This window comes from Taudactylus pleione, unplaced genomic scaffold (assembly GCF_031769625.1).
Source record: "Taudactylus pleione unplaced genomic scaffold, aTauple2 ptg000241l, whole genome shotgun sequence".
NCBI classification, from domain to species: Eukaryota; Metazoa; Chordata; class Amphibia; order Anura; family Myobatrachidae; genus Taudactylus; species Taudactylus pleione.
In genome coordinates, this window is record NW_028284643.1 from 27,401 (window position 1) to 99,489 (window position 72,089).

General features: G+C 45.3%; 1 protein-coding gene and 4 non-coding genes across 5 annotated transcripts; all 5 read right to left on the reverse strand.

Annotated features, from left to right (window-relative positions):
* Nucleotides 1–25,736: 25,736 nt before the first annotated feature.
* Nucleotides 25,737–25,882, reverse strand: LOC148516774 (small nucleolar RNA SNORD15). Its single transcript, XR_015879373.1, has one exon. It is a non-coding gene; the product is annotated as a small nucleolar RNA SNORD15 (small nucleolar RNA).
* A 365-nt stretch (nucleotides 25,883–26,247) lies between these two features.
* Nucleotides 26,248–26,394, reverse strand: LOC148516775 (small nucleolar RNA SNORD15). The gene has a single exon (XR_015879375.1). It is a non-coding gene; the product is annotated as a small nucleolar RNA SNORD15 (small nucleolar RNA).
* A 3,868-nt stretch (nucleotides 26,395–30,262) lies between these two features.
* Nucleotides 30,263–39,664, reverse strand: RPS3 (ribosomal protein S3). The gene is made up of 7 exons (XM_088479548.1): nucleotides 39,558–39,664; nucleotides 34,804–34,934; nucleotides 34,396–34,489; nucleotides 33,995–34,089; nucleotides 33,245–33,432; nucleotides 31,900–32,108; nucleotides 30,263–30,340 (listed from the first exon to the last, which is right to left on the reverse strand). The coding sequence occupies exons 1-6, from the start codon at nucleotides 39,585–39,587 to the stop codon at nucleotides 31,903–31,905; spliced, it is 744 nt and encodes a 247-aa protein (XP_088335674.1). The 5' UTR covers nucleotides 39,588–39,664; the 3' UTR covers nucleotides 30,263–30,340; nucleotides 31,900–31,902.
* LOC148516777 (small nucleolar RNA SNORD15) lies at nucleotides 31,707–31,852 on the reverse strand. Its single transcript, XR_015879372.1, has one exon. It is a non-coding gene; the product is annotated as a small nucleolar RNA SNORD15 (small nucleolar RNA).
* On the reverse strand, nucleotides 32,217–32,363 carry LOC148516778 (small nucleolar RNA SNORD15). Its single transcript, XR_015879374.1, has one exon. It is a non-coding gene; the product is annotated as a small nucleolar RNA SNORD15 (small nucleolar RNA).
* Nucleotides 39,665–72,089: the final 32,425 nt, after the last annotated feature.

Here is a 72,089-nt window from a genome sequence, read left to right on the forward strand (position 1 = left end):
TACACACACATCACATTACTACACACACACACACATCACATTACTACACATACATCACATTACTACACACACATCCATCACATTACTACACACACATCCATCACATTACTACACACACATTCATCACATTACTACACACACATACATCACATTACTACACATTCATCACATTACTACACACACACACATACATCACATTACTACACCCACACATACATCACATTACTACACATACATCACATTACTACACACACACATCACATTACTACACATACATCACATTACTACACATCACATTACATTACTACACATACATCACATTACTACACACATACATCACATTACTACACACACATCACATTACATTACTACACACATACATCACATTACTACACACATACATCACATTACTACACACACATCACATTACTATACACATATACATCACATTACTACACACATACATCACATTACTACACCCACACATACATCACATTACTACACCCACACATACTGTACATCACATTACTACACACATACATCACATTACTACACACACATACATCACATTACTACACACACATACATCACATTACTACACACACACATACATCACATTACTACACATACATCACATTACTACACACACATACATCACATTACTACACCCATACATACATCACATTACTACACACACACACATCACATTACTACACACACACACATCACATTACTACACACACACACACACATCACATTACTACACATACATAACATTACTACACACACATACATCACATTACTACACACACACACACATTCATCACATTACTACACACACACATACATCACATTACTACACACACACATCACATTACTACACATACATCACATTACTACACATACATCACTACACATACATCACATTACTACATATACATCACATTACTACACACACATACATCACATTACTACACCCACACATACTGTACATCACATTACTACACATACATCACATTACTACACACATACATCACATTACTACACACACACATCACATTACTACACCCACGCATACTGTACATCACATTACTACACATACATCACATTACTACACACATACATCACATTACTACACACACATACATCACATTACTACACACACATACATCACATTACTACACACACATACATCACATTACTACACATACATCACATTACTACACACACATACATCACATTACTACACACACACATCACTACACACACATACATCACATTACTACACACACATACATCACATTACTACACCCATACATACATCACATTACTACACACACACATACATCACATTACTACACACACGCACATCACATTACTACACACACATACATCACTACACACACATACATCACATTACTACACACACACACACACATCACATTACTACACATACATCACATTACTACACACACATACATCACATTACTACACATTCATCACATTACTACACACACATACATCACATTACTACACATTCATCACATTACTACACACACATACATCACATTACTACACCCACACATACATCACATTACTACACATACATCACTACACATACATCACATTACTACACATACATCACATTACTACACACACATACATCACATTACTACACCCACACATACTGTACATCACATTACTACACATACATCACATTACTACACCCACACATACATCACATTACTACACACACATCACATTACTACACACACACATACATCACATTACTACACACACATCACATTACTACACACACATCACATTACTACACACATACATCACATTACTACACACATACATCACATTACTACACACATACATCACATTACTACACACACATCACATTACTATACACACATACATCACATTACTACACACATACATCACATTACTACACCCACACATACTGTATACACCCACACATACTTACATCACATTACTACACCCACACATACATCACATTACTACACATACATCACATTACTACACACACATACATCACATTACTACACATTCATCACATTACTACACACACACACATACATCACATTACTACACACACATACATCACATTACTACACATACATAACATTACTACACATACATAACATTACTACACACACATACATCACATTACTACACACATCATCACATTACTACACACACATTCATCACATTACTACACACACATACATCACATTACTACACCCATTCATCACATTACTACACACACACAACACATACATCACATTACTACACCCACACATACATCACATTACTACACATTCATCACATTACTACACACACACATCACATTACTACACACACACATCACATTACTACACACACACATCACTACACACACATACACACATACTACACACACTACACTCACATACTACACACACACACATCACATTACTACACACACATACATCACATTACTACACCCACACATACTGTACATCACATTACTACACATACATCACATTACTACACCCACACATACATCACATTACTACACACACATACATCACATTACTACACCCACACATACTGTACATCACATTACTACACACATACATCACATTACTACACACACATACATCACATTACTACACACACATACATCACATTACTACACACACACATCACATTACTACACATACATCACATTACTAACACATACATCACATTACTACACACACATACATCACATTACTACACACACACATCACTACACACACATACATCACTACACACACATACATCACATTACTACACACACACATACATCACATTACTACACACACACATCACATTACTACACACACATCACATTACTATACACACATACATCACATTACTATACACACATACATCACATTACTACACACATACATCACATTACTACACCCACACAACGTACATCACATTACTACACCACACATACATCACATTACTACACATTCATCACATTACTACACACACATACATCACATTACTACACACACACATCACTACACACACATACATCACTACACACATACATCACATTACTACACACACAACATCACATTACTACACCACACACATCACATTACTACACACACATCACATTACTACACACACACACATCACATTACTACACATTCATCACATTACTACACACACACCATCACATTACTACACATCCATCACATTACTACACACACATCCATCACATTACTACACACACATCCATCACATTACTACACACACATTCATCACATACTACACACACATACATCACATACTACACATCACACATACTACCACACCACACACACACACATATCACATACACACCACACACACATCACATTACTACACATACATCACATTACTACACACACACATCACTACACATACATCACATACTACACCACATACATCACATACTACACACATCACATCCACATACAACACACATACAACACATACTACACACACACACCTAACACACACATACATCACATACTACACACATACATCACATTACCTACCACACACATCACATTACTAACACATATACATCACATACTACACCCACACATACATCACATACTACACCCACACATACATCACATACTACACCCACACATACTAAATCACATTACTACACACACACATCACATTACTACACACACATACATCAACATTACTACACACCATACATCACATTACTACACACACACATACATCACATTACTACACACACCACATACAACACACACATACATCACATTACTACACCCAAACATACATCACATACCTACACACACACACATCACCATACCACACAACATACCACCAACAACACACCACACATACATCACAATACTACACCATCACATACTACACACACATACATCACATACTACACACACACACACATCATCACATTACTACACACACACAACATCACATACTACACACACATACATCACTACTACACCCACACAACTACATCACATTACTACACCCACATACATCACATACCACACCCAACACATCCACATACTACACACACATACATCACATACTACACCCACACATACACCACATTACTACACACACATACATCACATACCACTACAACACCACATACCACCACATTACTACACCCCCATACATACATCACATACTACACACACACATACACCAACATACTACACACACACAAACATCACATTACTACACACACACACATACATCACATTACTACACACACACATCACATACTACACACCACACACAACATACTACACCCCACACATACATCACATACTACACCCACACCAAACTTACATCACCTACTACACATACATAACATTACTACACATTCATCACATTACTACACACACATACATCACATTACTACACATTCATCACATTACTACACACACACACACATACATCACATTACTACACACATACATCACATTACTACACACACATCACATTACTATACACACATATATCACATTACTATACACACATATATCACATTACTACACACATACATCACATTACTACACCCACACATACTGTACATCACATTACTACACATACATCACATTACTACACCCACACATACATCACATTACTACACATTCATCACATTACTACACACACACACATACATCACATTACTACACACACATACATCACATTACTACACATTCATCACATTACTACACACACACATCACTACACATACATAACATTACTACACACACATACATCACATTACTACACACACATACATCACATTACTACACATCACATTACTACACATACATCACATTACTACACACACACACATCACATTACTACACACACACATCACATTACTACACACACATCACATTACTACACACATACATCACATTACTATACACACATACATCACATTACTACACACATACATCACATTACTACACACATACATCACATTACTACACACACATCACATTACTACACACATATCACATTACTATACACACATACATCACATTACTACACACATACATCACATTACTACACCCACACATACTGTACATCACATTACTACACATACATCACATTACTACACCCACACATACATCACATTACTACACACACACACACATCACATTACTACACACACACACATCACATTACTACACACACATCACATTACTACACACACCCATACATCACATTACTACACCCACATACATCACATTACTACACATACATCACATTACTACACATCCATCACATTACTACACACACACACATCACATTACATCACATTACATTACTACACACATACATCACATTACTACACACACATCACATTACTACACACACATCACATTACTACACACACATCACATTACTATACACACATACATCACATTACTACACACATACATCACATTACTACACACATACATCACATTACTACACCCACACATACTGTACATCACATTACTACACATACATCACATTACTACACCCACACATACATCACATTACTACACACACACACACATCACTACACACACATCACATTACTACACCCACATACATCACATTACTACACATACATCACATTACTACACATCCATCACATTACTACACACACACACATCACATTACTACACACACACACACATCACATTACTACACACACATACATCACATTACTACACATTCATCACATTACTACACACACATCCATCACATTACTACACATCCATCACATTACTACACACACACACATCACATTACTACACACACACACATCACATTACTACACATTCATCACATTACTACACACACACATCACTACACATACATAACATTACTACACACACATACATCACATTACTACACATCACATTACTACACATACATCACATTACTACACACACACACACACATCACATTACTACACACACACATCACATTACTACACACACATCACATTACTACACATCACATTACTACACATACATCACATTACTACACACACATACATCACATTACTACACATCACATTACATTACTACACATACATCACATTACTACACCCACATACATCACATTACTACACATACATCACATTACTACACATCCATCACATTACTACACACACACACACATCACATTACTACACACACACACACATCACATTACTACACACACATACATCACATTACTACACATTCATCACATTACTACACACACATCCATCACATTACTACACATCCATCACATTACTACACACACACACATCACATTACTACACACACACACATCACATTACTACACACACACACACACATCACTACACACACACACACACACACATCACATTACTACACACACACACACACACACACATCACATTACTACACACACATACATCACATTACTACACACACATACATCACATTACTACACACACATCACTACACACACATCCATCACATTACTACACACACATCACATTACTACACACATACATCACATTACTACACATACACACACATACATCACATTACTACACACACATACATCACATTACTACACACACATCACATTACTACACACACACACATCACATTACTACACATACATCACATTACTACACACACATCCATCACATTACTACACACACATCCATCACATTACTACACATCCATCACATTACTACACATTCATCACATTACTACACACACATCCATCACATTACTACACATCCATCACATTACTACACACACACATCACATTACTACACCCACACATACTGTACATCACATTACTACACATAAATCACATTACTACACCCACACATACATCACATTACTACACACACACACACATCACTACACACACATCACATTACTACACCCACATACATCACATTACTACACACACATCCATCACATTACTACACACACATCACATTACTACACACACACACACACATCACATTACTACACACACATACATCACATTACTACACACACATACATCACATTACTACACATTCATCACATTACTACACACACATCCATCACATTACTACACACACATCACATTACTACACACACATCACATTACTACACACACACACACATCACATTACAACACACATACATCACATTACTACACACACATACATCACATTACTACACACACATCACATTACTACACACACACACATCACAATACTACACACACACACACATCACATTACTACACACACATCCATCACATTACTACACACACATCCATCACATTACTACACATCCATCACATTACTACACACACACACACATCACATTACTACACACACACATAACATTACTACACACACACATCACATTACTACACACACACACACATCACATTACTACACACACATACATCACATTACTACACACACATACATCACATTACTACACACACATCACTACACACACATCCATCACATTACTACACACACATCACATTACTACACACATACATCACATTACTACACATACACACACATACATCACATTACTACACACACATACATCACATTATTACACACACATCACATTACTACACACACACACACATCACATTACTACACATACATCACATTACTACACACACATCCATCACATTACTACACACACATCCATCACATTACTACACACACATTCATCACATTACTACACACACATACATCACATTACTACACACACATACATCACATTACTACACATTCATCACATTACTACACACACACACACATACATCACATTACTACACCCACACATACATCACATTACTACACATACATCACATTACTACACATCACATTACTACACATACATCACATTACTACACACATACATCACATTACTACACACACATCACATTACTATACACACATACATCACATTACTACACACATACATCACATTACTACACACATACATCACATTACTATACACATATACATCACATTACTACACACATACATCACATTACTACACCCACACATACATCACATTACTACACCCACACATACTGTACATCACATTACTACACACATACATCACATTACTACACACACATACATCACATTACTACACACACATACATCACATTACTACACACACACATACATCACATTACTACACATACATCACATTACTACACACACATACATCACATTACTACACCCATACATACATCACATTACTACACACACACACATCACATTACTACACACACACACATCACATTACTACACACACACATCACATTACTACACATACATAACATTACTACACACACATACATCACATTACTACACATTCATCACATTACTACACACATACATCACATTACTACACACACACACACACATTCATCACATTACTACACACACACATACATCACATTACTACACCCACACATACTGTACATCACATTACTACACATACATAACATTACTACACATACATCACATTACTACACATTCATCACATTACTACACACACATACATCACATTACTACACACACATACATCACATTACTACACATTCATCACATTACTACACACACACACACACACATCACATTACTACACACACATACATCACATTACTACACATTCATCACATTACTACACACACATCCATCACATTACTACACCCATACATACATCACATTACTACACACATACATCACATTACTACACCCACACATACATCACATTACTACACCCACACATACTGTACATCACATTACTACACACATACATCACATTACTACACACACATACATCACATTACTACACACACATACATCACATTACTACACACACACATACATCACATTACTACACATACATCACATTACTACACACACATACATCACATTACTACACCCATACATACATCACATTACTACACACACACACATCACATTACTACACACACACACATCACATTACTACACATACATAACATTACTACACACACATACATCACATTACTACACATTCATCACATTACTACACACACATACATCACATTACTACACACACATACATCACATTACTACACACACATACATCACATTACTACACCCACACATACTGTACATCACATTACTACACACACATACATCACATTACTACACACACATACATCACATTACTACACACACATACATCACATTACTACACACACATACATCACATTACTACACCCATACATCACATTACTACACCCATACATACATCACATTACTACACACACACATACATCACATTACTACACACACACATACATCACATTACTACACACACACATCACATTACTACACACACATACATCACATTACTACACACACACATACATCACATTACTACACCCACACATACTGTACATCACATTACTACACATACATAACATTACTACACATACATCACATTACTACACATTCATCACATTACTACACACACATACATCACATTACTACACATTGATCACATTACTACACACACACACACATACATCACATTACTACACACATACATCACATTACTACACACACATCATATTACTATACACACATATATCACATTACTACACACATACATCACATTACTACACCCACACATACTGTACATCACATTACTACACATACATCACATTACTACACCCACACATACATCACATTACTACACATTCATCACATTACTACACACACACACATACATCACATTACTACACATACATCACATTACTACACACACATACATCACATTACTACACATTCATCACATTACTACACACACACATCACTACACATACATAACATTACTACACACACATACATCACATTACTACACATCACATTACTACACATACATCACATTACTACACACACACACACACATCACATTACTACACACACACATCACATTACTACACACACATCACATTACTACACATCACATTACTACACATACATCACATTACTACACACACATACATCACATTACTACACATCACATTACATTACTACACATACATCACATTACTACACACATACATCACATTACTACACACACATCACATTACTATACACACATACATCACATTACTACACACACACATCACATTACTACACACACATCACATTACTACACACACATCATATTACTATACACACATACATCACATTACTACACACATACATCACATTACTACACACATACATCACATTACTACACCCACACATACTGTACATCACATTACTACACATACATCACATTACTACACCCACACATACATCACATTACTACACACACATCACATTACTACACACACACACATCACATTACTACACACACATCACATTACTACACACACCCATACATCACATTACTACACCCACATACATCACATTACTACACATACATCACATTACTACACATCCATCACATTACTACACACACACACATCACATTACATCACATTACATTACTACACACATACATCACATTACTACACACACATCACATTACTACACACATACATCACATTACTACACACACATCACATTACTACACACACATCACATTACTATACACACATACATCACATTACTATACACACATACATCACATTACTACACACATACATCACATTACTACACACATACATCACATTACTACACACATACATCACATTACTACACCCACACATACTGTACATCACATTACTACACATACATCACATTACTACACCCACACATACATCACATTACTACACACACACATCACTACACACACACACATCACATTACTACACATACATCACATTACTACACCCACATACATCACATTACTACACATCCATCACATTACTACACATCCATCACATTACTACACACACATACATCACATTACTACACATTCATCACATTACTACACACACATCCATCATATTACTACACACACACACATCACATTACTACACACACACACACATCACATTACTACACACACACACACACATCACATTACTACACACACATACATCACATTACTACACACACATACATCACATTACTACACACACATCACTACACACACATCCATCACATTACTACACACACATCACATTACTACACACATACATCACATTACTACACATACACACACATACATCACATTACTACACACACATACATCACATTACTACACACACATCACATTACTACACACACACACACATCACATTACTACACATACATCACATTACTACACACACATCCATCACATTACTACACACACATACATCACATTACTACACACACACATACATCACATTACTACACACACACATCACATTACTACACACACATACATCACATTACTACACACACACATACATCACATTACTACACCCACACATACTGTACATCACATTACTACACATACATAACATTACTACACATACATCACATTACTACACATTCATCACATTACTACACACACATACATCACATTACTACACATTGATCACATTACTACACACACACACACATACATCACATTACTACACACATACATCACATTACTACACACACATCATATTACTATACACACATATATCACATTACTACACACATACATCACATTACTACACCCACACATACTGTACATCACATTACTACACATACATCACATTACTACACCCACACATACATCACATTACTACACATTCATCACATTACTACACACACACACATACATCACATTACTACACATACATCACATTACTACACACACATACATCACATTACTACACATTCATCACATTACTACACACACACATCACTACACATACATAACATTACTACACACACATACATCACATTACTACACATCACATTACTACACATACATCACATTACTACACACACACACACACATCACATTACTACACACACACATCACATTACTACACACACATCACATTACTACACATCACATTACTACACATACATCACATTACTACACACACATACATCACATTACTACACATCACATTACATTACTACACATACATCACATTACTACACACATACATCACATTACTACACACACATCACATTACTATACACACATACATCACATTACTACACACACACATCACATTACTACACACACATCACATTACTACACACACATCATATTACTATACACACATACATCACATTACTACACACATACATCACATTACTACACACATACATCACATTACTACACCCACACATACTGTACATCACATTACTACACATACATCACATTACTACACCCACACATACATCACATTACTACACACACATCACATTACTACACACACACACATCACATTACTACACACACATCACATTACTACACACACCCATACATCACATTACTACACCCACATACATCACATTACTACACATACATCACATTACTACACATCCATCACATTACTACACACACACACATCACATTACATCACATTACATTACTACACACATACATCACATTACTACACACACATCACATTACTACACACATACATCACATTACTACACACACATCACATTACTACACACACATCACATTACTATACACACATACATCACATTACTATACACACATACATCACATTACTACACACATACATCACATTACTACACACATACATCACATTACTACACACATACATCACATTACTACACCCACACATACTGTACATCACATTACTACACATACATCACATTACTACACCCACACATACATCACATTACTACACACACACATCACTACACACACACACATCACATTACTACACATACATCACATTACTACACCCACATACATCACATTACTACACATCCATCACATTACTACACATCCATCACATTACTACACACACATACATCACATTACTACACATTCATCACATTACTACACACACATCCATCATATTACTACACACACACACATCACATTACTACACACACACACACATCACATTACTACACACACACACACACATCACATTACTACACACACATACATCACATTACTACACACACATACATCACATTACTACACACACATCACTACACACACATCCATCACATTACTACACACACATCACATTACTACACACATACATCACATTACTACACATACACACACATACATCACATTACTACACACACATACATCACATTACTACACACACATCACATTACTACACACACACACACATCACATTACTACACATACATCACATTACTACACACACATCCATCACATTACTACACACACATCCATCACATTACTACACATCCATCACATTACTACACATTCATCACATTACTACACATCCATCACATTACTGCACACACATCCATCACATTACTACACACACACACACACACATCACATTACTACACACACATACATCACATTACTACACACACATACATCACATTACTACACACACATACATCACATTACTACACACACATACATCACATTACTACACATTCATCACATTACTACACACACATCCATCACATTACTACACACACATCACATTACTACACACACACACACATCACTACACACATACATCACATTACTACACATACACACACATACATCACATTACTACACACACATACATCACATTACTACACACACATCACATTACTACACACACACACATCACATTACTACACACACACATACATCACATTACTACACATTCATCACATTACTACACACACATCCATCACATTACTACACATCCATCACATTACTACACACACACACATCACATTACTACACACACACACATCACATTACTACACACACATCACTACACACACATCCATCACATTACTACACACACATCACATTACTACACACATACATCACATTACTACACATACACACATCACATTACTACACACACACACACATCACATTACTACACACACATACATCACATTACTACACACACATACATCACATTACTACACACACATCACTACACACACATCACATTACTACACACACACACATCACATTACTACACACACATCACTACACACACATCACATTACTACACACACACACATCACATTACTACACACACATCACTACACACACATCACATTACTACACACACACACATCACATTACTACACACACATACATCACATTACTACACATACACACACATACAATTACACAGTAATAGATCTCCCTCCCTCCCCCCCGGCACTGACATGAGTTATACATGTGCAGGGGCTGCAGTGAGCTCTAACACTCATACTCACAGTCTCAGGCAGCTCCTCTGTCTCTGTCTTCAGTGTCCTCCGGCGTCGGCTCCTCCCCCCTCTGACATCACAGGCTGGCCATGGAATGCTGGGAGCAGTAGTGTGTGAACAGGGGAAGGCGTGCCCAGGAGACCTCACAGCAGCCACACTCCTGCCTCCCTGCACCCGGTGAGTGCGCCCCTGCGTCTTAAGCTCGGGCCTCGCCCCCTTTACCTCCGGACTCGCGCATGCGCAGTCCGGATTTTTAGACAGGGCAGAGGGAATGCGGGGGATTCAACTTACTTTCCGGGGTTGCGGGAGCTCCCAACTTTATTCGGGAGACTCCCGCGAAAATCGGGAGGGTAGGCAACTCTGGGTTGCACTGGCCACTACAGGGAGCTCTAAACCCCCTTAAGTACCCAGCAACAGAGCGTGAGTGGCTGGAGAGATCACCTGACGCATCAGGATAGGCCCACTATGTCACATGACCTGAGGCAAGATGGCCGCTCCCATGTACCTGTGATGCTGAGACACTGCTAGACTTACCCTTGCCAGGATGGCCCAACGCTGGCAGACCCCCACACACACACAATGCCAGTCTCAACGCACTAACTCCCTCACTGGAAGGACCGCAACCTCCACGCCGCGAAACCCTGGTCGTGACAGCCATTTTCAGATCTCTCCAGAGATGTTGAATCGGATTCAAGTCTGGACTCCATTTTTGGAATAAGGCTGTAACATAACAAAATGTGGAAAAAGTGAAGCGCTGTGAATACTTTCCGGATGCACTATAAGGTCTGCTTGCTGTGCGCGCTTATTGGCCAGCTACGGTAGGCGGATTACCCCGCCATAGGCTGCTAGCAAAATCAGCATTCTGTGACGTAATCAAAGGCATTTTGGGCTTCTGCGACTAATCGAATCTACCCCACATCGTAAAATTCCACATAGAAGGACAATACACTATTCTGTTGTTTTTTAATTACTTGTGGAAAGGGAGGTTTGGGAGGGAAAAGGGGAAGATGGGGCGAACTCCATCCTGCAGGCTGCCAGCACATTAATGAAAGAGAAAGAAAATCCAAAAACACTGAGGCTATACATGCCTGAGCACAGATGGTTAAATGAAAATAACTTCAGGTACTAATGAAGTCAGCTGTGTTCAAATATGGATATCCTTAAAACCTGGACTGTTAAAAGTGCCTTGAGGACAGAGGTTGGGAAACACTGGTCTAAGAGGTTAATTGATCATGCAGTGCTTTTCATCGCCATCCGTCTTAGGCCACTGGCTGTAAAGGGGCAAGAATAAACCAGGCAAGTTTTGTATTTATTATTGCCTCTTTAAATCCAGCACCCAACACTGCATGGGAAATGTACCCCAATGTGTACCTTGTTTATTCTGTTATATGCAACGTTATTCCAAAATCAGGAGCTGTGGGGGGAAGAGGGACAATACCACAAAGTGCCATTGGATGTTACAAAGTCTCCACAGTTTCTTCAAATTTAGAAAGATTGGAAAATATCTTATTACGTCTTGATGGAGCTAAATATCCTCGTTGCATTTATGGACAGTTTAGTTGTACGGTGTTTGATGAATGACTATCACTCTTCATCCAGGTTTCTCCTTTAGGGGCAGATGTACTAAGTTCTGGAAAGTGATAAACTGCCACCCAATCAGCTCCTGTCATTTTTCAAACAGACTGTAAAGTGTCAGGAGCGTATAGGTTGTTTATTTCCATACACTTTCTCTTTCCAAGGCTTAGTACATAGACCCTTTAGTTAGCTAAGAGTTATACAAATGCAGCCTGTAACATGACAGTTAGCAGGGCCGTAACTAGGGTGGTGCGACCAGTGCCATAGCACAGGGCACCGCAGGGCAGAGGGAACAGTTCTGGCCTGTAAAATTTTCTGTTTATTAACATTCTCACTTGTAGCTTCCTCTTCTTTTATCCCCAGCATCTCCTGGCCTCCTCTATCTCTTCCTTGACCATTCCCCATGAGGCCATGGCCCTCTCTCAGGTGCACTATATTATGTCCCTATTTATCCCCAGCATCTCCTGGCCTCTCCTATCTCTTCCCTGGCACTTCCCCATGAGGCCATGGCCCTCTCTCAGGTGCACTATATTATGTCCCTATTTATCCCCAGCATCTCCTGGCCTCTCCTATCTCTTCCCTGGCCCTTCCCCATGAGGCCATGGCCCTCTCTCAGGTGCACTATATTATGTCCCTATTTATCCCCAGCATCTCCTGGCCTTCCCTATTTCTTCCCTGGCCCTTCCCCATGAGGCCATGGCCCTCTCTCAGGTGCACTATATTATGTCCCTATTTATCCCCAGCATCTCCTGGCCTCTCCTATCTCTTCCCTGGCCCTTCCCTATGAGGCCATGGCCCTCTCTCAGGTGCACTATATCATGTTCCAATTTATCCCCAGCAGCTCCTGGCCTCCCCTATCTCTTCCCTGACCATTCCCCATGAGGCCATGGCCCTTTTTTGGGTGTGTGTCTTATGTCCCTATTTGAAAAATTATGGGGGGGGGCACCAAAAACTCTAGTTACGGCTCTGACAGTTAGGAGGGGATTGGCTTTTAGTTTACCACTCTCTAATTTATCACTTTCCAGAGCTTTGTCCATACCTAATCGCTTATAGTCTCTTTCCCACACGGATGCAATGGATTCTAGGGACTGATCATAATGGGAATGCATAATGCTCTATAGGAGATTGCACCACGCCGGCCTACGGAGCATGTACACGTTCTGTCATGTATTTAGGTGACGAAATTTAGTGACTTTCATTTCTGCTTGAATAAAACCCTCTCTATTGTAAATACTGGAAATAAAGCGATTGTGAGATCCCGGGGTTTCCACAGAGCTCCATAAATGGGTTTATAGCAAATTCTCCCAACATATACATGTAGTATTTTTAAATCCCACTTGAGACCATGGGCTCTATGTACTACAATCCGCATTGGTAATGCAGATTGCGGTGTGATATTACTGAGTGAATTCGCATTGCGAACCCAAGCACTATCACTGGGATTTACTTGCAAGAAAGCTCTGTCCCTGCGAATGCTCTCCGCACACTAGTCACGGTATTTTTGCCAAAAAATACCGTGACAAGTGCCCCATGCATGCGCCGACCGACCGTCGCTCCTACCCCCCCTGGCGCTAAGCCCCGCCTCCTGCAATTGCGGACCCCCCTCTCCCTTAATTACCCTTACCTGCATGATCCGGGCTCCGGTGATGTCCTCCGGTCAGCTGACATCCCATACTGCACTGGGACCCTGTCAGGTGACTACCAGGCCGCAGTGCAGCATGGGAGACCAGCTGACCGGAGGACATCACCGGAGCCCCGATCACCGGTCCATGGAGTCAGGTAAGTTTTTTTACAGTAAATCAGTGTGTGGTCTGTTTAGACCACACAGCGGATTACTGGGGCCGGCTCCAGGCTCTTCTCTTCCCGTCATAGCGGAACAGGAATCCGGTAACTGGGGGAGACCCTGGATAACGGCACCTCCAGGTGGCATTATTATCACAGGGCTTCCCCCGGTATTTTTTCACAATATATTTTTAGTAACTTTGTTCAGATCACATTTCCCATTACAATTATGGGCAATGCGATCTGCTTTACTAAACATAAGTGATAATTAGGGCTTGGAGTAGATTTTACTAATTATACTCCAATTGCCCTTTAGTAACTGTAGGTGATACTAAAATAATGTGAAAATGGTGTGAAAATACAAAACATCCTTTTTCACTTTATTTTAGTAAAAATAATATTAATAAATAGAGCCCCATGAGAGATACTACATTTGGCAGAAAACTTCAGTTTAAAAAAGGATTCTCAATAAATTGACCATTTCTCTCCTGGGCGGACGTGCCAGGATACTGGGCGGCGAGGATGACCAGCTTGGTAACATTATTTAAAAAGTAGGAACAAGCGGCCAGATTGTATTGGATTTTGCCAAGCATCATCTTTAGAGTCTACAGCAGATTTTTGTTTGTTTAACTCCATTGAATATAAAGTGGCCCCTGAGGGGCAGATTTATTATGTTGTTATGCATATTCGGTGTCTGCCAAAATTCCATAGCAGTTTAATTTTTCGCACAGATTGGGGAGTGAGGTATGAGGACTAGTAAGAGGCAGCAGCACAGGTAGGATATTATATATTATGTTTGGAGCCTACGTACTCACCTTTCACATCTAGTTTAGTAGAATTTTTGCAGGTAGAGGTTAGATACAAATCTAAAGAGGCATTACTGTGTGGTGTAATGTTAATAAGAAGCATTACTGTATGGTGTAATGTGAATAAGAGGCATTACTGTGTGGTGTAATGTGAATAAGAGGCATTACTGTGTGGTGTAATGTGAATAAGAGTCATTACTGTGTGGTTTAATGTGAATAAGAGGCACTACTGTGTGGTGCAATGTGAATAAGTTACAGGGTGCATGCCTGTTACAAGGCTGCATAGGTGTTTGTTTCAAAGTGTTTTTTTTCTAAGTGGTATTATATGCACAGCATAAGAGTTAGACAGGAGTTAAATAGGAGGAAGACAGGAGGACAACATTTAAAAAGAACTCTTTACAACTTGAAAACAATCAAAAAGGATCTTCTGAGCTGCTGGACACCCTGCAACTCAGCCACCAGCTTTCATTATAACCTGAAACCACCTTTTGCCAACAGCCCGCAACTACTACAACTACAGCAAGCAACTACTAGTTGGATTGCTGCACTTAATTTTTGAATGTTTTTTGACCCCACACTGTTTATTATTCCTATACCACTGTCAGTTTCTCTCTACACCACTGTAGTATCTACCATTTTTTTAACACCTTCTCATCTATAAGAATGCATTACCCTTAATTTAAAGTCCTGCAACTTTAACAGCTCTAATTTTATTTATTATATACTCTTGAAGTTGTGCCTTTACATCTACTAACACTGTTCTTCCTTTTATCTGATTTTTAGACATTTTAACTGTACTATTCCTATATCTCTCTCATCACTACTACTGCTGTTTTCTCCCCCCCCCAATCCCTCATCTACGCAATGTCTCTTTTCTTCTGCTCCCCCCCCCTAAGATTCTACATACTTTCCTCTACCACCAGTTCCCATCTCTTTTCTCCCTCCAGTCTCCTCTCCCTCCTCTCTCTCTTCATCCCATCTAGTACTCTCCATCGCATCTTGCATAACTCATAAGTCCTGCACCCTCCCTTTTCTCCAAGTTACACCTCTCCTTCTCAACCCACACCACACTTAACCTCCACCTTGCCCACCACCTGCTGTCACCCTTCCTCACTCAGAAGCCCACCACATACCCACACTCTCCTTATACCCCTGCTCTAAATCAATCTCAACCCCACACTACAGCAACCCTAACCATCTCATTCTCTCTCCTCCCAACTCTGTCCCTCTCTCCTGTCTCCTCTGGAAAGCCAGTCCAGTCTATAATCAACTGGTCCCTGTCCATTACGGCTTCTTATTCAACTCCTTCAAACTCCTAGCCATCACCAAATCCTGGACTTACCCATCTGACACTTCTCCTGCAGCTTTGGGAGCCTCACATTCTTTCACACTCCCTGGCCTGGAGGTTGCTACAGTGTTGGTGAGAGTGACCAGATGATAGAAGTACACCAACTCTTACCTTCTAAACTCTCCACGTCATTATTTGCATTCAATGCTCATATCAGTGGCCTTTTCCAACTTCCTTGAGTAGCTGCCTTTCTTCTTCCCCCTGGCCTTAACTCAAAATTACATGTTAACTTTGCTTCTTGGCTCACAATCTTGAAATGGGCTCTCAAGACCCCTTTCTTCCTCAAAGCTTTCCAGCTCTCATCGTAACCCACTACTCCATGTTCCTTCCTCACAATCAAGCTCATCTGTGTCACCCGTTTGTCTGCCCTCCCCTTTAGAATATAATCTCTAGCGAGCAGGACCCTCTTCCCTCATGTGCTTCTCCTTCACTTACTCCTACATTAATTTACAACAGCACCTAACCCTTGGTTGCTGACGCACCATCCTGCTTATTAAAGTGTTATACAGCAATGTATAAATTGTGTATCTGTCCTGCAGTTTGTACTGTTAATAACTGTTTTTCGTGTTTGCTCATTTGTCTATGTACTTGTCTTGTGTGCTCATTTGTTTATGTACTTTGTAAGGCACTGCAGAACCCATGTGGCACCATATAAAGGATAATAATAAGAGGTGTGGTGTAATGTGAACAAGAAGCAGGCGCTACAGTGTGGTGTAATGTGAACAAGAAGCAGGCGCTACAGTGTGGTGTAATGAGAACAAGAGGCAGGCATTACTGTGTGGTCTAATGAGAACAAGAGGCAGGCACTACTGTGAGGCAGGCACTACAGTGTGGAGTAATGAGAATAAGAGGCAGGCACTACAGTGTGGAGTAATGAGAATAAGAGGCAGGCACTACAGTGTGGTGTAATGAGAATAAGAGGCAGGCACTACTGTGAGGCAGGCACTACAGTGTGGAGTAATGAGAATAAGAGGCAGGCACTACAGTGTGGAGTAATGAGAATAAGAGGCAGGCACTACAGTGTGGTGTAATGAGAATAAGAGGCAGGCACTACTGTGAGGCAGGCACTACTGTGAGGCAGGCACTACTGTGAGGCAGGCACTACAGTGTGGAGTAATGAGAATAAGAGGCAGGCACTACAGTGTGGTGTAATGAGAATAAGAGGCAGGCACTACAGTGTGGAGTAATGAGAATAAGAGGCAGGCACTACAGTGTGGTGTAATGAGAATAAGAGGCAGGCACTACAGTGTGGTGTAATGAGAATAAGAGGCAGGCACTACAGTGTGGAGTAATGAGAATAAGAGGCAGGCACTACAGTGTGGTGTAATGTGAACAAGGTTACACTACTGTGAAGTGAACAAGAGGCACTACTGTGTGGTGTAACATGAATAAGGTTACACTACTGTGTGGTGTAATGCGAAGAGGCAGGCACTACAGTGTGGTGTAATGAGAATAAGAGGCAGGCACTACAGGTGTAATGTGAAGAGGCATTTCTGTGTGGTGTAATGTGAATAAGAGGCATTTCTGTGTGGTGTAATGTGAATAAGAGGCAGGCACTACAGTGTGGTGTAATGAGAATAAGAGGCAGGCACTACAGTGTGGTGTAATGAGAATAAGAGGCAGGCACTACAGTGTGGTGTAATGAGAATAAGAGGCAGGCACTACAGTGTGGTGTAATGAGAATAAGAGGCAGGCACTACAGTGTGGTGTAATGAGAATAAGAGGCAGGCACTACAGTGTGGTGTAATGTGAATAAGAGGCAGGCACTACAGTGTGGTGTAATGTGAACAAGAGGCAGGCACTACAGGTGTAATGTGAAGAGGCATTTCTGTGTGGTGTAATGTGAATAAGAGGCATTTCTGTGTGGTGTAATGAGAATAAGAGGCAGGCACTACAGGTGTAATGTGAAGAGGCATTTCTGTGTGGTGTAATGTGAATAAGAGGCATTTCTGTGTGGTGTAATGAGAATAAGAGGCAGGCACTACTGTGTGGTGTAATGTGAATAAGAGGCAGGCACTACAGTGTGGTGTAATGTGAATAAGAGGCAGGCACTACAGTGTGGTGTAATGTGAATAAGAGGCAGGCACTACAGTGTGGTGTAATGTGAATAAGAGGCAGGCACTACAGTGTGGTGTAATGTGAATAAGAGGCAGGCACTACAGTGTGGTGTAATGAGAATAAGAGGCAGGCACTACAGTGTGGTGTAATGAGAATAAGAGGCAGGCACTACAGTGTGGTGTAATGAGAATAAGAGGCAGGCACTACAGTGTGGTGTAATGAGAATAAGAGGCAGGCACTACTGTGTGGTGTAATGTGAATAAGAGGCAGGCACTACAGTGTGGTGTAATGTGAATAAGAGGCAGGCACTACAGTGTGGTGTAATGAGAATAAGAGGCAGGCACTACAGTGTGGTGTAATGAGAATAAGAGGCAGGCACTACAGTGTGGTGTAATGAGAATAAGAGGCAGGCACTACAGTGTGGTGTAATGTGAGTAAGAGGCAGGCACTACAGTGTGGTGTAATGAGAATAAGAGGCAGGCACTACAGTGTGGTGTAATGTGAATAAGAGGCAGGCACTACAGTGTGGTGTAATGTGAATAAGAGGCAGGCACTACAGTGTGGTGTAATGTGAATAAGAGGCAGGCACTACAGTGTGGTGTAATGTGAATAAGAGGCAGACACTACAGTGTGGTGTAATGTGAATAAGAGGCAGGCACTACAGTGTGGTGTAATGTGAATAAGAGGCAGGCACTACATGGTGGTGGTGTGGGGGCCCTTCCATCCCCAGGTTACTCCTACCAACTCCTATCCTCTGAACCATCCCTCACAATCTCTACATTTGAGGTTCATACTATACACCTTTTCCATCCAGTACACCTGCGAGTAGCTGTCATTTACCATCCCCCTGGCCCTCCAAGTTCCTTGACAACTTTGCTTCCTGTCTCCCTCACTTTCTCTCCTTGTAATATTTCTAATTATTCCAACTCCCCATTCCCTCTCTGATCACCTTCTCTCTTTTAACATCTCTCTCTCCCTCCAAAGGCCACCATCACTAAGCGTAACATTGAGGCTAACAATGCCGTTTCTTTATCTTCCCTGCTTGCCTCGCTTTTCTCCCCTATCCCCTCTCTCTCCTGCCCTGAACAAGCTGCTTCCCTATACAACGCCTCCCTTACTTCTGCTCTGGACTCTGTTGCACCGGCAATCAGTACTCACGCTCGCAGATCCACACTATAACCCTGGCATTCCAAATGCACCAGATACCTGCAAAAGTATTCAAGAACCGCCGTACAACAGTGGAGAAGATAACGCTCTAAGGCAGATTTTCTCCACTTCAAAATTATGCTCTTATCCTAGTGTTGCCCTTTCCCTCTCAAGTCCTTTTTCAAGAACATTTCCTCCCAGTCCTTAAATCCCCATCGTCTCTTTACCACCTTCAACTCCCTCCTGTCCACCCCCTTCCCTCCTCACTCACTGCATTGACTTTGCTACCTACTTTACATCTAAAATCGATTCCATACGTCAGGACATCACATCCCACCAGTCCCCCTCCTTTCCCTGATCACCCATCTCCACCCATTTCACTGACTCTGACATCCTTCTCCCCTGTATCTGGAGAGGGAGTCATGGCTCTCATCTGGTCCTCCCCCCTTGACCCTATCCCTTCAAGTCTCCTCCGCTACCTCTCTCCTTGTGCCTGTTCCCATCTTGCCCACCTCATCAATCTCCTTCTCATCTGGCACTGTCTCTTCTGCATTCATACATGCGATAGTCTCCACCATTCTTAAAAAGCTACTCTCTCCAACTACCATCCCATCTCACCTCCCTTTTGCATCCAAGCTCCTTGAGCGTGTTGTTTACAACCGCCTTACCACCTTTCTTTCCTCCCACTCCCTCCTTGATCCATTTCAGTCTGGCTTCCGTTCTCTCCACTCCACTGAAACTGCCCTCACAAAAGTCAGCAATGACCTCCTTGCTGCCAAACCCAAGGGCCACTACTCTGCTTATTCTCCTTGACCTCGCTGCTGCCTTCGACACTGTTGACCACCCTCTCCTGCTGCAAATCATTCACAACCTTGGACACTGCTCTCTCCTGGCTGTCGTCCTACCTCTCAGACCAGTCCTTCTCTGTCTCTTCTCATGACTCCTCTTCCCCACCACAACCTCTTACAGGTGTTCCCCAAGGTTTCGTTCTTGGACCTCTACTATTCTCCCTCTATTTGTCCTCTCTAGATGAACGCACCAGCTCTTTTGACCTCCATTATCACCTCTGATACTCAGATCTACCTTTCCTCCCCTGACCTCTCCTCACTCGTATTCTCCAACTGTCTCTCTGCTATTTCTTCCTGGATGTCCCAGAGATTTCTTAAACTTAATATATCTAAGACTGAGCTGATCATTTTCCCACCCTCCAACATAACCTCACTTCCCACTATTTCTTTAACAATTGATAGAACTATCTCTTCTAGCCCCAAAGTGCGCTGTCTTGGAGTTATCCTGGACTCCTCCCTCTCCTACAAACCACATATCCAGAGTCTCTCACAGTACTGTCATTTCCATCTCAAAAATATTTCCAAGATTAGACCCTTTCTCATCCAGGATGCCACCAAAACACTCATACACTCACTGGTCATATCCAGATTGGACTACTGTAACCTTCTCCTAACTGGCCTCCCCAACTCCCATCTCTCTCCTGTCTGTCCTCAATGCTGCTGCTCGACTCATCTTCCTCCCCTTCCCTTTTAGAACCCAATTCAAGGTTCTTACACTTGCTTACAAAGCCCTCACCCATTCACATCTCTGACCTCCACTCTCCTGTCCGCCCACCTTCGCTCAACTAATGCATGCCGCCTCTCATGCCAATTGATTACTTCCTCCCACCCCCACCTCCAAGATTTTGCCCGTGCTGCTCCCGACCTTTGGAACACTCTCCCCATCAGACTCTCCTCCTCTCTACGATCCTTCAAACGGGCTCTCAAGACCCACTACTTCAGCAAAGCCTTCCAGCTCCCATCCAAACTTGCTGCAACATGCTCTTTCCTCAGTTTACCCCATCTGTGTCACACCTATTTGTCTGCTCCTCCCATTTAGAATGTAAGCTCTTACAAGCAGGGCCTCTACCCTCTTGTGCTTCTCCTTACTTTACCTTCACCTACATAAAAATAGAGTGGCAACCATTTGTATGTCAACCTTTTAACTGTCAACCATTTGACTAACTATTCACTGTCGATCTTTTACACGACACCGGACGAGGGAAAAGCAGGGCACAATGACAGTGCTGCATAGTGTCCCTGCCGGGATCTCTATTGTACAGCCATAGGAATGGTAGAATCCCATAAGTGCTACATTGTACAGAACACAAATTTATGTTTTATTTATTTTCCAGGTTGTCAGAGTTGATGTTCCCAATCTTCTTCTGAGTCCCGGTTTTCTGTAACCTAGGAAATAAAAAAAATCCTGTTAAGACAACAATACAGCACAGTCCTGACATCCCCTCACTCCTAATGAGTACATTAGGCCAAGCAATAGAGGAGACCAACAAAAGGGGGTGATCAATAAGTTTGCCCATAGGGTGACAATCACAGCTTCCAGCATGAGGATTCTCATATCCGCAAAAACACATTCCCTCCCCTGGACATTGGTGTAGTTCCCGTGTGTACCTAAGTACCCAATATTACTTTCCCTCCCAGGGAGAGCGCTACAGGCACCTTCTCAGACAAATGCCTCAAGGACATCAAGTGAGGGGCAATCCTGACTCACTGACCCGCCATCTACAGCACAGAACGTGAAGCAGACAGAGGCCACTGGACAAGGTATTACCCATTCAGACTCGTCATCGGATCATCACTGAAGGAACCATTGTACACAAACACACTCAGCAGCGTCCTTCATGTATTTACCCATTATGCGGTGGGCTGAGGCATGGCGGGGGGCTGTGCCTGCTGCTCTGGCTTGGCGCCTTTCCGCTCAGAGATGGGGGTAGATGGCAGGATCTCCTCTATGGGCTCCACAAAGCTGACGTGGTCGGGCAGGGGCTTCTTGGGGCCGATCTTTCCGCTGGGATCCCAAGGAAGTATGATCTTCACCTTGATGCCCAGCACACCTGCAGGACATACAGATCTATCATTACACATTAGCAGCTCAAATGGGCCACACACGTTCAGGGAGAGAACCCCCGTGTGACCCGGGGGTTAGCATCCGATCACCGGCCCCTCCACCCTTCTCAGACAAAGGCCTCTAAATCAATCAGGAGTTAGGACAAGTCTCCGGTAGAGACGCCAGGTACAGAGACACAGAACGTTGCGCTGCACAGGAGCCTCTACCAGGAGCGCCCCATCTGACTCGTCATCGTATCATCACTGAAGGGTGGAGCCTCCAGGAAAAACCGGCACAAGGACGTACAATAAATTAGCGTCTGCACTGTCACTAAGGAGACTGGTGTCCATCTATAATTTGTGCAAATCTCCTCAATACACGGGGAGTGGTGCACTCTAATACCCATCACACAGTAACTAGTTCTTTTCAGGAAGAGACTGTAAAGCGCTGGGACTACAGAGAGCTTCAGATCAGTTATAGTGTTACAGCAGACCATACCTGGTAGGTCTCATGGGCAGTCAGGCACTGGATCTGGGAGGACCTTCTGTCTGAGCCGTACCATGCTGCTGCCTCCAATCACCACCAGGCGAGATGCCGGGCCTGGGAAAAAATAAGTTTTATATCAGGGCAGGTATGGAGCATATTTAGTGATGGCCACTAGACATAACAGAATTGCTACACTGTAAAGATACATACTGTAGGACATTACATTTGCCTGTATTCTAGATCATACAGGATACCTGGCAACTAATAGGAGCAGACCATGGCGGTTGATCAATTTTAAATGGCAGAACAGCAATATTATTGATGGGTAATTCAGCAAAACCTTGTTCTATACTGTACGTCGGCGCTCCCTCCACAAGCTCCCAGGCACGTATAACACGTTTTCCCCGTCGGCTGTGAGCAGGATCTGCATTCTGCAGTGAACACTCAGAAGCCACCGGGACCAGTTTACGAATTTAATTAAATCTGCTCCTTTGTATAACTTCACTAACTAAGGGGTCTACGTACTAAGCCTTGGAAAGAGAAAGTGGATGGAAATAAACCATCGATACGCTCCTGACACTTAACGGTCTGTTTGAAAAATGACAGGAGCTGATTGGTTGGCACTTTATCTCCCTCCAAGGCTTAGTACATAGACTCCTAAATCTTAGCACTCAACAATTCTTGCAAAGTGGCCAATGACCTAAGAGTAACCATAAACGGCTAATAGTACATGAGCAACTAGAACAATCACACTTACCAGCCACTTGAAGCGACGTCACGGAGAAACCAGCTGAGCTGCAAGAGGGCTCCATATGGCTCTTAACAGAATCCGTCCTCAGCGCCGGCAGCTTGTGACGAGCCGCCGTGTCCCAGGAAGGATGTCACGTAGTATGCGAGAGTCACACAGATGTAACCTTGCCTAAAAGGGCTTTTCCACCATCAGATAACTTGTGCTTCCATGTTTATACACATGTATAACTAAACCCTCAATGTATCCCTCCATGTTTACTTTCCAGACTCAGTGCTGAGATGTTTCTGGGAGTTTCCCCAAATTTTACACAATCACGTGATACAACATTCTGCGTTTTACAATACAGGATACATACACTGTATATGACTGGATGAGTTTGCACAACGAAGATCAATTTCTCCCCTTAAGTTCCCGCGGTGCCTTACAGTACAGATCTAGAAGCGCACCATAGACAGATGCTGGGGGTCCGTTACATCCCATTCTGCATTCTCCGTACTTTATATGGAGATGGGGTGTTTGCACTTCTCCCTCGTTCTGCAATTTTCAAGCTTTTTCCCAGTTGTATAAAACAATAATGGGTCATATCTATAGGGAACTAATAAGCTGACAGCATGGGAAAAGAAAGCTCCACCTGGTGCTCCCACACTGTTACCAGTATAGGAACAAGCACAGAGAGAGCGATGTGTACATCTATACAATATACTCATCTTTCACCATCACTGGGCATCACCCATGTACTAAAGACAGCAGAAAAGAAACGCGTCGGGTAGGACAATGCCTTGATGTGAAATGCAGCCTAGCAATGACTGAAGTGTACTGTGTGATCAAGTACTAAGACGCCTTTGTATTCCCTGCTTAGATTTGGTTTCCATTAACAGCTCTGCACACATCTTGTTCTTTAAAATCCAGGTGCAGAAAACTGCAGATGAGCTCACTGTATTGTGTACCAGAGCAGGGATTCTCACTCCCTGTACTCAAGAACCCACCCCCACAGGACAGGTTTTGTGGATTTGGATTTCTTTATGAACTGCTGGAGTCATTTTGGGACTGGAGTCGAGACCCACTGTACTAGAGGAAGGCAGCCAGAGAACAAGCTCTACCCACTATCGTGCTAGATTTACTAAGCAGCAGCTTTTGCAAGTCCCCAAACTCAGATTTTGAACCAGCATTAAAGGCAAATCACATCTTGAAATTCTTTTAATGTTAAGTGAGAACATTGTAACAGCAGACACTTAGTAAGTCTAGCCAGTGTGAGCTTCCTCTAAACCTCAGTTCTGCATTACCACTAGTAACACTTTCCTATAGTGGTACTACCTATGGCCAGAGCTTTAATTACCACTAGTAACACTTTCCTATAGTGGTACTACCTATGGCCAGAGCTTTATTACCACTAGTAACACTTTCCTATGGTGGTACTACCTATGGCCACTAGTAACACTTTCCTATGGTGGTACAACCTATGGCCAGAGATCCATTACCACTAGTAACACTTTCCTATAGTGGTACTACCTATGACCAGAGCTTTATTACCACTAGTAACACTTTCCTATAGTGGTACTACCTATGGCCAGAGCCCCATTACCACTAGTAACACTTTCCTATGGTGGTACTACCTATGGCCAGAGCCCTATTACCACTAGTAACACTTTCCTATAGTGGTACTTACCTATGGCCAGAGATCAATTACCACTAGTAACACTTTCCTACAGTGGTACTACCTATGGCCAGAGCCCTATTACCACTAGTAACACTTTCCTATAGTGGTACTACCCATGACCAGAGCTTTATTACCACTAGTAACACTTTCCTATAGTGGTACTACCTATGGCCAGAGATCCATTACCACTAGTAACACTTTCCTATGGTGGTACTACCTATGGCTAGAGCCCTATTACCACTAGTAACACTTTCCTATGGTGGTACTACCTATGGCCACTAGTAACACTTTCCTATGGTGGTACAACCTATGGCCAGAGATCCACTACCACTAGTGACACTTTCCTATAGCGGTAGCACCTATGGCCAGAACACTTACCACTAGTGACACTTTCCTATAGTGGTAGCACCTATGGCCAGAGCCCTATTACCACTAGTAACACTTTCCTATGGTGGTACAACGTATGGCCAGAGATCCATTACCACTAGTAACACCTTCCTATGGTGGTACTACCTATGGCCAGAGCCCTATTACCACTAGTAACACTTTCCTATAGTGGTACTACCTATGGCCAGAGATCCATTACCACTAGTAATACTTCCCTATAGTGGTAATACCTATGGCCAGAGCTTTATTACCACTAGTAACACTTTCCTATGGTGGTACTACCTATGGCCACTAGTAACACTTTCCTATGGTGGTACAACCTATGGCCAGAGATCCACTACCACTAGTGACACTTTCCTATAGCGGGTAGCACCTATGGCCAGAACACTTACCACTAATGACACTTTCCTATAGTGGTAGCACCTATGGCCAGAGCCCTATTACCACTAGTAACACTTTCCTATGGTGGTACTACCTATGACCAGAGCTTTATTACCACTAGTAACACCTTCCTATGGTGGTACTACCTATGGCCACTAGTAACACTTTCCTATGGTGGTACAACCTATGGCCAGAGATCCACTACCACTAGTGACACTTTCCTATAGCGGTAGCACCTATGGCCAGAACACTTACCACTAATGACACTTTCCTATAGTGGTAGCACCTATGGCCAGAGCCCCAGGAACAGCTCTATCCTGACATTTCCAACACAGCCGCCTCTATTTCCCACAGATCTGAAGGAAAACCTTCTTGGAATATAGTCCTAGGTGGTAACACAGCATTACATTCAAGCCAAACCCCCTGCTGCCGCAGTTATATTCAATAAATCCCTTAATAAGAACAAACCAGATAATTTGTTTAGTTTTTTGGTTTATTTTATAGAATTTCTCAGCTGGTATCCAACATCTCCATTGTCCTCCAGTTCAGCATCCTAGGGGAAAACAGGAGAACATGTACTACACATCAGACAAGGTATGGAGAGTACCAAGTTTAAAAACGTATTCAACAACTATTTTATTTGTATGGTTCTACAAGGTTTCTAGAGCGCCATATTGAGATTAAACCATTATATATCAGTACACAGAATAACACAATGAAATAACCTAAGGCAGGGTGGAGTATGGAGAAAGTAAGGGAACAGTAGAGCATCTCATTAGGGCTAGTGAAAGCAAGTATTACAATTTGACTTGGGGGAAGGAGTAGAGAGTGGATCACCAGTGATCGTGTATCCAGAGTGGGCAGACAGAATGAGGCACACTGGTGTTAGGGTTAGAGCTAGAATGGGAGAACAGGGGTAGAGGGTCCTGTCCCTGAAGATTTACAGTGTAGAAGGGAGGGATGTAACCAGGGAGATGAATTTGAAGAAAGGCTCGGTGGGTGGTCAGAAGATGAGTAATGAGTTATCAGCAGGACTGACAGGCTTATATGAAGAGAGGAGTCCTAAGTTGACTGTTCATTTGAAAAGTGTGGTTTGCTGGTAAAGTCTGCAAGGGCGAGGGATGGAGCTCTAGAGCAGGGGGATCAGCACAGGAGAAATCTGAGTGAGGCTGGAGATGAAGGGGGGGAGGAGAGTGAGGCTGGAGATGAAGGGGGGGGGAGTGAGGCTGGAGATGAAGGGGGGGGGGGGGGGGGGGAGAGTGAGGCTGGAGATGAAGGGGGGGGGAGTGAGGCTGGAGATGAAGGGGGGGAGTGAGGCTGGAGATGAAGGGGGGGGGGAGTGAGGCTGGAGATGAAGGGGGGGGGGGAGTGAGGCTGGAGATGAAGGGAGGAGTGCGGACAGGAGTGAGGCTGTAGATGAAGGGTGGAGTGCGGACAGGAGTGAGGCTGGAGATGAAGGGAGGAGTGCGGACAGGAGTGAGGCTGGAGATGAAGGGAGGAGTGCGGACAGGAGAGGCTGGAGATGAAGGGAGGAGTGAGGCTGGAGATGAAGGGAGGAGTGCGGACAGGAGTGAGGCTGGAGATGAGGGGGGGGTTGGAGTGATTGAGGGCTTCGTATATGTGGATGAGGGGTTTATATTGTACTCTGAGGTATAGCGTGAGTCAGTAAAGTAGTTGGCAGGGGTGAGGCTGGCAGAGCGGTGGAAAAAGGTAAGAGAGACAGATCTAAGTACAGACTGAAATGGTAAGACCAAAGAATCATGGATTACACCTAAACAGACTTCGGGGGACTGCGGAGGACCTAGATGGGGACGGACAATGAATTTAAGTGCTGGAACATCTAGAAGAACCTTTTGAGGAGGTTTCACAACAAAACTTCCCACATGTTGTTTTAATGACCTACATTCATCAGTCTTGTACCTTCTCAGACAAATGCCTCAAGGACATCAAGTGAGGGGCAATCCTGACCCAGTGACCCGCCATCTACAGCACAGAACGTGAAGCAGACAGAGGCCACTGGACAAGGAATTACCCATTCAGACTCGTCATCGGATCATCACTGAAGGAACCATTGTACACAAACACACTCAGCAGCTTCCTTCATGTACTTACCCATTATGCGGTGGGCACAGGCTGAGGCATGGCGGGGGGCTGTGCCTGCTGCTCTGGCTTGGCTCCTTTCTGCTCAGAGATGGGGGTGGTTGGCAGGATTTCCTCTTTGGGCTCCACAATGCTGACGTGGTCGGGCAGGGGCTTCTTGGGGCCGATCTTTCCGCTGGGATCCCAAGGAAGCATGATCTTCACCTTGATGCCCAGCACTCCTGCAGCAGATACAGATCATTACACATCAGCAGCTCAACTGGGCCACGTGCTCAGGGAGAGAACCCCCGTGTGACCCGGGCTCAGCATCCGATCACCGGCCCCTCCGCCCTTCTCAGACAAATGCCTCTAAATCAATCAGGAGTTAGGGCAAGTCTCCGGTAGAGACGCCAGGTACAGAGACACAGAACGTGGCGCTGCACAGGAGCCTCTACCAGGAGCGCCCCATCTGACTCGTCATCGTATCATCACTGAAGGGTGGAAGCTCCGGCATTCGTAAAAACAAAAAAACCCACAAGCAACTGGATAAAAGCAGCAAATCAGATTTAATTCCATTAAAACTATAGCTAGTATCTAACGTGATACCAGTACACGGCAATGTTACTCGGGAGTAACACTGAGGGCATGTGCGTGTAATAGACAGACCTCCCAGATAATGCTACCTACAACAGTCAGTCAACTCCATGTCACTCTTGGCCATATTGTCGTGTGAACGGACACTTCCTTAGCATTACAATACTAATCATAGGACATTTGGTTACAGAGCTTCAAAAACACTTCCGTGTAGTGCCCCCAGATAACCCACCCCATGCAAACCTCTCCAAAGGGAAACATGAGATTGTTTCTAGCCTTATAGAAACTTGTCCATCAGCTGGAAGAGAATTACAAGTTCCAGTCACTCTCCACAAGTCCAATATGCATGAGGGGAGCAAGTACCTAGCCACAGTGAGATCGGTCAGAGGGAACACAGAGCTATCCAAAGCACCCGACTGCCCCCCACCTTGGATCAAACTAACAGCTCACTCTGGACGCAGCCCGAGGGGCCTAGATTTAGACCCCAAAACAGCAGCACAAGAATGCTGCCACAAGATGGCTAAAGGAAACCAAGCACTTGGGTTTTAGGTTTCAATAGGAATAAGTGAAGGCACCTCTAAGCAAAATATTTTTTGTATAAAATATTCAAAACAGGAATGTCCACAGCAAAGCTCGCTAAATCCGGCCGACAGTACCATGGGCGAAACGCCCCGGACGTAGGGCCAACTGCAAACACACGGATGTAAGCCTTGTTCTTTATGTTCACCGAGCAATGAGCGCGAGACATCTGCATGGCCAGATAAAGGGACAGGAGACCTCTTACCCTGTCTGAGCAGTACGTGACGGACAGCTGTATCCACATAGTAGTTGACGGGGTCTCCGCTGTGGATCATCAGGCCATCCACGAATTTCATGGACTTGGCTCTCTGGCCTCGCAGTTTGCCGGACACAACCACCTCACAGCCCTTGGCTCCGCTCTCCATGATGAAACGAAGGACACCATAGCAGGCCCTGACGGCAGGAGAAATAGCAGCAGCTTAGATCTAATATTCAGGGGAAAAAGTTCTAACTGTACAGTATATAAAAAAAAATACCCATTGAATCTGGGAATCTGTCATTACAGGGTAAGTAACTTCCAATCACTCAGTGTTGTGTGCAGTACGTGTTAAGCACTGCAGTTTGTAAACCTGGCAAAGAAACACGACAACTATATCAGATTAATGAAGCGAAGTTACTCCTGCTGTGTAGGAACTGGGGGACACTAGCCCATCCACTGTGGGAGTTAGATTGGATATTGGGTGGGACGGGATATACACTGCTGTACAAACCCTTCTGACCACACTATACTGCACTTCTCAGACAAATGCCTCGCAGTTAGTCTTCACGCGACATTCTGACCATGCCCGGGAGCTATGGCAGCATGCAGAACGCAGCGACCAGAACTACCCAGACCTGGCAGAACGACGTTAGACTCGTCATCGAATCATCACAGAAGTGGACACTTCAGTAACTAACTTGCTGAAACTACTAAAGGGATATGGGTGAAATACTAAATACACCAAACACTTTTCACCTCCTCACCGCCAGACCTCCAAGGAGCTTGTATCGCAGGGACTCAGCCTGGGCGATGGCGCACAGACCTCTCGTGGCGACTTTCTCTGCGTACAGCTGAAAGACAGGACCATAACTGATTAATTGCATGGAGATCATGCGGGAAGATGCAGTGATGCTCATTAAACCCATTAACACCACAAAGGTATTTTACACATGCTTAATGGTAACTTTCCCATCCTTTGTATAGCAACGAGCATTAAAACCGAACTCGGAAGCGACCACAGTAACATGCATGGAGATAGGTTGCAGCTCCACCACTCACTGAGACATCACAGAACCAGGCTGGATCACTAGAGTCAGCTGGCTATCCTACAGCTTCCACAACGTGATGCAGGATAAACCAGCGGCCTCTAAACTCACCTCAACGCTGCCCTCTGGAAAGCCGAACCTCTTCTGGACAACTGCAGTCAGCTCTCGGATACGACGTCCCTTTTCACCAAGGACATTCTGGGTCCTGAAAGGAGATACAACCTGTTACCTAAGCGGTGATGTCATTGTGCTGCTCCAATTCAGTGCATGATAAAAAGCATCAACGACTTTAAAAACACGGTTCTCACAAGTCACCAATAGCAGCTGCCCCCATTATAATGCAAATAAGTTCTATCAAAACCCTTAATGTAACCCTGCAGTATAGGAACATGTGACCGATGACAGCAGCAGGGTTAGCCCAGTTCAGCCATAAGGCACCGACCAGAAGCGCCCACATCCAATCTACAGTGAGAAATGAGAGTTGCCGAATCCGCAGGGCCAACAAGCTGGCTGTATTACCTGGTTGCAAGAATGATGATTTCAGTCCTGGTTGGGGTGACTCGGACCTCCACGCCGGAGTAGCCATCTTCAGCAAGCTCACGGGTCAGGAACTCATTCAGCTCAGCCTTGAAGATGCCATCAGCCACAAACTGCAAAAAGATGCAAGTGTTACATACAGGGGCAGCATCTAAATGTGCCTACCGGCTGCACAGATCTATGGAAGGCTTGCTGCGAGGGTTACATTTGGAAGCTCAAACGCTTATCAGAAATAACCAACACCGGATAGAATACAGCAGCGTTTCCCAAACTCATTCCACAGGGAGCACTCAGTGCATGGTCTCCAGGTTTCCTAGTTGGTGCACAGGTGGATCATTACTGGCCGACATTTTAAAAGATCCACAGGCAGGTGGAGCTAATTCACTGAGGAGACCTGGAAAACATGCACTGTTAGTGCTCCCTAAGGAACGAGTTTGGGAAACACTGGGATAAAGTAAGATGCACAATGCTAATTATAATCCAAGTAGTCAATAGATCACTGCGATGTGTTTATTCACACAATCAGACAACATCTCTTGTATCCAGATGACGGTAAAACTCAGAAACAAGTGGAGAAGCAGCCACCACTCAGGGCCCTTCTGATCTGTATGTAGTAAATCAGGATGTTTAGTAGCTGTGTCTTACAATTAGATATACAGTACTGTGCAAAGGTTTTAGGCAGGTGTGGAAAACATGCTGCAAAGAATGCTATCCAAAATAGAAGCGTTAGTTTATTTTGATCAATTAACAAAATGCAAAGTGAATGAAAACTAAATCAAATCAATATTTGGTGTGACCATCCGTTGCCTTCACAACAGCATCAATTCTCCTAGGTACACTTGCAGATTTATGAAGGAACTCGGCAGGGAGGTTATTCCAAACATCTTTGAGAACCACAGATCTTCTGTGGATGTAGGCCTACTCATATCCTTCTGTCTCCATGTAATGCCAGACAGACTCGCTGATGTAGAGATCAGGGCTCTGTGGGGCCATATCATCACTTCCGGGACTCCTTGTTCTTCTTTACGCTGTAGATAGATCTTAATGACATTGGCTGTATGTTTGGGGTCATTGTCCTGCTGCAGAATAAATTTGGAGCCAGACGCCTCCCTGATGGTATTACATGATGGATAAGTACCTGCCTGTATTTCTCAGCATTGAGGACACCATTAATCCTGATCAAATCCCCAACTCCATTTGCTGAAATGCAGCCCCAAACTTGCAAGGAACCTCCACCATGCGTCACTGTTACCTACAGACATTATAGTACCGCTCTCCAGCCCTTCGGCGAACAAACTGCCTCTGTTACAGCCAGATATTTCACATTTTGACTCCTCAGTCCAGAGCACCTGCTGCCATTTTTCTGCCACCCCAGTTCCTATGTTTTCATGCATAGTTGAGTCGCTTGCCCTTGTTTCCACGTCAAAGGGTTTTTGGCTCCAATTATTCCATGAAGACCACATCTGGACAAACGTCTCCCAACAGTAGATGCTGATGGCCCTGGTGGACATCATCTGATCCCAAAGTGAAGTTTCCTTTGCTGACCACTGCGTCTATGGTCCTCAACGTTGCCCGTTTCTCTCTTCTTCTTCAAAAGAGCTTGAGCAGCAGATCTTGATACCCCGGTCTGCTTTGAAATCGTTGCCTGGGAGAGACCTTGCTGAAGCAGTATAACTACCATGTGTCTTGTTGCTGTGCTCTGTCTTGCCATGGTGTATGACCTGTGACATGAAACTGTCTTCCACAACCTCACCTTTGTAGCAGAGTTTGGCTGTTCCTCACCCAGTTTTAAGCCTCCTACACAGCTGTTTCAGTTAATGACTTTCAACCAACGTCTGACAATGTTGTTAATTATCGCCTGTTTGGCATGACTTGTTACTCATACACCATACTATAATCCTATAAAATCCCTGCCTTTGTGCAAGTGTACCCAGAAGAATTGACGCTGTTTTGAAGGCAAAGGGCGTTCACACCATATTAATTTGATGTAGATTTCTCCTCTGTTCATTCACTTTGCATTTTGTTAATTGATAAAAACTTAACATTTCTACTTTTGAAAGCATTCTTTGCAGCATTTTTTCCACAACCACCTAAAACTTTTGCAGTTTTGTACATTAGCAACATTACATAATAGCGTTCCCGCTAGGCTGATTTAGTGAGGCGCCACGCACTTCCCTATTTCTAAAGGGCGAAAAGAACCCCGCCCTCCGTCGCAGCACCCTGCGGGTGCCCTCCTCACCCACGGGTCAGTGTCCCGCAGGTGGGGAAAACTGTAGCGGTCACCACCAATGAATGTATGGCGGGCACATTTGCCCAGCATCCATTTACACTGATAGCAGCGCTTGGGGCAGCCGGGCATGTCCGTAAGTGCCGGGCACGCCTTCAAGAGTGACGAAAAGGGGACGCGTCTTAAAGACACACCCCATTGTCTTAGTCACACCCCTTCCCGGGCGCAGGTGCCTTTGTCGCGCACAGATGTGCTTTTTCTCTAGGTCCGGCGCCAGACCTAGAGTGAACACTTACATAATACGTACACAAGCAGCAGTAATGAACATTTAATAACATACAATGCAAGTTAAAACTGCAATTCACAGAAGCAAACCCCTGCTGTGATAACCTGCAGTAAGTAGAGCACACAAACAGGAGACATAGGCATGTACACTAACTACATCCCCTCAGAGCTGCAGCAGAGCATTGGACGGAGGGGGCAGTTAAAATTTGTACCCTCTACTGAAAAGCCAGACTTTCCAAAGTTTGTTGACATGAGTCAAGACCACAGTCAGCATAACCTCGCCTGGGAGGTGGTCACCTCTGAAGTTGACAGGACAGTAAGAAATCCGATTTCTCAGCTGTAACCCGTTTTGACATTTGGTTTACGCAGTGATCACCCCTTATGCCTAAGAAATACACCCGACACTATACCCTAAATAAGCAGTGCACAACCAAGATGATCACCTCAAAAGACAGATTACTGCAGCCACAACGTGCCCTTAACAGCAGCTCAGCGGTCTCCAGACACAAACGTGACGGAACAGCCATGTAACAGGCTCTGATACAACAAGCAGTTTGCACCAAAGCAATAGGGGCGAGTACCAGGCACTTATGTGGTTGTGCTCTGTAGTAGGGCTAAAAAGATAAGACTTCGATCACAAGTATCAGTTACCTATGGCGATCTGGCCACTCCGCACCACACAAAGCAGACAAGGCACTAATGTGTTTATGGGAGTTTATGAGCACAAGTTACATGGAGTGAACAGATTACACGAGAACCACGTTCATCAATGTAATATAGCTCCCCTTCTAGTTACAGAGCAAATAAAGGACCAGTGACGGAGCGCTGCAGCTAGCACATCAGGCAGGGCGAGATCGGTCCTGTTATCTAATGATATGGGACCCATCTACAGTATGGTCTGGGATGGGGAGCTGGGGGTCCATGCCATGGCCCCTTATATTAGATGTGTCAGGGGCTATAGGGCACTGTTGCAAGCAGGGGTGGGGGGTTAGCTCCTCATACTACATGTGTGGGGCTATAGGGGCATGGTCCACATTCTACAGGAGTGAGGGGTTATAGGGGCATGGTGCTACATTACACTACAGGATGAGGGTCTATAGGGGCATGGTGCTACATTACACTACAGGATGAGGGTCTATAGGGGCATGGTACTACATCACACTACAGGAGTGAGGGGCTATAGGGGCTTGGTCCACATACTACAGGAGTGGGGCTATAGGGGCATGGTGCTGCATCAAACTTACAGGATGAGGGTCTATAGGGGCATGGCACTACGTCACACTACAGGAGAGAGGGCTATAGGGGCATGGTACTACATCACGCTACAGGAGGGCTATAGGGGCATGGTACTACATCACACTACAGGAGAGAGGTGCTACAGGGGCATGGTGCTACATCACACTACAGGAGTGAGGAACTATAGGGTCATGGTCCACATACTACAGGAGTGAGGCTATAGGGGCATGGTGCTACATTACACTACAGGAGAGAGGGCTATAGGGGCATGGTACTACATCACACTACAGGAGAGAGGGCTATAGGGGCATGGTGCTACATCACGCTACAGGAGAGGGCTATAGGGGCATGGTACTACGTCACACTACAGGAGAGAGGGCTACAGGGGCATGGTACTACATCACACTACAGGAGAGAGGAGCTATAGGGTCATGGTCCACATACTACAGGAGTGAGGGGCTATAGGAGCATGGTGCTACATTACACTACAGGTGTGAGGAGCTATAGGGTCATGGTCCACATACTACAGGAGTGAGGGGCTATAGGGGCATGGTGTTGCATCAAACTTACAGGATGAGGGTTAATAGGGGCATGGTACTACATCACACTACAGGAGTGAGGGGCTATAGGGGCATGGTACTACATCACACTACAGGAGTGAGGGGCTATGGTCCACATACTACAGGAGTGAGGGGCTATAGGGGCATGGTTGCGGGAATAAGCCGCTCTACATTATACCCCCTGTAGTACTACAAGTACTAGAACGCTGCCGCCTTCTGGTCTGCAGAGCATGCTGGGACATGTATCATCTATACAGCAGCCATGACAGCCCGGCGCTGCGGCCTCGCTCCATCCACATCCATCCGCCCCCAGAGACCAAACACAGCGGGTCAGCCTGACCCCACAACACCCAGGCAGTCCCCCGGCACCCCCGCCCGGCTGATAACTCCCCGCGGTCCCCGCACTGACCGGCCAGATCCCCGCTTACCTTCCTCTTCTTAGAGATCTGCACCGCCATCTTGATGCTGGCCACTGGAGGGAAAGGGAGAGCACTTCCGGCGGAAGCGGCTATATGGAGGCAGCGGCGGCGGCGGCTGTAAGTCACGTGGCTCCGGCCGCGGGGGATCACGGGAATTGTAGTCTTTCGCAAACATGACTGAGATTGAATGTGACAGCGCAGCTGGGAGTACGCCCGGTTATTCTCCTACTGTGTGATAGGCAGGGGCTGGCTGGCAACTTTTAGCCTGGGGGGCAAATGCATGCAGGCGGCCCTGGCAGAGAAGTAGCGTGTAGCAAGGGTTCCCGAAGAAAGTGCGTGCGACGGCGCCCCCCCCCCCTCAAGTGTTCCAGGGAGGAGAAGGGTCCATATGGGATTAATGTATGGTAAAAATAAAGATTAGTGGCAGCCCCCTGTTGTAGTGCCCATATGCAGTGCCCCCGTGTGCCACAGGAGAGAACACCCTTATGCAGGCCTCCGGTAGTGCCCCCAGTAGTGATCCCCTCTATGCAGTGCCCCTTGTGCCCCCAGTAGTAAGCCCCTTATATAGTGCCCCCAGTAGTGGTCACCCCTGTGCAGTGCCCCTTGTGCCCCCAGTAGTAAGCCCCTTATACAGTGCCCCTAATAGTGGTACCCCCTATGCAGTGCCCCTTATATAGTGCCCCCAGTAGCAGTCCACCCCCCATGCAGTGCCCCCAATAGTGGTAACCCTTATGCAATGCCCCTTAAATAGTGACCCCAGTTGTAGTCTCCTCCCTATGCAATACCCCCAGTATTGCCCTTTATATAGAGCCCCCAGCAGTGGTCCCTCGATACAGTGCCCCCAGTGGTAGTCCCCTCCCCCTATGCAGTGCCCCTAGTAGTAGTCCCCTCCCCCTATGCAGTGCCCCTAGTAGTAGTCCCCTCCCCTTGTAGTGCCCCTGGTAGTAGTCCCCCCCTTGTAGTGCCCCTAGTAGTAGTCCCCCCTTTGTAGTGCCCCCAGTAGTAGTAGTACCCCCCTTGTAGTGCCCCCAGTAGTAGTAGCCCCCCCTTGAAGTGCCCCCAGTAGTACTAATCCCCCCCTTGTAGTGCCCCCCCAATAGTAGTCCTCCCCTTGTAGTGCCCCCAGTAGTAGTCCCCCCCTTGTAGTGACCCCAGTAGTAGTAGTGACTCCCCCTGTAGTGCCCCCAGTAGTAGTAGTCCCCCCCTTTGTAGTGCCAGAACCCCCCCCCCCCCAGTAGACACACGTAATACAAAAAACATAATTAAAAAAAACACCTTAATCCCCACTCCCGCCGCCGCCATCTGCTCCTCCGTCTGTCCTCCCGGGCCGGGCCGCTCTGCATTATGGGAGAGACGTCATATCACATCATGACGCCTCTCCCATTACCCACTGCGGGACTCGGAAGATGGAGCGACTCTTGCAGTAGGCGCAGCAGCAGCTAATGAGAGTCTGACAGACTCTCATTGGCTGCTGATCAAAACAAACACACAGCTGCCGGAGCCGGCGGCTGTGTGTTTGTCACTTGTGTAGCGCTGACCAAATTCCGTCCGGTCAGCGCTACACACGCGTGCAGTCTGTGTCACAGTGACACAGACTGCCCTGGCCCGCGGCCCGCATGACGCTGCGGCCCGGGGAGCACATGGCACCCTGCCCCCCGGCCCAGCCCGCCACTGGTGATAGGCGATATAAGGGGCCAGAGTCCCAACCAAAGGTCCTATCTCTGTCTGACATTTGCACTTATAATACTACTACTACTGCTATAATTTCTCCAGCTTTACTCATCTGTTCAGACGGAATCAGTATGATTTACCAGCGACCATATGGCCGGCAGTTCTAATCCCGACAGCGGAAGCCCGACAGAGGAGAAAATTCCGATCGTCCTTAAGGTAAGCAGGGACGGACTGGGGCTGTATATCAGCCCTGGCAGTCCGCCCTGCACTTCCGTGTAGAGGGGGGTGTGGAAAATGCAAGGGGTCATGCTGCGAGTCACGGGGTCTGGCCTCGCGGCACGCCCCAGTCTCTTTTCGGCACAGCACAGCCGCCGCCGGCCCATACACGCCTCTACCCCTTCCGGCTCCGTGAAATCTTAATGATTTCTGAGCTGTTGGGTGGAGGGCGGGGGTCTTTTCCTTCACCCCTCCTCGAGCCGGTCCTTAGGCCATCGGCCCTTCTGGCAGATGCCAGAAGCGCCTGATGGCCAGTCCGGCCCTGAAGGTAAGTATAACTAACCTAATTCTAACCCTAACCCTTCTTTAGGGGTGTCTAACCCTAACCCCCCTCTAAGTGCCTAAAACCTAACTCCCCCTTCCCCAGAGCCTAACCCTAAGTCTCCTGGGGGGGTGCCTAACCCTAACCTCCCCCCAGGGGTGCCTAACCCCCCTTCCCCTAGCCTAATCCCGGGTGAGTGCCTAACCCTAAGTCCCCCCCGGGAGCCCCTAACCTAACCCTCCCCCCCCTCATTTGATTGGTAAGCCTGGTGTCGAGCTCCCGGCGTAGGTCTAATGACAGGCGTCGAGATCTCAATGCCTGTCATTTGTACCTTGCCAGGATTAAGCAGTCGGTATGCCGGCGGTCAGCATTGCGACCGCCGGCTTCCCAGTCAGACTGTACAAGTTGGTGCTATAGGAATAACGGGAATGGGTATGTAATGTTGGCTGTTGGGATGCCTCCTGTCACCATACCTACAGCGGCATCCCGATGGTTGGTATCCCGGGTCGGGTAAGTATACTAACCCTCCCCCTTTTCCCCCTAACTCTCCCTTCTAATAGCCTAACCCTCCCCACCCGCTCCCTTACCCTCACCGTTAGAGCCTAAACCTAACCCCCCCCTCGGCTAACAGCTAAGGGCGCCCCAGACTTCCCTCGTACGGCCTGGCATCCTTCTGGGTCTGATAACTACATCCCGGAGTAAGGACATGCTTATAATAAGAATCTACCAATAATATCAGCAGTAATAATCTTTTTTTATTGTAATCAGACTTGTGGAGAAGGCTACAAAGCTCTTGATAAAGGCGCCGCTCTCCAAATGGAATCGTTCTTTAGCGGACGCAAGTAGGAATTTCTGACGCATCTCGTGGATTTCATTGTACATCACATGCACCATAGAAATAAATCAGCGACTGCGCATGCCCCGAATCAGACCTAAGTGACAGCGGGCCACGCTATGGGTGTAACTGGGCGGCGACCATACGATCGCACAGATCTGACCCGTCTCCTGGGAGCACGGCAGGCGTGTAAGCCGATGTCAGTGCTCATTTGCAGCATGCGGACGGAGATGGGACCCCTGTTTCTGCCGAGTCTTATGGTGCCCAACCACTAGCAGACCTGAATCGTGCAGTCGTTTGTCAGTCTGTGATGAGCCTGCACTGAACGAGCAGTCATTCAGTGCAGGCTCATCAATCATCTGCAAATATGCTCAACCTGATGTTATCGTGAGCTTGTCCAGCATGTTTGCACGATGATAGCTGTCTAAGCGACCAGCGGGCACGTGCATCGTTGGTGGTTTTAGACATTTTTGCAAACGATTTATGAACAATCGTTATCGTTCAATCGCTCAACTTAATCGTCTAGTGGATGGGCACCTTTATGCACCAGCATGGGGCTGGTGTAGGTCCCAATAGTACTGACGTGCGGGATGGGCTTCCAAACGTCACACGGATTTGTACTATGCACAGCGTAATGTAGCAAGCTGTCAGCCAGGCGGAGCAGCAGCCGCAGGTTCCTCCAGTTCAGTGTCAGCCTCTATAGAGCGGAATAGTGATAGACATTCACCATGTTGGCGTGTAATGAGAGTTGTTCTGAACTCTGACCTCATTATTTATCAATCTGGACTTTTAGTTCCAGTGACCGCGCATGCAGCCAGCCAGGTTGCGCATCCGCATATCGGAGAGACGGTAAGTTAAGCCTCATTGCTCCCAGTCAGTGTCGCCAATGGACCGCAAAGCCGCTTTACCTCTCTGCCACTCATTTATAGAGGTGAAAAGATAAAAACAAAAAGATTAAGAAATTTAAAAAAACGGACCAAGGGCCTGATTCATTACGGATTGCAACTGCAACAGCGTACGGAGGTCGGCCGATGGTGCGTACTGTGCATGTGTATATGCACCGCAGTGTGCGTGCTTGAATTTGCATTGCGATCGCACTGTGATCATGTGTGCAGATACAAAACCTATGCAGATCAAGGGACGGGATGTCAGCGTTTGGGGGAGGTGATGGGGGGTGGAAGGCGAAACGCAGGCGTGCCTGTCAGTGTGAACGTCCTGTACTCACTGTGTGTGACAAGGTTAGCAATTTCTGATTAAGGTCAGACCTGTTGGTGTTTAGAACTAGCTCTGGCTGTTGCTATTAGCACAGGATGGCTGGTACTATGACAGGGTGATACCACGCTGGCGGTTTTCCTGCTACAGTGCCACCAGCCCTGCCTGGCATAGTCTATTGCTGGTATTGGCAATTTTGTGGCACCCCATGCTTCCCCCCCTCCCTGATTTTGCTGATACCAGTCTGGGCTATACAGATGAAGATATACCCCTCATGTGCAATATGAAAAAGCATATTGTGTGGAGTTCCTCTTTATTAATACATAGTTGCCGACTTTCTGGCTGCTCCTTCCAGGAGGGAGCAGCCAGATCGGCAGGACAGCAGGGGGCGTGGCCAAAAAAGGGGGCGTGTCCAGACAGGTGCCTGGCATTTGTAGGCATCACGGGGGCGGGGTCACGCGATTGCGTCATTTAAGCCCCGCCCCCGCTACACAATGCCGATAATACAGGCATTGTGAGGCAGGGGGCGTGGCCAAAATGATGCGAATCGCGTCACTGGCTGCCCTCGCAGCGGGGGTTAGGTGTAAATTGCGGGGGGGTGTCGGGGGATCGGCGGCCGCCGGGAGGCTTGCCTGCCTTTCTGGGGGGCGGGAGCTGCACCGGATTATCGGGAGGCTCCCGCCCAAATCGGGAGGGTAGGCAACCCTGTATTAATATGACAACAGTACTAATCACTTGAATGTATATCCTTCATTTAAATTTGTGAAATCAGTGACAGGATACTTGCATTGTTACTCTGTACTGTTGGGGACACTAATACACCAGTGGTTCTCAACCTCGGTCTTCAGGACCCCACACAGGTCATGTTTTCCAGGTCACTCAGCAGGTGCACAGGTGTACTTATTACTCACTGCCATATTCTAAAAGATCCACAGGTGGAGCTAATTAATTCACTTGCGATTCTGTGAGGAGATCTGGAAAACATGTACTGTTTGGGGTCCTGAGGACCGAGTTTGAGAACCTGTGTAATAGACTATAAGCTCTCCGTCATCTGTGTCACAGCTGCACCCCTTTAAACAATCACATATTCTGTTTTTACGTGCAATATGAATTTGGTTTGGTTTGTGGCTCCTTATAAACAAATGATGACACTGATCATTCCACTAGCTCACTGTTCCTGTCACATGCAGACCTGTCCTCACTAGAACATCACTCATCGATTGCAGAGGTATCCAACCATGGTCCTCAAGGCACACTGACAGTCCAGATTTTAAAGATAGTCATGATTGCGCACAGGTGTCTTAATTAGTACCTCAGTTATTTTGATTTAACTATCTGCGCTCAAGCATGGATATCACTAAAGCCTGGACTGTTATACCCCTTTTACACCAGAGCAAAAGCTGAGTTTTTGCTGGGTCTACCTGGGTTGCAGCTCAGTGTAAAAGGATCCCTGAAAAATAACCCAGGTCAAGTGACCCAGCAATCCAACCCAGGTAGCTACCAGGGATGGACCCGGGTAATGGTGCAGTGTAAACGGTGCAACCCGGGTTATCTGACCTGGGTCATGTCTAAAATGAGCTGATTGGTGGTTGTGGAGCATTCACCTCCCACTTTTTATGACCTCACAGGTTTAGCAGGGCAGACCTGAGTTCAGTGTGAACAGGGCTGACCTGGGAGTAACCCAGATCGAAGGTGCAGTGTAAATGGGTCTGACCTGGGTCTGACCAGGGTTGGAACCATGTCCAAAAACCCAGGTCGGACCTGGGGTTTTTGGTGGAAAAGAGGTATTAGTGTGCCTTGAGGACCAAGGTTGGGAAACACTGATATATATACAGTCAGGTGCATAAATATTGGGACATTGACAGAATTTTCATATTTTGGCCTCTATTCACCACCACAATGGCTTTGAAATGAAACAAACAAGATGTGCTTTAACTGCAGACTTTCAGATTTAATTTGAGGGTAATTACATCCAAATCAGGTGAAAGGTGTATGAATCTATATGTGCCTCCCACTTTTTAAGGGGCCAAAAGTAATGGGACAAACTAAACAATCCTAAATCTAACTTTCACTTTTTAATACTTTGTTGCAAATCCTTTGCAGGCAATTACAGCCTGAAGTCTGGAACGCATAGACATCACCAGACGCTGGGCTTCATCCCTGGTGATGCTCTGCCAGGCCTCTACTGCAAATGTCTTCAGTTCCTGCTTGTTCTTGGGGCATTTTCCCTTCAGTTTTGTCTTCATCAAGTGAAATGCATGCTCAATTGGATTCAGGTCAGGGGATTGACTTGGCCATTGCATAACATTCCACTTTTTAGCCTTAAAAAACTCTTTGGTTGCTTTTGCAGTATGCTTCGGGTCATTGTCCATCTGTACTGTGAAGCACCGTCCAATGAGTTCTGAAGCATTTGACTGAATATGAGCATATAATATTGCCCGAAACACTTCAGAATTCATTCTGCTGCTTTTGTCAGCAGTCACATCATCAATAAATACAAGGGAACCAGTTCCATTGGCAGCCATACATGCCCACGCCATGACACTACCACCACCATTCTTCACTGATAAGGTGGTATGTTTTGGATCATGAGCAGTTCCTTTCCTTCTCCATACTCTTCCCATCACTCTGGTACAAGTTGATCTTTGTCTCATCTGTCCATAGGATGTTGTTCCAGAACTGTAATGGCTTTTTTAGATGTTCTTGATAAAGCCGTGCAGCACAGGGAAACGCGTCGGACCCCTAGCTGTATCTCCATTCGGAGGTTATTCATCATCTGCCACACAGTTTACATCTTGCTGGAGCAAGTTCTTACCTACGCATTCATCCGGTGAACACAATTTATGTGCGGAATCACCCACAGCAGTCAGGTGAGCACTACTGCGTGGAGCCGACTCCCGGGGCAACGCATCTACAGCTGAGCCAGTTTATTACTACATGAGCCACAGGACCCGCGCTGTCCCTACCTTACCTTGGAGCTTAAACACGGAGGATTACCCCACAGTCTCCTATCTGTTACAGACTGGAGTCTGAGAGTGGACACTAGCGGACTCAGTATTTAGAGCGTATTGCTCACTTATCATCACTCACTACTACATCTTACGTGCGGATCTCTATATATCACTGTGGAGTCCTATTTTTATTCCAACTAACATTGGACACTCTATTGCAATTGTGATTTTTTTCTTCCACCGTCAGCTACATGGATTGGAATATTTTCTGACTTTTCATTTTAATCTATTTTTTATTAATTTATGTTTATTTTGCACAGCGCTGTTTTCATGTATTATATGCAACTTCCTGCCCCCGGGAGCAATTGTTATATATTTATGATACTTTTTTATGTTTAATAAATATTGTATTATTACTTTTTAATTTGGTCTGATATTTTGCTCTAGTTAGTATAGCGCCACTGCAATATTTCTCTGTTTTAATCATATATCTGTAGCCTGCGTGCATACATCATATATCTATAGCCTGCGTGCATACATCATATATCTGTAGCCTGCGTGCAGTTTTGCAATTACGATCCTTACAGAATCAGGCCCTATGTGCGGCTTTACGTGACACAGCACAAGCGCATGATTTAAATAGCCGGCCCCATTTAGCCAGCGAGCGGATGCAAATAGCGTCCGGGTCTGAATTAGGCCCATAGTCTATATACATTGCTGCATAAGCAGTCATAACACACAAAAAAAAAACAGCAGGGCGTCAGCTACCAAGTGTTAGGTGCCCTTGGGGGGAATTTGGAGTAGATGATCATATGAGTGAGGAAAGGAGAAGCACATGAGGGAAGAGGGCCCTGCAGACAGACAGGGATGAAACAGATGGGGTAGACAGGAAGAAGCATGGAGCAGTAGGTTAGGATGAGAGCTGGAAGGCTTTGATGAAGTAGTGAGTTTTGAGAGTCCATTTGTAGAGAGGTGGAGAGTGTCACGACTCTAGTAAAATTGGCCACCTGTGATGGAGCAGGCATCGTGGGCTGGGACCATGATGGCAGAAACTGAGGAGGTTTCAAATAGCTTTTCCTCATAAGAGAAATAAGATAGAATCCAGTTGACATGAAGTATACAATGTTTAATTGGAACAAACAGAGGACTGCTGGGAATGATGGGTAGTAACAGAACTGTCCAGAATGAAAGAACAAATGAAGGATACGTGAGTCCTAAGAATCTGGGACTTGAAGGTAACAGCGTATAGGAAGTAGGAGGGCTAGTTTATGAAGTCCATGAGAAGCAGGACACTAATCAGATGACACTGAATTATCCTCAATAGACAGATGCAGGAATCCTGAGTCCGAGTCACCAGCATTCGCCCAGCAAGATGAGATGGGAATCCTTGGTCAAAAGTATAGAGGTATATCCAGCTAGATAGCGATGGCCTTGGCTTGCGATGAGTGTGGGTCTTGAGTACACAAAGATGCTTTGAACTCCAAATGTAGTACACTGAGATGCGTCACAAAGATATGGAAGGAAGGCACATTTAGGTGCTTCGGGTTTGTACCCAGAGTAGCATCTTTAGGTACTTCAGGTTTGTACCCAAAGTAGCGTCTTCAGGTGCTTCGGGCTTGTACCCAAAGTAGCGTCTTCAGGTACTTCAGGTTTGTACCCAAAGTAGCATCTTTAGGTAGTGGAGCAGAACACAGGAATGCATAGAAAGTCCAAGACCTAAGGGAAACAGGAGCCAAATACTAGGACTTGAGAAGACGTTGTACAGGCACTGAATGAACATCCATGAAGAGTTTATATAGGCAGTGCCTGTCGCTGATTGGTGACTGATTCACAGCAGGCCTGAGAGCTATCTCTGATTGAACAATCCAACATCACACTTGCTGATGGTATTGGAGGATGATGCACAGCTGCACGAGAAGTATCAGTGTGGGAGTGAGAGTTTGAAAACGAGAGCCCGCTCAGCTCCAGTTAACCAAAGGCCGGAGTGCCGCTGAGTGGACTTTGCATTTGGACCTGGTGACCACATTCCTGACAGAGAGTCTGATAGGGAGAGAGTTCCAGAGGTAGGGAGCAGCACAGGCAAAATCTTGGAGGCGGAAGTGGGAGGAAGTAATCAGTCGGCAAGAGAGACGGCATGCATTTGTTGAGCGAAGTGGGCGGGCAGGAGTGTGAAGTGAGATGAGATCAGAGATGTAAATGGGAGATGATTGGGTGAGGGCTTTGTAAGTGAGTGTAAGAACCTTAAAATGGGTTCTAAAGGGGAAGAGGAGCCAGTGTAGGACTTGTATGAGAGGGGAGGCAGATGTAGAACATTTGGAGAGGAAGATGAGCGTAGCAGCAGCACTGAGGACAGATTGGAGTGGAGAGAGGTCCAATCTGGAGATGACCAGTGAGTGTATAAGGGCCTTAGTTGCCTCCAGGGTGAAAAAGGTTCTGATCCTGGATATAATTTTGAGATGGAAGTGGCAGAACTGTATGAGGTACTGAATGTGTGGTTTGAAGGACAGGAAGGAGTCAAGGATAACTCCAAGACATTGTGCACCAAAAAAAATAAAATCCTAACTTGTCTGGGCTCTTACTAAACATAGAGGTTCCCCCTCTTTTCAGTGGTAGGCCCTAATGCCCCTACCACAAGCATAGGCACAGTACTCACTGTCATTTAAATTACAATGACTCTTAAAAGGCAAGCGTCTTTCCCCAGGTAATGAAACACTGAGTGAAACCCTGCCACACTTTTACGAACCTCTAATAGGTGCAAGTACCGATTAGCCCGTTCTCAAGCTGAAGAAGACCTGAAGCTCCAATATGGGCCTAAACTTGGGATGAATATGTCTCCCGTGTATTACCTTACAAGTAATATATTACCATATTATCCTTTTAAACCAGGACAGTCATGAATTACACAGGTTCAGTGGCTGACTGTCCCGGTTTGAAGTTATATATATATATAATTATATATATATATATATATATATATATATACATAGTAATATGGGGTATAGAATTGAGGAATCCATACATGCAGGTACTTGGTAAAGCAGTAAAGCAGCTGACACTGCACTTTAGCATACATGAGCATTGGCCTGGACACACTCAGTCACATAACAGTCACATTACAATTGTAAAGCGCAACGGAATATGCTGCGCTATATAAGAAACTGTAAATAAATAATAAATAAATAAAGAACAGAAAATAAATTAATAAACACAGAAGTTCCCAGCACTCCTCATGCTTATTAGTAATCAGCGGCTTGCAGCCACAATTGGCCATGCTCTCCCATCATAGCCCTTGGTCACTGGCACTACAACACGAAGGCCTACTAAACTGGCCACTAATCAGCATCAGTGCTCAGAGCAACAGACAGATGAGAGTTTTAAACTCTTCCCCTACTGCTCAGTGATGAGTTGTAGCTGGGCTCGTGCAACTGTGATAACCTGGAGTTCCAAACCTCCCTCGCTGTAGCAAATTGGACAGGTTTCACACTAGTCTCCCTTGGAGGGAACTAAGGCCCTGATTCAGACCCACTCGCGAGCGGCTGTCCGCTTGCAAGTGGGTCGATGTTCTGCACTGAGCATGCGCACGACGGAGGGAGCTCCGTCGTGCGCATGCGCCAGACGCGACGAGCGAAGGAAAGTCCTTCGCTCGTTGTGTCTGATCAAAGGGGGCGTGCTGTCGATGTTGATTGACAGCACGCCCCCTTTGGTGGGCGTGCCGGGTGCGTGCCTCCCTGACGGGGGCGTTCCCACGGGAACGCCTCCCGTCAGAAGCCGGCCCACTGACATGACTAGTGATGTCAGTGGGAGTGATTTTGGCTCTGATAGAGCCAAAATCACTCCGGAGCTTGCGGTTGAAAATCTCAACCGCAGGCTCCGGCTCGCAGTTTCGATGGTCGCGATGGTCAAGACCATCGCGGCCATCAAACTGCACGCTCGTATAGGCTGTGGGTGGTGACCCACAGCTATACGAGCGTCCAGGAGGACGCTCCATTTTTATGGAGGGCAGCCCTCATTCAGAGCGTGCGCTCTGCTCAGAGCGTACGGCTCTGAATGAGGGCCTAATCCCACAGGAATGTGGGCAATTCAGGTGAGAGGCAACCCCACTCACCACTAATTATATATATACATATATATAGTAAGAATGGGAGATAACAGTGCCAGAAGATACCACAAATCCATACTAAATTCAATGAAAAATGGAAAAACTTTTCTATTTGCAAATAAATAATTGTGTGTAAAAATACGGGAAATATGTCCGGTTTTGGATATAAAATCGTATGTATACAGCACTCCCCTACAGTATGGGTGTCAGCTCAAACAGAAGAGGCGCAGCAGTGATGATCTGTTGTTGATAAAAACATGTAAAAATTAGAACTGTGTTAGAGCGCTCATAGTATAACTGATGTACATATAAAAATAAAATAATTATTTGTAAAGTATTAAAAATTAATATTCAAAGTGATGTGCGTCAAAATGTGCAATAATGCAGGGAAATAAAAAACCTAAGATATCTTCAGTGTACTGTGTACTTGAAAGAAGTGTTATTATAAGATTCATACCATATAGTGCAAAGCAAGGAACAATTACCAGCCTGTATTTTAGTGTGCAGCAATAATGTCACATGAAAATGTGAATAAGAACCAGGTACTGAGCATGATGATTTTAAAAATAAAAGGCTTATATGGTAAAACAATAGTAAGTTCATGAAAGGTAAGAGGAGGCTATTGTTTTACCAGATAAGCCTTTAATTTTTATTCTAATATATGTGCTGTTTTTATGTATGTTTTTTTTTTAAATCTTCATGCTCAGTACCTGGTTACTGAATGATAACCCTACTTCATATGCCTAAAATTGGTTATAAATAAATTGTCTTTTTAATACTAAATTATTTTATGATCTATTGTTTACATAATTCTTATTCACATTTTCATGTGACATTATTGTTGCACACTAAAATTATGTTATGTTATGTTGTCCTGAGGAACTGGTGTAGGACCCCGAAACGTTGACCTGCACTTGCACTAATAAATCCCTCTGGATTTGAAGTCTATGAGTGCCGCCTGTCATTGTGGAATATATGAAGTAGGGGCATTTACCCCACGAGGAGGGCACCAGAGCCAGTTGGGGTTAACAGAGTGCCGGAGGAGCGTATGTATATATACATATATATATATATATAAAAACAGAAAACTCAGCACCCTAAACCTAACCCTCCCTCCCCAATCTCTAACCTAACCCTCCCCCTAGTCCCTAACCCCTCCCCCCAGTCCCTAACCCTCCCCTAATTCCCGATACTGGAGCTGAGATCCCGACGCTGTCGAGATTTAGGGGTCTATTTAGGGGTCTATTTACTAAGCAGTGTTAGGAGACAGAGTGAAAAGTGATAAGGTACCAACCAATCAGCTCCCAACTGTCATTTTTCAAATACAGCCTGTGAGATGACAGTTGGGAGCTGATTGGCTGGTACCTTATCACTTTTCACTCTGTCTCCTAACACTGCTTAGTAAATAGACCCCTTATAGACCATAGGCTTCCTGCACACCGGAATGCTGACTACATCTCGAATTACACAGGCAGGGGGTTATAGAGGGAAGCAGGTAGGGAGAAGTGTAGGGGGTGAGAGAGGGGAGTGAAAGGTGATATAGAACAGGGGCTGAAGGGAGTGAGAGGTGGGGGGGATTCAAATCCCCATACTCCCACCTCTAAATTCCCATTTTGAGCACTGATCCCACCATGAGAGAGTGTGAGATGGCCAGTCCTGTACTACGACATGAGATACTAGGCCTGGCATTAGCAAAAGGACACAGCTGCAAAGTGAGTAACTCGTCAATGTACTATGATAAGACAAGGTGCAAAGTGATTCCCAGGCCTTCCTCTGTGGCCCAACAGCTAGTGACCAGCACACTATTGCTAATCACAGTAGCCCAAGCTGTATGCCCAGCCATACATAACAGCAATGAAAGTATAAGGCAGAGGTGTGACAAGGCCAGGACTGTGGACACATGGACCGTACGCCGCACGTGTTATCTACAAACATTGCAAACACAATGGGGGGATGTTATTAGCCTAATAGGTTCCCAAACGCGGTCCTCAAGGCTCCCCAACAGTTCAGGTTTTACAGAGATCCATGGTTGAGTACAGGTGGTGACATCAAATTGACTGAGGTACTAATACCTGAACTGTTGGGGAGCCTTGAGGACCACATTTGGGAACATCTGATATAAGGACTTTCCACTGAAGTCCTAGAAGAGAATGACTTGAGCCGTGGAATCGGCTGCAACTTTCTCATCCTTGTATCACGCTGTGTCCTATTCAATAACAGTAAAAATTACCGGGAGCATATTACGTTTAGTATTACTATGATACTTTCGGATATGCCACCGGTGTTTGCCAATACTTACCTGTCCTCATTTAAGAACTAGTCATAACCCCTCTAGGACTCATTTTTAATGCGAATATGGGTTATGACATCCGTTCAGTATTATGACTGTATTGCAGATGTCGTCTATAGATGGTGTAAGCGGTACAGCCCTCATTGCCGTCAGTGGAAACCCAGCAAAGCCTTTTGGCTCCACAGGTTACAGTGAGTTGCCCTACCCCCACCCTGTCTCCTAGTCCTACATAGTCTGTCATTTTATTACGGTGTGTTGTTCCCGGATGTCAGTGTGCATTGTATGGTACTTATCATATTAAAACTTACACTGTTACTCCGTATGTTCCTTTTTACAGCACTGCTGACACTTTACGCCGACTTACTAATAAAAAAATGATAATAAGTGAAAAAAGCTCTATTCAAAAACTCCTACTGGCAATAAGGCTCCTCACCCTTTTATCAACTGGTCCCTACATCTGAGCTGCAGGCAGTACAATGACATATTGTCCTCTTTTACATATTATACCTTTGGGTCATTACAGCTCGGTGAAGGTGATGGGAACATCCACAATGGTGCCTGTGACCGGGTCCCAGTCATTAAAGATTCAACATTAACATTAAAGATTAATTAAAGATTAATAACAATTAGATGCATACAAAATATTATAAAGACAGATATATAAATATATAGGAGTCCATACATATTTCAATAATTTGAAATACCAAATGTTAACAAGATCACTGTATTGAGACATACATGTGATAAAGAAAACCTGGAACTGAGCCAAACATAGATAATTCCAATGGGCTCTATTTATTAACATTATTTTTACTAAAATAAAGTGAAAAGGGGTGTTTTCACACCCTTTTCACATTATGTTAGTATCACCTGTAGTTATTACAGGGCAACTGGAGTAGAATTAGTAAAATTCTACTCCAACCCCTAGTATCACTTATTTTTAGTAAAGCAGATCGCATTTCCCATAATTGTAATGGGAAATGTGATCCGACCAGAGTTACTAAAAATAAATTGTAAAAAAATACCGGGGGAAGCCCTGTGATAATAACGCCACCTGGAGGTGGCGTTATCCAGGGTCTCCCCCGGTTACCGGGCTCCTGCCCTGCTCTAACGGAGAGAGCAGAGGCGGGAGCCGGTACCAGTAATCAGCTGTGTGGTCTAAGCAGACCGCAAGCTGTAAAAAAAAGAAAAAAAAAAATGAAACATTTTTTTTTTACTTACCTGAATCCAGGGACCGGTGATCGGGCCTCCGGTGAGGCCTCCTCTCCGGTCAGCTGGTCTCCCACAGTGCACTGCTGCTCGGTCATCAGGTGATCGGGTCCCAGTGCAGTATGGGAGATCACCTGATTGGGAAGCCCGGAGATGATTACCGGAGGCCAGGAGGATGCAGGTAAGTGTAATGAAGGGAGGGGGGGGTCGCGGGGGTCCGCGATCGCGGGGGGTGGGGCTTAGCGCCGGGGGCGGGGCTTAGCATCATGGGGGGTAGCAGCGACGGTGGGTCGGCGCATGCGCGGGCTCTTAGTCGCGGTATTTCTCTGAAAATACTGCGACTAGAGCGCGGATGGGATCCGCAGGGACAGAGCTTTATCGCAAGCTCTGTCCCTGCAAGGGATTTATAGTAAATCCCTGTGATATTGCCTGAATTCGCAATGCGAATTCACTCGGTAATATCACACTACAGTCCACATTCAATATGCGGATTGTAGTAAATAGAGCCCAATGAGAGAAATTGGGGGGGGGGGGGGGTATTGAAGAAGGATTGCGGGATTCATACCACATAGTATTGCGTAAACATTGAGATATAGCCTCCTTAGTGGAAGCAGGTAAAACCTCTATAACACTCTCCCATTTTCCGTTTGTGCCTCTTTGTGGAGAGAGGCCTTCAGCCAATCCATGGGAGAGAAAAATAATAGTTTCTCTTTAAACCATTTAGGGTTTGGAGGAGAATTCTGTATCTAGTAACTACCCACAGTGGTACAGAATGTGCGATGTGACTGTATAACAGCGCCCTCATTCACCATGGCTTTATTTGATTGCAACCAATCAGCTCCTCGCTACCATAACTCAAGTACATCCCATAAAAGGTTAGGTAGAAGCTGATTGGTTGCTATAGGAAGCTTCTCCACTCTTTAGAAGCTTTGATACATTAAATATATGAATCTCGGTTTCCTAACTTGAACTAATAATTAAATGTTTAACAATATCTCACTATCCTATTATTTGCTCTGTCTCTTGGATAATGCGTCATGTACTGCTTAGTGCGTATCACCTTATCTCCCTGCTCTTAGCGCTCATTTATTTACCTATATGTCCCCCATTGGGAATCATCCATTCCCTTTACTGTCACTGATACATATACATGTACGTGCATATCTCATGTACATCTGTCTGTCTTATGTTATCACCCATCCTTCTGTAACTTATTACACCTTACACCCTTTACATTATCATCAGCTTTGGGGGGAGATATACTAAGCCTTGGAGAGTGCTAAAGTGTCTGGAGGTAAAGTACCAACCAATCAGCTCCTGTCACTTTTCAAGCACAGCCTGTAATATGGCAGTGAGGAGCTGATCGGTTCGTACTTTGACTCTCTCCAAACTATACATCTCCCCCTAAATCTTAAGTGCTCTCCGTTGTTCTATAGAAATGTCAGGAGGTTTGGGCTAGAACCGAGGGCACATAAACTTCTAGTTAGGGATAGAGGGGTTATATAAAGTTAGGAGTATGGTTTGTTTGGGTTCAACAGTGGGTCTGTTATGTGAGAGGGCGTGGTGCTAGGATGAGAGGTTAGGGGGCGTGTTATGTGAGATGGTGTGGTGATAGGATGAGGGGTTAGGGGCTGTGTCATGTGAGAGGGTGTGGTGATAGGATGAGAGGTTAGGGGGCGTGTTATGTGAGATGGTGTGGTGATAGGATGAGGGGTTAGGGGCTGTGTCATGTGAGAGGGTGTGGTGATAGGATGAGAGGTTAGGGGGTGTGTCATGTGAGAGGGTGTGGTGATAGGATGAGAGGTTAGGGGGGGTGTCATGTGAGAGGGTGTGGTGATAGGATGAGAGGTTAGGGGGTGTGTTATGTGAGAGGGTGTGGTGATAGGATGAGAGGTTAGGGTGTGTGTCATGTGAGAGGGTGTGGTGATAGGATGAGAGGTTAGGGGGTGTGTTATGTGAGATGGTGTGGTGATAGGATGAGAGGTTAGGGGGTGTGTCACGTGAGAGGGTGTGGTGATAGGATGAGAGGTTAGGGGGCGTGTTAAGTGAGAGGGTGTGGTGATAGGATGAGAGGTTAGGGGGTGTGTTATGTGAGAGGGTGTGGTGATAGGATGAGAGGTTAGGGGCGTGTTATGTGAGAGGGTGTGGTGATAGGATGAGAGGTTAGGGGGCGTGTTATGTGAGATGGTGTGGTGATAGGATGAGGGGTTAGGGGCTGTGTCATGTGAGAGGGTGTGGTGATAGGATGAGAGGTTAGGGGCTGTGTCATGTGAGAGGGTGTGGTGATAGGATGAGAGGTTAGGGGGCGTGTTATGTGAGATGGTGTGGTGATAGGATGAGGGGTTAGGGGCTGTGTCATGTGAGAGGGTGTGGTGATAGGATGAGAGGTTAGGGGGTGTGACATGTGAGAGGGTGTGGAGATAGGATGAGAGGTTAGGGGGTGTGTCATGTGAGAGGGTGTGGTGATAGGATGAGAGGTTAGGGGACGTGTTATGTGAGAAGGAGCGGGGAATCTACCTCATTGGTAATTCTACCTCTTTGAATTTGATCTCCCACCCTCCATCCCCTATTGTGTCATGTGTCGGCTTTATTTCATAGTAGGGAAAGACCGGCAATATTTAAGCGTCCATCTTGCGTCAGTATGAGCGGTGCACACCCCTTCAATGCACTGGTTAGTCTGATTTCACCCTACTGGGGTCCGCGGCACCTCTCAACCGAGCGGGCACCAATAGTGCATTGGCATGGGTGTTGGATGCCTTGCTTAGAAAGGGAGAGTTGGCCATTGCAGATTTTAATATCACACTTGCCCTTGGTATTGGGATAGTGTAGTTGGCCCTTGTGATTTCTGATATCCTTTTGCCTAAGACAAGTGGACGATGGTTGTTTGCCGTTATTTCTTCTGCCACCATACTTACACCACTTATTCTGAATGGCATAATTTGGTCTTGTGTGATTATATTTAGTTAAGTATAGTTTAAGTTTATGGGTCACATCTATCATCTGACGATAGAAAGTTTAATGTCAAAATAAAATAAAAATGATAAAACTTAGAGTCTGACAAAGAAGCTGCTGATTGATATTGGTTAAAGAACTAAACTACATACTGCGGTAACGCAGCTCTAATGGCGGCTCTTCAGCGTTTTCCTGCTCTCTATTAGGACTGCGTTACCCTGGTATTGTAGTTTATTTATTGTACCATTATCATGTAATGTGCAAATGATGGAGTAATGTATTAGAGAGTGATGTCATGGAGTACATGTCATGGTCTGAGCACTGTAATTAGTCCATTGTGATGTCATAGCCCTGTCATACAGACTATTGCTCCCAGGCTGTAACAGGCCAGTGTCACCACAAGCAGACTAAAGACCAGACCTATCTTACATTCTTCTTGGTAAGTGACATTTCCTAGGCTTTCTATTGGGCAGAATGGGCAGTAACATGATGCAGAAACTAATAGCAGTATAGTAATTATCAGTATAAACCTGTATTCAGTAATAATTAGCAGTAACAAGCAAATGTCAGGTCTGAGGCTGACCCTCTGTATGTATGGGTATGATTATTATTATTATCTATTATTTATATGGGGCCACAAGGCCTCTGCAGCACATTATGTAGAAGCAGAACATACATTACTATTACATAGGGCTGATTCTGAGGTGAGAGTATAGCAATTAGTAACTTTGCACCTGGGCAAAACCATGTTACACTACAGGTGGGGGAGATGTGAGATGTGCAGGGAGTGTTAGGTGTCCAAACTCAAATCTAACTTGCTGTATAATAATAAAGCTGTCCATATGGAACCCTTGGCTAACCTCTCAAAATGCCTTTCCCCCTTTCGCATTGTAATAGCTCCCTATGTATGGTTATTTTTTTATGTTTTTTTTTAGAACCTGCCCCAGAGAGTATTTTTCTTTTCTTTTCTTTTTCTCTCCTTCCTTTTTTTCTCTTCTATTTTCTCTTTTTTTTTTTTCCTTGTTTTTTAATTTTTTGGCATAGACCTGATATTTGTTTTGTCTATGTTCTTTATTTTTGAGTTTTTCATTTGTTTTGGTCTTCAGTGTATTCTATGGTCTCAATAAAATTTACATTAAAAAAAGACATAGGAAAGTAAAAGCTGGAAGTAATAAAAGCCAGGATATCACACAAAAATACAAAGCTTTCCAGCATTTGTGGGCTACATGCAAAAGCAGCCAGTATTTACCCTGCAAGCAAAATTATGTATGTATTTGCCCCTCTTGCATCGCAGCATTGTTTGCCCATATGCAGTTACTTGCTGTTTTTGCTTTATACTAGGGATGTGCAGGCTCGGATAATTTCAAATTTGCACGCCGAGTTCGGATTTTTCCCTCCAAAAAACGGGACTCAGAAAGAGGCAAAACGTCATCTTGCATGGACAAACATCATCATTCCTGGACAAAAGTCCAGGAAAGATGATGTTTGTCCATACAAGATGTCGTTTTGCCTCTTTCTGAGTCCCGTTTTTTGGAAGGAAAAATCCGAACTCGATGTGCAAATTCGAATCTATCCGAGCCTGCACATCCCTATTTTATATTTATACCCATCTCAGGGCTGTATTCAATTAGGTGCAAGTTTGTTTAATGAAACATCTTTTACACCTCCACATACCTGTCCCACATCAGTTACACCTCCTCATACCTGTCCTACATCATTTACACCTCCACATACCTGTCCTACATCATTTACACCTCCACATACCTGTCCTACATCATTTACACCTCCACATATCTGCCCCACATTTACACCTCCACATACCTGTCCCCCATCATTTACACCTCCACATACCTGTCCTACATCATTTACACCTCCACATACCTGTCCTACATCATTTACACCTCCTCATACCTGTCCCACATCATTTACACCTCCACATACCTGTCCCACATCATTTACATCTACTCATACCTGTCCTACATCATTTACACCTCCACATACCTGTCCCACATCATTTACACCTCCACATACCTGTCCCACATCATTTACATCTACTCATACCTGTCCTACATCATTTACACCTCCACATACCTGTCCCACATCATTTACATCTACTCATACCTGTCCCACATCATTTACACCTCCACATACCTGTCCCACATCATTTACACCAGACCTGGCCACAGTGGCGTAACTAGGGTATTTGGAGCCCAGGACAAATTTGAAAAGGGAGCGCGGCAAAAAAAATGGGCGTGGTCACTTAAAAATGGGGCGTGTCAACATGACACACCCCTTTATTTTCACACTGAACATTCCTATCCATATGCACCTTAACCCCAGTAGTACCCCTTATACAGTACTCCCAGTATGCAGTTGTGGTCCCTCTTATGCAGGCCCACAGTAGTGCCCCTTATACAGTATCCCCAGTAGTGGTCCCCCTTATACAGCCCCCAATTAGTTCCCCTTACTCAGTACCCCCAGTAGTGGCCCCCCCAAATGCAGTGCCCTATGTAGTGTTCCCCCTTATGCAGTGCCCCCAGTAGCAGTCCCCACAATGCAGTGCGCCCAGCAGGGCTGCCATCAGAAATTTAGGGGCCCGGGACTGACAAAGTAGGCAGGGCCCCCCCCTGGTTTTTAATCCAGTCCCTGGTCAGCATTTAATTCCCCCCGCCCCCTTATTAGATCCAGTGTCTAGCCGGCATTTTTTTCCCCACTCTCCGCCCCCCACCCCGTTATTACATCCAGTCAGTCTCTGGCCATCATATTTTTTCCCCACTCCACTCCTTCCACTTCACCGTTTATTAGATCCAGTCTCTCCCCGCTGTGCACGCCACTTACCTTATTACCTTGAAGTCTTCGGCTTCTCTGCCTCTTCCCCAGCACTGCAGACGCTGGTCCAGCTCCTCTCCATCCACGGCTCCTCACTCTCCCTCCAGCGGCAGGGCGCGGCGTGACATAATGACGTCACGTGCGCCGACTTCAAAATAGACAAACTTTGTTAAGCATATGGGGCAGGCGAGTGTTGGTTGGTGGAGTAGCGGCCCGAGAGGGCCCGCTGCCTCTTCCATTAATGGGGACCGGGGTAGCGGCCGGTAGCAGCGGCGCCGGCGACTGGGCCCCTTTCTTCAGATCGCGGCGTTAGTAAGGGCTGCAGGCTGTGCAGGGCAAAAGCGGGCGGGCCCCCCTCCTTCAGCCATTGGCCGGGCCCGGGACTCCAGTCTCGGCAGTCCCCCCCTGACGGCGGCCCTGGCGCCCAGTAGTGGTATCCCCTTATGCAGTGCCCTTTATTTGGTGCCCCCAGTAGTAGTCCCCCCCGCCCTATGCAGTGCCCTTTATATAGTGCCCCCAGCAGTAGTCCCCCCCATGCAGTATTCCCAGTAGTGGTCCCCTTATGCAGTCACCCAGTAGTGATCCCCCCTATCCAGTGCCCCCTGTAGTGGCCCTTCCTATTATTACCCCCAGTAGTGGTTCCCCGAGTGCAGTGCCTCTAGTAGTAGGCCCCTTTTATAATGCCCCCAGTGGTAGTCCCCCCCCCCAAGTAGTAGTCCCCAGACGAGGTTCCCCCTCCCGATTAAGTGCCCCCAGTAGTAGTCCCCCCCCAGTAGAAGTCCTCTCAATAATGGTGCCCCCAGTAGTAGCCACCCCTCCCCCGTTGTGCCCCCACCCTCAGTAGAGGTCCCCCCAGTAGTAGCCAACCCCCTCCCCCGTTGTGCAGACAGGTAAAAAAAAAATATATATATAAAAATATACTTACCTGAATCCACGCTGCTGCTGCTCCGGTCCGCGACACCTCTCCCGCCGCCGCCTCCGCCCGCCAGTCCTCCCGGGCTGGCGCACTCAGCATTATGGGACAGACGTCATGATGTCTGTCCCATTACCCACTGCAGGAACCGGACGGAAGTCCGGCTCTTGCAGTGGGTGCTGCAGCAGTCAATGAGAGTCTATCTGACTCTCATTGGCTGCTGTTTAACACACTCATCGCTGGCGGCGATGCGTGTGTTATGCACAGCCTGAGCCCGCCTCCTAGCACTATTGGGCAAGTGCTCAGGGGGAGGGAGCGGGCTCAGGTGTGCAGCACAGGACCGGCGCTGGAAGCCTAGCGCCGGTCCTGTGTAAATGTGTAGCGCTGACCGCACTCACTGCGGTCGGCGCTACACTGGCTAACTAGGGCGGGCAGGCCGGTACCCCGGCCGGCGGCGCCCCCCGTGCCGCTGGTCCAACGGCGCCCAGGGCACGCACCCTGCTCGCCCTGCCCTAGTTACGTCACTGCCTGGCCAACCTGTGGCTCTCCAGATGTTATGAAACTATAAGTCCCAGCATGCCCTGCAACTGTTTTAGCATTCCCTAATAACAAAATTGTGGCAGGGCTCAGGCTCATAACACAATGTGAAACAATTACATACAGGATCACAAATTACCATTTAGATAATAATGGAGGATGGTCTGTCCCTGTTACTGTTCTGTGTTTCTCCACCAGATTGATGACGAAGCCGTAAGTGGAGTCACGAGGAAACGCGTCAGGCACTGCCGCTTTTGCTTGATTCTAACAGGAACACTCTTTAGCACTATACCAGCCGCACGGAGCCGCACCGAGCTACACTCACGACACAGCCGGACCACTGCCTCCTTCCACCTTGCTGTGGGCACATCGACTCGCCTGTGCGCCTGTCATCTCTGAAATTGCCGGCTCTCAGCTGCTCTCACGTGTTATGGACGTCCATACAAGCGGTGAGAGTACAGGCTAATTCACCTGCCACCATATGGTCCCATTGCATGGGTCTTTGATTTGTTTTACAGGCAATCATTTATACACCAGCTTGCTACTGGGACATTGCCCACCTCTATAAAAGCCATCTAGGAGACCTCCGTTACCGGAGGGCACAGTATTGGACTCCAGCTTATCAATAACATCTTTCTTACTGTATGTGGGCATTATTATGAAGTGCTAATTTGCAAAACCTTATTTGTGGCTGCGTTTGAAATGTGTTATATTTAGTGCAAAAATAATTGTCGTTCCTGCTTTTTAAAGCTATATATGTTTTTATCCTGTCATTTTGATTGATTAAATTGATTACATTTATAGATAATTATCAAACTTGTATTATGATTTGAAGTATATTTCAGCGCAGTGGTCAATCTTTTCTAGACCAGTTTCTCTTTTGAGATACAATTAGGAGGTCTGACACCCCCCTTACAGCTGCGATAGTTATATACTCATGTACTTATAGTGCCTTGTTTCAGGGTTTCCATTCTGTAATTTCTCCACCAGATGTATTATATATGTGTATACGTATATTATATATATTACTAATTTTGTTGTTGTTGTTGCGCTCCATAGCTCCAAAAATGTCCCGAAAGCAAAAGGAACCCCAAATGACAAGAGAGGAGTTCCTGATAATCTGCGCCAGAAGCATAGATTATGTGCTTTTAAGTAAGTAGATAAAGCTGTGACATTATATGACCCCTCTCTGTGATTACATAGCCGGGAACCTTTGGGGAGTCATGCAGGTCCCAATGTTGACTACAAGGGTGTAACTATCACAGATTCTGGGGGTACAGGTCATAGCTGAGGGGGGCCCATCTTTCCGGATAAAGGTCTAAGGGCCTGATTCAGAGCCGCTCGCTCTGAATCAGGGCGTGTTTTTTTATTTCTTTGGCCGGCCGCTCGCAAAGCTGTGGGAGACCTCCCACAGCTTGTGTGAGTGGGCAGGAGGCCGTTGCGATAATCGAGACCATCGGGCTTGCGACGAGACCCTGTGATAGGGTCTCGGCTCCCGCAAACCCAAATGGACTTTCTGCTCTAATAGAGCAGGAAGTCCACTACTGACATCACTAGTGATGTCAGTAAGGCCTCCCACAAACGCCAGGCGTTCCTTCAGGAACGCCTGCATTTGGCCAACCACCCCCCCTCCCCGCCTACAAAACAAAAAACACCCCTAACGCCCAACTGCTTAAAAATACCTGTCCCATCAATACAACACCCCCATATAGCTGCCCCACGTCATTTAACCCCTTATTCTACATTTTGCAAGACATCACCCCAGAAAAATTACATGTCATTATTGGCCAAAGGGCCTGATTCAGACCCATTCGCGAGCGGCTGTCCGCTCGCAAGTGGGTCGATGTTCTGGACTGAGCATGCGCACGACGGAGGGAGCTCCGTCGTGCGCATGCGCCAGACGCGACGAGCGAAGGAAAGTCCTTCGCTCGTTGTGTCCGATCAAAGGGGGCGTGCTGTCAATGTTGATTGACAGCACGCCCCCTTTGGTAGGCGTGCCGGGGGTGTGCCTCCCTGACGGGGGCGTTCCCACGGGAACGCCTCCCGTCAAAAGCCGGCCCACTGATATCACTAGTGATGTCAGTGGGAGTGATTTTGGCTCTGATAGAGCCAAAATCACTCCGAAGCTTGCGGTTGAAAACCTCAACCGCAGGCTCCGGCTCGCAGTTTCGATGGTCGCGATGGTCTCGACCATCGCGGCCATCAAAATGCACGCTCGTATAGCCTGTGGGTGGTGACCCACAGCTATACGAGCGTCCAGGAGGACGCTCCATTTTCATGGAGGCCGGCCCTCATTCAGAGCGTGCGCTCTGCTCAGAGCGTACGGCTCTGAATGAGGGCCAAAGTAAGCTAATTAAAACTGTTTAAGTGCCTGATTAATCATTAGGGGGGTGTCCCAGGGGTCCTGAACCAAGTCCTCACATTTTTACCTTAAAAAAGGGATTTTTCCAAACTCTTCACCTGCTCACGGGCTGCGAAGTAAAAGCCGCGTTATATCCTAAGAAGTGTTAATGCGGCTTCATTTATGCGGCTAAATTAATTGCAAAAAATATGTGTAAGAGACCACGTTAAGTTGCATTTAGCCGCATTAACCGTTGTAAAGAGATAACACGGCTGATTGAAATCCCCCCATAGTGTGTAATTTACAGTATAGTACTATACCGGGGCGTATCTATAATGGGTGCAGGGTGTGCGCGGAACACGGTCCAGGGGGTCCCGCACCACACACCCTGCACCCAGAGAATTACTTCTCCGGAGTCCCACGTCAGCGCGGGGGTCCGGCGCTGTAAAACGACTGGAAAATGGCCGCCGCGGCCATTTTCCCGTCGTTTGCGCATCCGCAGTACATGGAAAATGGCCACCGCGGCCATTTTCCCGGTGACCAGCGCATCCTCTATAGACTCTGGGCGCACTCTAGTGCCCAGAGTTTATAACTCCGGCGCTGGCCGCGCACAGCTCAGTGCGCTGCCGGCCTCCGGACAGAGAGGAGGGGGCCCATGATGGAGACTGCACACTGGACCCCTCCTCTCTAGAAACGCCCCTGGTACTATATATAGAAACATCCTACAAGCCACAATGCCCATCAATGGGCATCTGCAGTCCCCAAGTCACCAGTGTGACTGTCATTCTGTATTTTCTTTACAGGAACAGAGAGAAACGTCCGGAACTTTGGAGCCTTTGTTCGTTGTTTCGTGGTACGTGACCCTGTACACCAGGCCAGAGAATGTGAGGGAGTCTGTGCCGTCTGGCTCTGCCATACAATACATAATAATGTTTGGTGCTGGGGTCTGTGTTATATAATTGTTCCCCTCTTAAGACAAATCAGTATTATTACATCACCAAAGTGACCCCACAGTAATGGCTGCCATGTACGTACAGCATAGAGGTCCTGATTGAGGTGTGGAGGCAAACGCCATCGCAGCTGTGATCTCTCACGGATCGCAATAGCGCTAATATGCTAATGACTCACTCGCCGTCCAGTGCTTAGAGCCGCCCACTGACAGCATCTCACATCCGCCGCTCACACATATATCGGAAATATCTAACGCAGATCCGGCGGCCATCAGTCCTCTGAGTAAGGCTAAGCTGTCACAGACACAGGGGGTCTCCAGGCGCGCAGATGGTTCTAACTTACACAATGGCTAATTTATTCACGTCCAGAAAACAGAGTTTAAACAGTCCGTCACGTCTGCGTTTTTCTAACCACCACTCCGTTATCTCCCCCCAAACGCTGACTACCCGTCACTCACTTTGCAAATTAATCTTTTGTGTGAGCGTGATCACAAACCAATCGCTATGCGTGCGCAGTGCGGCTTACATACATTTACGAATGCTAAAAATCACTCAATTTGCTTATATATGCATTGTGTCCACATCTGAATAAGGCCTAGAGACATAAAATCATTCCGACACCCCAGAGACTGATCCACCAGCATCACAGCAGCAAGACATGTCCTAGAGAACGCTGCCATAGCTAATTATTCACTGTCACTGATAATGTAATCAGGACACATCTATCAGCTCTCCATTCATAATGTATTAGTATCTTTCTCTCTCTCTCACATATGTCATATCTATCTATCTCATATCTATCTATCTATCTATCTATCTATCTATCTATCTATCTATCTCATATCTATCTATCTATCTATCTATCTATCTATCTATCTATCTATATATCTATCTATCTATCTCATATCTATCTATCTCATATCTATCTAACTATCTATCTCATATCTATCTATCTCATATCTATCTCATATCTATCTATCTATCTATCTCATATATATCTAACTATCTATCTATCTCATATCTATCTATCTCATATCTATCTATCTCATATCTATCTATCTATCTATCTATCTATCTATCTATCTATCTATCTCATATCTATCTAACTATCTATCTCATATATATCTATCTCATATCTATCATCTATCTATCTATCTCATATCTATCTATCTATCTATCTCATATCTATCTATCTATCTATCTATCTATCTATCTATCTCATATCTATCTATCTATCTATCTCATATCTATCGATCTATCTATCTATCTCATATCTATCTATCTATCTATCTATCTATCTATCTATCTCATATCTATCTATCTATCTCATATCTATCTATCTCATATCTATCTATCTATCTATCTCATATCTATCTATCTATCTATCTCATATCTATCTATCTATCTATCTCATATCTATCTATCTATCTATCTATCTATCTATCTATCTATCTATCTATCTATCTCTCATATCTATCTATCTATCTATCTATCTATCTATCTATCTATCTATCTATCTATCTATCTATCTCTCATATCTATCTATCTATCTATCTATCTCATATCTATCTATCTATCTATCTATCTAATATCTATCTATCCATCTATCTATCTATGTCATATCTATCTATCTATCTATCTATCTATCTATCTCATATCTATCTATTTCATATCTGTCTATCTATCTAACTATCTATCTATCTCATATCTATCTATCTATCTATCTATCTCATATCTATCTATCTCATATCTATCGATCTCTCATATCTATCTACATATTTATTATCTATTTATCTATTATCTATCTATCTATCTCATATCTATCTGTCTATCTATCTATCTATCTATCTATCTATCTATCTATCTATCTATCTATCTATCTATCTCATATCTATCTATCTATCTATCTCATATCTATCTATCGATCTCTCATACCTATCTATCTATCTATCTATCTATCTATCTATCTATCTATCTGTCTCATATCTATCTATCTGTCTATCTATCTCATATCTATCTATCTATTTATCTATCTATCTATCTATCTGAGTATGCATCGCAGTGCTCATGCACATTTACAGAACTGTGTTTGCTCTGCGATCATGCAGCTCACACAAAGCCATCGCAGAGTGAGTGACGAGACGTCAGGTGGTGACGGGGGGGGGTGGTTGGAGAAACGCAGGTGTGTCTGTCCGTTTAATCACCATAGCCTGGGCATGCATAAATTAGCCACCGCGATGGCATACGCAGCTTGGGTATCACTGCGTGTGATGAGGCTAGCAATTTCTCATTGTTACTCGATGTTCCCGATGTATACGCAGAACTGCGAAGTATTACGGATGTGAGACAGCGGTAGTGGGCGTCTCTCTCTCCCCCTCTCCCTCTGTCCCCCACCACTGACCCCCCCCCCACACCTCTAGCCTGCTGATGGCCCTATGTAGATCATATGTATAACATTAGTAACTAGCGTGTATTGGTGCCAGGTTACATTCTGTGCTCTCACTAACGTGTTGAATTCTCTTCCCTGTACCACAGAGACGTCACAGGCCAAAAATGAGCGCACCTAATCTGTAAGTTATTATTATTATTATTATTATCCCTTATTTATATGGCACCACAAGGGCTCTGCAGCACCTTACACAGGCCCTGATTCAGAGCCGGACTTTTTTTTTTTTGAACGGCCTCCTGCCCGTTCGCATAGCTGTGGGTGACCACCCACAGCTATAGCGAGCGGGCAGGAAGATGGTCGCGATGGTCAAGACCATCGCGACAATCGGGCTTGCGACGAGACCTTTGTGGTAGGGTCTCGTTGCCGCAAGCCCCAGAGTGCTTTTGGCTCTAACAGAGCCGAAAGCACTCCCAATGACATCACTTGTGATGTCAGTGGGGCCGCCCCCAAACGGTAGGTGTTCTCATGGGAACGCCTCCGTCTGGGCAGCCATGCCCCCGGCCCGCCCACTAAAGGGGGCGTGCTGTCACTCAACATCGACAGCACGCCCCCTTTGTTGCGAGACCCGGAGCGACGGTTTGCCCGTCGCTATCCGGGTCTCGCGCATGCGCACTACGGAGCCGACTCCGTCGTGCGCATGCGCAATGGGCCAACATCGACCCGCTAAGCGCTCGCGAGCAGGTCTGAATCAGGCCCACAGTACAATAACAGAATCAGTGTGAACAATAACAGGGAGGAAAGCCACATACAGTACAGAGCATTTCAGCACATGGACGGTTTATACACATTGCTGCATCAGCCACCATAGTACCGACATAGGTAGCCGGGCGGCAGAACCCAAAGGCTGGTGCCATTGTAGGCAGGAAGAAGAAGCATATAAGGGAAGAGGGCCCTGCTCGTGAGAGCTTACAGTCTAAGGAACAGCCTATTCATCACCGTGATTGGGACCATTACACCTGCGGACACAGTGGCTTCCCCGTGTCTGTCACACACCTCATTCAGTAAAGTTGCAGCGCAGAAGATATGATGGGTATTACCTGTGTGACATGATGTGCCACGTGTCCCCATACAGTAGTAGTATGGGGATGACTATTCCTCAGGCCTGACACCCTTGTCAGGTGACATTACCCACTGAGCCCTGCTCCTTCCTATAGGGATGAGTTCCAGATTGTGAGGAGGGATCCATTAGGTGCCCCCGGCCTCCACTCTGGTCCATGCCACCGGGCATTACACAGCTCATACCTCACATGGGGCAGGGCACGCACTCTCACACCTCACATGGGGCAGGGCAAGCACTCTCACACCTCACATGGGGCATTACACAGCTCACCTCTTACATGGGGCAGGACACAGCTCACACCTCAAGTGGGGCATTACACAGCTCACACCTCACATGGGGCAGGACACGCACTCTCACACCTCACATGGGGCAGGACACGCACTCTCACACCTCACATGGGGCAGGACACAGCTCACACCTCACATGGGGCATTACACAGCTCACACCTCACATGGGGCAGGACACGCACTCTCACACCTCACATGGGGCATTACACAGCTCACACATCACATGGGGCATTACACAGCTCACACCTCACATGGGGCATTACACAGCTCACACATCACATGGGGCATTACACAGCTCACACCTCACATGGGGCAGGACACGCACTCTCACACCTCACATGGGGCATTACACAGCTCACACCTCACATGGGGCATTACACAGCTCACACCTCACATGGGGCATTACACAGCTCACACCTCACAGGGGGCAGGACACGCACTCTCACCACGCAACACCCTGATCAGGATAGAAGAGTTAGAGCATTTTTTAACAGAATTGCCTCCACCTGGCTTAGGGGCCTATTTATTAAGGAATATTTATGGTATATGCCCCAAACACGCCCATTTGTGGGAGTACTTATAATAAATATACCCTTAATGAGACAATCAGGATTGATTTTTATTAGGAAATAAATATATATTACGGCATCAGCTGGAAGGATGAGCTGCAAATACATAATAAGCCGTCATTGTGTAGTAACCTCTGCACACACACATATGTGTAACGTGTAAGCGTGTCCCCTGCAGAGGTCAGGTCACCTCCTGCTCACATACAGAATCAGTGACATGTAGCCTGCGTCTGCGCCTGTCTCACAATCAGCCACAAAGTTACATGAGCTAAAACTGGGGTGTAAGGGAAATGTGGCCACACAATAACCTCACTACACAAAGTATTTATCCCACTGCACTTATCGCTGCCACGCCTGGGATGCAGGAGGGATGTGACCACGTACACTTACTGTAACACTCACTGCACCATGTGGGAGCAGCGCTCCCTATCCCTCATCATGGTGCAATGGCTTGGTGCAGAGGTTCACAGTTTCTACGAATTTAGATTTTCTTAAGCAATGTGGTCAGGGGTGGCGAGAGAGGGGGGATGGGTACCAATTACCCGGGTCTGGGCCTGTGGTAGGGGCACGATGGGAGCCCTGGGCAGCTGCTGAGGGGGATCAATGGCTGAGCACAGTATTGCTTGAATTATTTTATTCTGGAAGGGCCTTGGCCACGCCTCTTGGACTTGGCCACACCCCCATTAATACCCAGGCCCTGTGACTGTCTCACTGGCCCTGAATGTGGTCACATGGCCTCTTGCACCCCAGATAGTGCAGCAATTGTCTTGTTACATGTCTGAGCTATAGTGTATGAGACACACGTACAGTAATCACACCCAGGCGTTTCCCATTGTCTTTCCCTCATAATGTATATATTAATGTCCTTCTATATGTGTACATGACTCCCTTTACCTTTGTCACTTACACGGCTTCTCTTCTCTTTTTAGGAACAACATTTGGCACAGAGGCGTGCCATATGAAAAATTGGTAAATAGAGATTAGTTACGTGACCCATTGCGCTGTTGTGGGCATTAATATCTGTATGAGATAACTGCTGCCTGGTATCTATGTTTAGTCAATGGGGGGGTATTGTAGTACTGAGGTGCCTGTAGGGGGCAGCTGTGACCACGCGGTAATCCTATTGGCTGTAGGAGAGGCTAGAAGCACTTGGGATAGACTGGAGATGATGCATTTAGTAAGTATTTACCTTAGGTGTAACTGTGGGGAATAACCCGTTCCCCTGGCGTGGGTATTAGGCGGCTCCTTTAGGAACCGTCTAAATCCCACACTAAGAGATCAGGTAATTCCCCATAGTTACATCTAAGATAAGTTCCATCTGAATACTCTCTCTCCAATCTGCCACAAATGCTTCTGGCCTCTCCTACAGCCATAAGGATAACCACACGTTCCCCACTGACCCCAACATGCCATAACATCGCACGCACCTCAGTAATTCAGTACCTCTCATTGACTCACATAGATTGTAACATCTTCCAAGGCAGCAGTTACCATACCCAAAGACCCACAACAGCGCAGACTCGTCATACTAAGTCACACATAGTCACGCCTAGTAACGTCTAGCACCACATAGTCCTAGTCAGCATTGTAAAAACAATAAAAAAAGTCTGCTCATTACATGAGTGAGTGCAGTAAGTTTATTGTTGAAACGCATTTCGCACATTCAGAGAGTATGTAGGGACATCATCAGGGATGCGCTGCTATGGTGGTGTGTGTTACCGGAGACCGGGATGCGCTGCTATGTTGGTGTGTGCAGCCAGGGATCGGGATGCATTGCTACGGTGGTGTGTGTTTCCGGGGACCGGGATGCGCTGCTATGGTGGTGTGTGTTACCGGGGATCGGGATGCGCTGCTATGGTGGTGTGTGTAGCCGGGGATCGGGATGCGCTGCTATGGTGGTGTGTGTAGCCGTGTATCAGGATGCGCTGCTATGGTGGTGTGTGTTACCGGGGATCGGGATGCGTTGCTATGGTGGTGTGTGTAGCCGGGGATCGGGATGCGCTGCTATGGTGGTGTGTGTAACCGGGGATCAGGATGCGCTGCTATGGTGGTGTGTGTAACCGGGGATCGGGATGCGCTGCTATGGTGGTGTGTGTAACAGGGGATCGGGATGCGCTGCTATGGTGGTGTGTGTAGCCGTGTATCGGGATGCGCTGCTATGGTGGTGTGTGTAACCGGGGATCGGGATGCGCTGCTATGGTGGTGTGTGTAGCCGGGGATCGGGATGCGCTGCTGTGGTGGTGTGTGTAACCGGGGATCGGGATGCATTGCTATGGTGGTGTGTGTAGCCGGGGACCGGGATGCATTGCTATGGTGGTGTGTGTAACCGGGGATCGGGATGCGTTGCTATGGTGGTGTGTGTAGCCGGGGATCGGGATGCGTTGCTATGGTGGTGTGTGTAGCTGGGGACCGGGATGCGCTGCTATGGTGGTGTCTGTAACAGGGGATCGGGATGCGCTGCTATGGTGGTGTGTGTAGCCGGGGATCAGGATGCGCTGCTATGGTGGTGTGTGTAACCGGGGATCGGGATGTGCTGCTATGATGGTGTGTGTAACCGGTGATCAGGGATGCGCTGCTATGGTGGTGTGTGTAACCAGGTATCGGGATGCGCTGCTATGGTGGTGTGTAATCGGGGATCAGGATGCGTTGCTCTGGTGGTGTGTGTAACCGGGGATCAGGATGCGCTGCTATGGTGGTGTGTGTAACCAGGGATCAGGATGCGCTGCTATGGTGGTGTGTGTAACAGGGGATCAGGATGCGCTGCTATGGTGGTGTGTGTAGCCGGGGATCGGGATGTGTTGCTATGGTGGTGTGTATAACCGGGGACCAGGATGCGCTGCTATGGTGGT

Bases quoted from the DNA above. Each gene is read 5' to 3' on its own strand.
- RPS3 (XM_088479548.1), bottom strand. From the start codon at position 39,587: ATGGCGGTGCAGATCTCTAAGAAGAGGAAG. The intron at 34,490-34,803 runs GTAATACAGCCA...ATCTCCTTTCAG, and splicing joins ATCATCATTCTTGCAACCAG to GACCCAGAATGTCCTTGGTG. The intron at 32,109-33,244 runs GTAAGAGGTCTC...TATCTGCTGCAG, and splicing joins TCACGTACTGCTCAGACAGG to GAGTGCTGGGCATCAAGGTG.